General features: G+C 35.5%; 1 protein-coding gene across 5 annotated transcripts; it reads left to right on the top strand.

Annotated features, from left to right (window-relative positions):
* The first annotated feature begins 33,779 nt into the window (after positions 1-33,779).
* On the top strand, positions 33,780-48,517 carry LOC131048303 (phosphatidylinositol 4-phosphate 5-kinase 9). 5 transcript variants are annotated; one of them, XM_057982204.2, is made up of 9 exons: positions 33,780-34,061; positions 37,200-39,326; positions 40,297-40,464; positions 41,971-42,136; positions 43,481-43,591; positions 43,876-44,063; positions 44,778-44,950; positions 47,240-47,291; positions 47,408-48,517. In XM_057982204.2, exons 2-9 carry the CDS (start codon positions 37,891-37,893, stop codon positions 47,691-47,693), a joined length of 2,580 nt encoding a protein of 859 aa, XP_057838187.2. In that variant the 5' UTR covers positions 33,780-34,061; positions 37,200-37,890; the 3' UTR covers positions 47,694-48,517. The 5 variants fall into 5 exon arrangements, with proteins under 5 accessions (XP_057838187.2, XP_057838186.2, XP_057838189.2 ...); XM_057982206.2 differs by lacking the exon at positions 33,780-34,061 and having other exon boundaries at positions 36,172-39,326; positions 47,408-47,502; positions 47,623-48,517; XM_057982205.2 differs by lacking the exon at positions 33,780-34,061 and adding an exon at positions 36,177-36,657.
* The last annotated feature ends 23,572 nt before the right edge of the window (positions 48,518-72,089 follow it).

Here is a 72,089-nt window from a genome sequence, read left to right as displayed (position 1 = left end):
AATTATACCGATATAAAATTTTAAGTGCTTTAATTCATATAATCTGTTAACAACTGATTTAGCCCCCCCCCCCCCCCCCTCTCAGTTGTTCACTGGTTATCCTAACAATTGGTATCAGAGCTTGGTCCTCTTTTTGCAAAAGCTTAACTGCTTGAGGAAGATCCTATGGCAACTAATAGTTCAACTCATATTTTTTGGAAGGACAACCCCAGGCTTGATGGAACAAACTATGGAGTATGGAAGATTCAGACGGAGACTCATTTAAGATGCATTGGAAAGGAAATATGGGAAATAAATCAGAATGGTTACACTCCTCATAATCTAGTATCTGGCATTCGTGCAACAACACACTTAGATAAGAACATTGAGAATGATTTTAGAGCTAGAGAAGCCCTCTTAAGCACCTTATCAGATCAGCAAATCATGGGACTATTAGACAAATCATCGGCAAAAGCTATATGGGACAAGTTGGAGACTCTGAATGAAGGTGATCTTATTGTTAAAATTGTAAAACTTGAATGTTACCAGGTAAGATATGAAAGCTTGAAGATGGAAGAAGATGAAATAATTTCTACATTCATGGAAAGGGTTAATGAAATTGTATTGAGAATTTAGTGTTGTGGTGGATCTCTAAGCGAGGAAGAGATTGTTTCAAAAGTGTTAAGGGTTTTGCCACTAGCATATAAGATGAAGGTAACTGCAATTAATGAGCTACGAACCATGCCTAATTCATCTGTCAATAAAGATACTCTTGTTGGGAAGATATCTACTTTTGAGTTTGAAGAATTTGGTCCTCCTGGAGCTACAAAGGTTGATACTGCATTTAAGGCATCTACATCATCAACCGGCAAGAAAGATTGGAAAGTTTTGTATGCAAAGGAATGGGAAGAGATCAGGTTAGAAGATGAAAAGCTTGAGAAACTTGAACACCTATTTGCTAGAAGGATACCTAGAGGTCCATCAGGAAAAGGAATTCAAAATTGGAAGAAAGAGCAAGAAGATCTTTTAAGCCTAACCCTAAATATCAGATCAAGCATAAGTACAAGAAATACAAAAACAAATCATGCTACTATGCTGATGAGGAAGGAGTAACTGATGACTCAGAAGAAGAACCGGCAGGAGATTTAGCTAGTGGATCCGACAATGGAACAGACTAGGTATTTTATGCTATGAAGGAAGATGATTCAGAACCAGTTATCAAGAATGAGGAAAAGGCCCTTGCAGAAAAAGATGAATGGGTAATAGATAGTAGACGTTCTCATCATATGACAGGTGATAAAGGAAAGTTTCTAATCCTACAAGAATTTGATGGTGGTCAAGTCGGATTTGGTAATAACAAGGCATGCATGATTAAAGGAAGAGGAACCATTTTATTGGATGGTAAGCATAACGCTACTAATGTCTATTATGTTGAATGTCTAAAGCATACTCTTTTTAGTGTAGGATAGTTGGTAGACAAAGGATTTCAATTACAATTCAAGGATGGAAAGTGCAAATTCATTAGCAAATCAGGTTTGGAGATTGCCACCGGTACACAGACAAAAGGTAACATCTTTCATTTGAACTCCAGTGAAAAGACATGTTTGATTGCACATATTGATGAAAGTTGGCTATTGCATAAAAGGTTGTGTCATGTAAATTTTGATTGCATTGTAAAGATCAGTTCAACTAAGGCAGTTAGAGATTTACCTAAGATTGTGAAGCCTCATAATCCGGTATGTAAATAATGTCAAATGGGTGAGAAAAATAGAACTTCTTTTAAGAGCATACCTGATAAATCTAATGATGTTCTTGATTTGAATCATACTAACCTATATGGTCTTGCTAATACAAGAAGCTTTCAAGGTGATAGATATTTCATGTTAATCATTGATGACTATTCTAGAATGATGTGGGTTGCTTTTCTAAGGGAGAAATCCGAAGCCTTTGATAAATTCAAGATCTTTAAAGCTATGGTTGAGACAGAGACAGGAATGAAAATCAAGTGTCTAAGATCAAATCAAGGTGGTGAATTCACATCTGGTGAATTTAACAGTTATTGTGAGAAAAATGGCATTAGGAGATAGTTATCTGCCCCTTGGACACCTCAGTAGAATGACATTATGGAAATAAAGAACATAACCATTTTGGATGCAATCAGAAGCATGATGATGGAAGCTAATTTGCCTCATATCTACTGGAGAGAAGCAATAAGTACATTGGTTTATAAATTCAATAGAGTTCATATCAAGGGAGATACCAGTAAGATATCTTATGAATTATGGTTTGGTCATTCTCCTACTCTTAAATATTTCAGAATCTTTGGAAGTAAGTGTTATATCAAAAGAGATGATTTCATTGGAAAGTTTGACCCTAGATGTGATGAAGGAATATTTCTTAGTTATTCAACTAAAAGAAAAGCATATAGATTTTATAGCAAAAGATTGCAGAGAATTGTGGAGAGCGCTAATGTGAAAGCGGATGAGCAGTACAAAGACCAAGTTAAATCTTATTATAGTGAACCGATAGTGGAAATGATCATAACTAAACCGGTAGTTCCTATACCAGAACAAAATACCAAACCAGTTACCCCTGCATCATCCAAAAACTCAACTGTAACTGAAGAGCAGCACATAGAACCTGAAAATTAGAAAACACCAAGGTACGTAAGTCTAAATCATTCTAAAAATCAGATCATTGGAGACAAAAACATGGGAGTTATGACAAGGAGAAGATTGGCAAATCAAGAGGTATATTTCATTTCTCGGATTGAACCAACATCAGTAGTTAAAGATTGTAAAGATGAATGTTGGATGAAAGCTATGAAAGATGAATTAGATCAGATAGAAAAGAACAATACTTGGACTTTTGATGCAGGAGCATCGGTCTAGTTCTTACCGGTTGAGAAGTTTTCAGTAGAATTGCTTGAGAGCTTGGCATTTCATCATATTTGAGTGTTTAACATTGTGGTTTTGGGTTTATTCCCTTGTATTCATGGTCATTATCATGTTTGAGTTTCATAGCTTTTGGCTTTGTTACCAGTAGTATGCAACTTTCGATATTGTCTCGATTGGTGTGTTCTTACCGGTTAGCTTATAGTGTGTTGAGTGAAGATCTTGAGTTGCGATTGATCTTCGTGACTTGCAAATCCTTGGAGATGTTGCTTTAGGGCCTTGGTTGGTATTCCTAGAGGTCTGTGCATCATTTTGTGTTTTGGATATTGTTCTTAGTGATTGAGTCGACATGTTACCGTTGCATGTTTCATGAACCGATTGGTCCATGCAGCCGACTTGATTAAGTTGTAATTATTTGTGGGCGATATATATGGAGGTTTGTGAATCATTTGAAACATAATCAAGGAAGTAACATAAGAGGAGTCTGATCATAGAGGGCACATCATAGAAGTCGGATCAGCAAAGCTAGAAGATTGAAGACAAAGCATTGATATTGGGTGAAGATGTAGAACCTGTTGGATTCTAATCTGGTAGGACCGAGGTCGGAAGGCTGAGGTTCGGATTGGGCTTGAACTGACAGATTGATTACCAGAAGCCAATTTGGTATGAGGATGATCTGCGGACCCTGTAATTGCATTGTAAGCATTGTTTGTATCCTGGACTTCGATCCAACATATGGCATGTATCATTCTTCAGATTGTAATAAGATCCGTTCACATTGTTTACCGGTTATGTGTTCAGTGTTGTTACCAGTTGTTCTATTTGTTGTTTCTAGCATCTTTTTTACCAGTTACTGGTATGATTTGTGTGGTTTATGTGTTAAGCTGCAAGGTTGGATTGTCCTTCATTGGACCTCCCTGCCTTGACTGCATCAACTTTAGTTCCCCGACCTAAAAATAAGAATGTTATTGGAACTAAATGGGTTTTTAGAAACAAACTGAATGAGGATGGACAAGTTGTAAGAAATAAGGCTAGATTGGTCTACAAAGGATATTCTCAGAAGGAAGGAATTGATTATGGTGCAACTTTTGCACCGATAGCTAGAATTGAAGCAGTTAGACTATTTCTTGCTTATGCGGCCTATAAGAACTACACGGTCTATCATATGGATGTTACGCATGCATTTTTGAATGGAGAACTTGAAGAAGAAGTATTTATTGAGAAACCAGATGGATTTTTAATGACAGATGACAAAAATATGGTTTGCAGATTAAGGAAAGCCCTATATGGACTAAAACAGGCTCCTAGAGCTTGGTATGCAAGGTTGGATAAGTATCTTTTGAAGCTTGATTTTATAAAAGGTAACGCTGACACTAACCGATACTATAAGATCACTAATGATGGTATTCTAATTATTGAATTATTTGTTGATGATATCATTTTTGGAGGTGAAGAAAAATTGTGCATGGAATTTTCTGATAATATGCAGAGTGAATTTGAAATGTCTATGATTGGAGAAATAAGATTTTTTCTAGGTTTGCAGATTACTCAGACCGAAAAAGGTATCTTTATCTGTCAAACTAAGTATCTAAGGGAATTGTTGAAGAAATTTGATATAGAAAATTCTAAATTGGTTAGTACTCCTATGGTTACAAGTGAAAAATTGTCAATTAAGGATGTATCCCCTTCAGTAAATTCTACAAGATATAAATCCATGATTGGTGGTTTGCTATATCTAACTCAGACTAAACCGGATATAATGAATGCAGTTGGTATTGTATCAAGATTTCAAAGTAATCCAAGAGAAAATCATGAAAGTGCAATAAAAAGGATATTCCAGTATTTGCAAGGAACAACTGAATATGGTTTATGGTACCCTAAAGATGATAACTTTACTTTATGTGCTTGTAAAGATGCAAATTGGGTAGGTGATGTTGATGACTAGAAGAGCACATACGGTGGAGCATTCTTCCTTGAGAAGAAGTTGCTTTCATGGATCAGTAAGAAACAATCATGCATTTCTTTATCTACTGTTGAAGCTGAATATGTTGCAGCCACAACCAATTGTACTCAAGTTTTGTGGATGAAGCAGATGTTGAAAGATATACAAGTGAGTTGTAACAATCTGGTAGTTATCCATTGTGATAACTCTGCAGCTATTGACATATCAAAGAATCCAATATTTCACTCCAAGACTAAGCACATATCAATCAAGTATAACTTTTTGAAGGAAAAGGTGGAAGCAAAAGAAGTCAGATTGGTTTGTGTGAACACTAAATAGTAGATAGCAGACATCTTCACTAAACCTTTGTCTCATGAATCATTTGAGTATTTGAGAGACAGATTAGGGATTTCTACCCCTCTGATAGAGACTTAATTGATGCAGTTGTGCATCAGTTTGGTATGCATTATCAAAGCTACCTTTTTCTCTGGATTGATGAATCAGTGATACTACTCAGGGGGAGTAGTCATCCTTGAGTTTTAGAGTTATTTATTCTGTTTGATTCTTTGGCATTGTTGTCAAAGGGGGAGGAATATATGTGAAAAACCATTGATTGCACTCCTTAGGGGGAGTTTGGCGGTATTTAGTCCTTTTGTTTCAATTTTGGTTCAGAGCCTCATTGCTATATCATTTCATGGGAGATTGTTGGAGGTCTTCCATTGGGGGAGACTTGTTTGGCATTTTCTTGGCACTTGGATGTTTTTCACATCTAGTGTTGCCATCAATGCCAAAGGGGGAGATTGTTGGCCATATGATGGAATTGATTATGTGTTGCATTGATGTTTTGTTATTGATGTCAACACTTGTTGTTATGGTTGTTTACCGACTTCCGATAGGAGGATTGGATTGGGAAGACTTTCAGTTGATTGCCACCAGTATGATCTGGTTGATGGAATATGTTTGTATGGATGGTTCATATGCTTCTGAAGTATGTTTCAGTCAATTGGTATTGACTTGATGATTGAATGTTATCTTATGTTCTAGTAAGCTTACTTTATTGGTCCGGTAAGGGTTTCACTGGCAGAGCTTTGTTGAAGATATTTAGGATGCTGATGGTGATTGTGTATGTGCCTCGACTGATTGGTGTCATTGCTTTAGCATGTGTGGATCTAATTTAGGTCTGGTGCTATCTAGGTTATGGACCGGTTTGCATGAAACGTGTTGGTGGATCCTCTGATGCACTTCCAAGATGTTTCATTGATTGGATGTTGTTTGTTTGGCCTTAGGCTGACAAGTGTTATGATTTTATTTCAGGATTATGTAATGGATCTATTGTATTATCATTTGTATGGTCGACCTAATTGGTTAGGTCCCAGGTTGGTATAAATGTATGTAAGATCTCATTTTAGATCATGTGTGGATATATGGATATGGGCAAGGAGAGAATAATGTAATAATCATTTGTGTAGAGGATTTGGTCAATCATAGGTGATCGAGTTGGGTTTATGTAAGAGGTTTTAGACCTCCGGTATTGAGCTTAACCAGAATTGTAATCTGGTATGTTTGATGCTATCACCGACAATTCTTCTCTTTGGATTGTAGTCCAAACATCTTGAGGTGGTTGACATCTTTGTAGTCAGTGAGACTCCATTGTGATGAGCAATGCACTCTAGGCAATGTGCCTTCCTACATGTGTAGGCCCCTATTGTAATCATATACTTGCTGCAAAAGTATCATATGACTATGGGTAGGGTTTCCCACCATGGTTTTTTTCTCATTGAGGTTTTCCACGTACAAATCATGGTGTTATGTGTTATAGTTGCATGGTATTGATTCTTTGGTTTTCATTTATGATTTAATTCTTAATCAGTTATATCTGAATAAGATTTTAAGTGCTTTAATTCACATAATCTATTAACAACTGATTTACAAACCCCCCCCTCTCAGTTGTTCACCGGTTATCCTAACATAACCAACAAAACTTATATGGATTTGGATAATTAAATATATTTACTTTATCAAATAAACCTTTTTATTAGGTACTAAATTATCAATACTACCACTTGTCAAGAAAATTAACCATGATGTTCACTCCATTTATTACACAATGTGTGAGAGAAAATCATGCTTACAAGTATACATAATAACCATATGCAAATATCAAAGGCATATCATAATATAACACAAGATATACCCTAGCAAAACCCTCATTGAGGAAAAAATGTAGCCTCCAAAAACATCAATGCTCAATGTATTATTTGGTTATGAAATATTACAATACACCTATAGAGCCTCCATAATGAAAATCTCAAAAACATCAAGCCTCTCTAATCCATTCTCCATGTGTCCAAGAATCTTTCCACACATCACATGCCATGATTCACATATGTACTCCTCAAAATAAGACTCAATACAATGACAACCGAGTCAAAACTCTAACAAGCCAACTTAAATCACTAAACATGTACTTACTTTTAAAGACATAAGATCACACAAATACAACCAAATGGTAAAGTAAAACCATGTGAATCAAAACCACGAGTTCACAAAACTATTAACCCCACATTTATTTTTTAATACTAAGTTTTCCAAATATTAAATAATTTTCCCATGTGTGCCCCACATTAAGTATCTAACCCAATGATACATATAACTTTACTAGTGGTCCCAAATAAATATGTAATGTATGACTAACACATCACCTAGGATGCACCACCAAAACATAATTATTTATTTAGATAATTAAATTAAGACAATGTTATGAAAGGTGTACAACACCTAATCCTTAAACCATTATCAATAACAACTTTGCAACACTTACATTCCAAATTAATAGTCTTGAATAATTTCCTCCCAAGCTATATTGGCTCTCAACCATTTCACCTCAACAAAGCTCTTCTCATCATAAGTAATTCTTTATTTTCTAGTTTATCTTTTGAGTTAGATGGTATAGATTCTTCATCTACATATATGTAATTTTTTCAGTACCTTTTGGTCTCTTTTGTGTGTTTTCTTGAATTTGATAACTTTAAATTCTTTGTGACCTTCTTGTTCATATTTGAAATAGGTACCTTTAAAACATAATTTCCATTTCTTCTATAAAATCTTTCTCTACCTTCTTGATATTCATCAATTCAATCATTGTGGTATGGATTACTACTTTCTCTATTGTTGCATTAAGAATTACCATCATCCCCTTCTCTATAATAGGTTTTACTACTTCCTTCACCATTGTGGTATGAACTACTAGCATTCTGGTACATACTATCAATCCTCATTGATTCTATATATGGTTTTTCTATGAACATATTTTAATTTTTCTCTAGAATCTTGTTCCTCTACCTCTTTGTCAAAATTTCATACTCGCATATCTCTTGTTCAACTTATATTCCACCTTCATTATAAATTGCATTCTTCTTATATTGTCACAAATCTCACCAAGCTTAATTCTTCTTGAATATTGTCTCTCAATCTATTGATATATCTTGCAACCTTGTCATTACTTGCTTCATTTTGTCATCTCCTAATGGTCATTTTGTAAAAACTTCAAGTATTTTCCTTCACAATCATATATTTTTGTCTTAGATTTTGTATCTATATTAATAATTCTAATTAAATATCAATAGGTATAAATTAACTTTTCAATTTCACAACAATCTCATCTCATTTGTTATCTTATCTTTTCCTTTCTTATTTCTTTGTAAGTATACTTCCTTCTAATAAACAATAGAATGTCCTTTCAATTTAATTTTTACAAATCCATCTCATTGAACCTTTTTGAAATGTTGCAAATAACTCACTAAGTCTCCATTGTACTTCATATTCACCTAGTAAGGAGAAATTTTTATTATTCCACAACATAAGTCAATCTTTTATCTTAAGATATTTTGAATATTTATAGAGCCATATTTGAAGGGAAGTTCACTTGTCTATCTCCATACAAAACAAAGTGAGAAATTAGGAGTGAGAGAATACTCTTTGGCTTAAAAATTAAAAGGGAAAGTTTCTCATCTTGTCTGACGATACTAATTATTATTAAATATATTAAATATTTATATTTGAGTTGATTTTGTTATAGTAATACCTATTGGGTATAATTCAAATCAATAAGTTGATCCTATTACATATAAGCCTCTTAATAAATCAAAAGCTCCAATTCTACTCTTTTACTTATCTTCCTTTTCTTATATCAATGACAATTATCCATAATTTTTTATTGCTAAAACTAAACCAACAACAAATCTCTTATCATCATAAGTAATTCTTTATTTTATATTTTATATTTTGCGTTAGATAGTCTAGGTTCTTCATCTACATATATGTGATTTTTGCAGTACCTTTTTGATGCAGAGGGTTTGGTGTTAATGAGCAATTTCTTTGGTTTCTTTTAAGGGTTAACACTTGGCACCATCAAATGGTCCAATATATCCAACCTTCCAAAGGTTCTTAAGCTTTTCCTTGATCCTTCCCAAGGATCAATCTACTCATGACAAATTTATTTATCAAGGAGACTCCTACACCTATATACTCAACCCTTAAACCAAGACACCTCGTAATCCCTAGCCCTTTGCCAACATGACCTTTTGCTCAAATGGTGGAATTTATCATGTGTGGGTGTTTGAACATTTTTGACATGGTATTTTCATTGACTAGACCTCTTTGGTTAGTGTTTACAATTCCTTTGTGCCTTTAGGCCTTTGTTTTAACTTTTCCCACTTTATCTACCAAATTCTCTTAAAAAAACCCATGAAAAAAAATGATATTCAAATACCCTTTTGGGCCCTCTAAAGGATTTCAAACTTTTTCATCTGGGTTTTGAGTGTAGGTGTTCAAACCCTATTGTGCCTAATTTGGTCTAATTAGCCAGTATAGGGTTTTAGGTCTCAAAACCTTCACCAGTCAAGTGGAAATCAAGTTAGTTCTCTTGGAGAGGGTATGGACATGTCTAAGGGTCCCCTCCATGCAATTTTTGACCACCTTTGTGTCCACTTCCCCAAGGATTCAATCAATCCTTCACTGCACAGACTTGCCACATGGATAATGTCAAGTCTAGGGCATCACTCCAACAATACAAGGTGAGATCTTATACTCCCCAAACTAATAAAATCATCAATTATACATGGTAATTCAACATTCCCTAGGGTTTAAAACCTTTCCCATTGAGGAATGTTGAATGGTGGCTCCTTTTGCATCCAAACCCTAATTTTTGGGGTTTTTACTAAGCAACGAGAAAGAAAATTCAATTACTCCTCAACCACAGAACTTCAAGACCTCAAACCTACATCAAATAAAAGGTGATTCACTTATACAACCAATTAAAGACATTATCCCTTCCAAAATTTTGTACAAATCCATACCAAAGCCAAGAACACAAGAAAAAGCAGTAAAAATAACAGTTTCAGATTGGTAGGAAGTATAAATTTCATTCAAAGTCTCAACATAACCTTTGGGAATCATTCCTCAAGATTAAATAAGGCCAAGGAATCCTTCCAACCACTTCGCAATGTACAAATTCAACCAACTAGCCGTTGGGCAACCAGAACTCAAATATTTGTAAAATTGCCTATGACAACATAGCAACTTCTGGCAAATTATGACATCACACACTTGCCTTCATACCAAAGGTTAAAAAGTGGACACATAACATCTCTAGGACCCCTAGACACCAAAAACATAAATAAAATGTCCATACAAGGCTTGTGACTAAGTACACAACTTTGGAGCCTTAGGGCTTATTACTTAGCATTGGTAGCATTGGACCTACCACATCCATTTAGGACCCTTGAAGACTGCATCAGGTAAAGGGCCCTTGAAGGATGTCAAATCACATACATTAAAAATGGGAGAGATCCCCAAAGCTGGTGGAAGTTCAACCTCATAAGCATCGTTACCGAATTTAAGAACCACCCGGAGAGGCCCTATCTTCTTCATGAGCAGCTTAGAGGGTTGGCCCTTGGGTAACCTTTCCTTCCTTAAGCAGGCCATTACTAAATCTTCTACTTGAAACTAAACATCCCTTCTCTTAACATCTACCCTGAGTTTGTATTTGTCTGCACTTTTGTGAAGTGAAGTCTTGACTTGATCATGGATCTCCTTCATAGTGATGGAAAAGTCCTCTCCCTAAGCACTCCTTTCCATACCTCCAAGGTCTCTAAGTTCAAGTATCCCTCTAGGATGTAAGCCATACACAACTTCAAATGGGCTTCTTCCTATACTTCTATTAACTGAATCATTATATGCATATTCAGCTTGTCCAATCACCAAATCCCAACTTTGTCCATGCTGCTTGGTAAGACATCTAAGAAGATTGCCAAGAGATTTATTAACCACCTCAGTTTGGCCATCAGTCTGAGGATGGTATGCTGAAGAAAATGACAGATTGGTTCCCAATTTCTTCCAGAGAGTCCTCCAAAAATGACCCACAAACTTGGAGTCTCTATCAGTGACAATATTGAGAGGTAGACCATGTATCCTTATAACTTCTTTGAAGAAGAGACATGCAATATGAGATACATCATTTGTGCATTTACATGGTACAAAATGAGCCATCTTGCTAAACCTATCAACAATGACAAAGACACTATCAAACCCCCTATAAGTTTTGGGCAAACCAAGTACAAAATCCATACTAAGGCTTTCCCAAGGCCTAGTAGGAACCGGTAAAGGTTGATACAATCCAACATTAGTAGAAACTCCTTTTTCCCTTTGACAAATGGGGCAATGCTCCACAAATTTCTTTACCTCTGCTTTCATCTTAGGCCAAAAGTAAAACCTTGATACCTGCTCCAAAGTTTTATCTAAACCAAAATGACCACCAAGGCTGCCATTGTGCTTTTCCCTAATGATATTCTCCCTCATAGAGAATTAAGGAATACATAGTTGATACCCCTTAAAGAGAAATCCATCATGCAACATGAAATTAGGGAACTCAACATGAAAGGAATCAGAAAATTAGTACATACATCATAGGCATCCTTAAAATCTTTATCCTCCTTATACATGAGCTTAAGAGAATCAACACCAACACTTTGACACTAGATTTCTTGGATAGTGAGTACTCTCCTACTCAAGGCATCTACAACCTTATTAGACACACCCTTCTTATGCTTGATAGTAAAATTGTAAGGTTGGATTTGTTCAACCCACTTGATATGCCTTTGATTCAACTTCTCCTGCCCATTAAGAAAATTTAATGCATGGTTATCAGTGTAAACAATGAACTCTTTTGGAAGAAGGTAATGGCGCCACTTTTTAAGTCCTTGTACCATAGAATAGAGCTCCAAATAATAGGTGGAGTACCTTTGCTTAGCCTCATTCAACTTCTATGAAAAGAATGCCACCGGATGCCCTTCTTGACTAAGAATTGCACCTATTGTCTGCTTGCTTGCATCACATTCAACTATAAGAAGTTGATCAAAATTAGGAAGCCTCAAGGTAGGAAGTTTTGCAACCTTCCTCTTCAAAATCTCAAATCTTTGGGATGCCCTCTCTATCCATTCAAACTCACATTTATTTCCTCCTTTTATAGTGTTAAGAATTGGGGCACAAATATGACTAAAACCCCTGATGAATTTTCTATAAAAAGAAGCCAATCCATGAAATCTCCTAACACCCCCTACTATTCTAGCTATAGGCCAATTGAAAATATCCTCAACTTTTGAGGGATCCATTTTTAAACATCCCTTAGAAACAACAAAACCTAGATACACCAACTCAGTTTTCATGAAGTCACGCTTCTTAAGGTTGATTACTAGTTTCTCCTCATGAAGCTTCCTCAAAACCTGATCCAAATTCTTCAAATGCTCCTCCTTGGACTTGGTAAACACCAAGATGTCATCAAGATAAACAATAACAAATTTGCCAATAAAGTCAACCAATACCTCATTCATGAGGCGCATAAAGGTACCAGGTGCATTTGTGAGCCCAAAGGGCATCACCAACCATTAATATAAACCCTCATTTATCTTAAAGGTAGACTTCCACTCATCACCAAGTCTGATTCTGATTTGATGGTAACCTGATTTCAAATCAATCTTTGAAAAGTAGCAAGATCCCCCAAGATAGTCCATTAGGTCTTCAATCCTAGGCATAGGAAACCGGTACCTAATTGTGATCTTGTTAATGGCTCTAGAATCAGTGCACATTCTTCATGTTCCATCTTTTTTTGGTGCCAACATAGTAGGTACAACACATGGGCTCAAACCCTTCCTAATCAACCCCTTGACCAATAGTTCTTGCACTTGTCTTGATATCTCCTCATTTTTTTTGGGAATCATCTTGTAGGCAGCTTTGTTGGGTAAGGTTACACCAGGGATCAAATCAATTTGATGACTGATTTCTCTGATTGGAGGCAAGTTATCAGGCATGTCTTTGGCTTCAACTCCTTCATATCTATCCAACATGGCTTGTACTTCACTAGGAACCTCTCTCTTTGCATCATTCTCTTGTTGAGGTTTATCCTTTGGGTATAAGACTAAAGCATAGCCTTGGGTCTCCTCTTTCTTAAGGACATCTGAAAACTCCTTCCCACTAATCATCATGACACTTGGACTAACAATCTTCTCTTCCCCTTGATCAGGTAAGGGTTCCATCCTAAACTGCTTACCATTCTTAGAAATGACATACACATTCTTTTACCCATCATGTTGGGCTTTAACATCATACTGCCAAGGGCGGCCTAACAACCAGTGACAAGCATCCATAGGGAGGATATCACACAAGATCCTATCCTTATAGTCTCCTAGTTCAAAATCCACCCAAGTTTGTTAATCTACCACTACATGTTGCCCCTTGTTAAGCCAAGACACCCTATAAGGACTCACATGTGGTAACCTTTTTGATTTTAACTTCTCTACCATTTCCAAAGCAACAATATTCTCAGTGGATCCAGAATCTGCAATCACCTTACAAACCTTACCATGAGACTTACAAGTAGTCTTGAAGAGTCTTTCTTTGTGGTGGCTCCTTGCATTGGGTTACCTTCAATAACATCCTCCTTAGCATGAGGCTTTCTCCATCCAAGGTGGGACCTACATTTCCCATGGGTAAATTGATACTTTGTCCATCATCCTCTTGAATAAGTTGATTCCTTCTTTCTGGTCCTTGTGAACTAGAAGCTTTCTCTGGGCATCTACTCATGGTGTGACCCACTTGGTTGCAATTGTAACACTTACCAGTGAAAACACCAGGACTTCTGCCTTGACTTTCTTGCCTACCCCTACCAAAAGGTCTTCTTCCTCCTCTAAAGCCTCCATTCTTATTGTTGAACTCTCTATTGGACTCTTGCTGGTTAGTGTCACCATTCTTAAAAGAGATATTTCTTCCTCCATAGCCACCTCTACCTCTGAAATTCCTACCTCCCCTTCCTCTATTGTTTTTCTCTCCTCTTCTCCTTATCTTATCTTCCACTCTCAATGCCAATTGGAAACATTTGTGCATAGTGTCCGAAGCCATGATGCTAATCTCATCTCGACTATTTTGCCTTAACCCATTCAGGTATCTAGCCACCTTCTCTTCCTCTTCTTCATGCTTCTTTGACCTAAGACTTATTTTGTGAAATTATTCAGTATATGCATTCACATCCAACTCCCTCTGTTTGAGATTTTGCAGCTTCTTGTACATCTGAACCTCATAGTCTATTGGTAGGAATTGATCTTTCATTTTTGCTCTTCATCCTCTCCCAAGAGGATATCTTCTTCTTCCCTATATTCATCCTTTCTTATTGCAACATTGTCCACCACAACAAGGAAGATCCCTTGAGTCTAGAATTTTCCAAACTCATTCTTTTCTCCTGAGGAACTTCTTTGTACTCAAAGTGGTTATTGAGTGCTTCTATCCATTCAAGCACCTCTTCTCCATTCAAGCTACCGCCATAAACAGGTAAACTTTCCACATTGTCCTTGTTTAATGATTTCAAAGCATCCAAGAACATCTTTTTATCAGGTGCCATATTTTAAGGGGTGGCCTCCTGCTCTTCATTCTCCTCCTTTGATTCATCATCACAAGTTTTTTCCTTTCCCTTGGTCTGTCCAGTCTCTTTGAGTTTCTCTTCAAGCAACTCATCTACCATCTTCTTGATGGCCTCTAGGTTCATTGCCTTGGGAGGCATTATATTAGCCTCTCCTCCAAATTCTGAGTTTGACATACACTATTCCACCCTTGGTATAGCTCTGATACCAGTATGATGCAAAGGGTTTGGTGTTAAGGAGCAATTTCTTTGGTTTCTTTTAAGGGTTAACACTTGGCACCATCAAATTGTCCAATATCTCCAACCTTCCAAAGGTTCTTAAGCTTGTCCTTGGTCCTTCCCAAGTATCAATCTACTCAGGACAACTTGATTTCTCAAGGATACTTCTACTCCTATATACTCAACCCCTAAACTAAGACACCTCACAACCCCAAGCTCTTTGCTAACAAGACCTTTTGCTCAAATGGTGGAATTTATCATGTGTGGGTGTTTGAACATGTTTGACATGATATTTTCATTGACTACACCTCTTTGGTTAGTGTTTACAAGTCCTTTGTGCCTTTTGTCCTTAGGGACCTAGGAAATAGGGCTACAAGCAATTAGGCCTCCATTTGGACTTTTCCCACTTTATCTACCAAATTATATGAACAACCCCCTGAACAAATTTGATATTCAAATACCCTTTTCATACCTCTAAATGATTTCAAACTTCTGCATCTGGGTTTTGAGTGCAGGTGTTCAAACCATATTGTGCCTAATTTGGTCTAATTAGTCAGTATAGGGTTTTCGGTCTCAAAACCTTCACCAATCAAGTGGAAATCAAGTTAGGGCTCTTGGAGAGGGTCTGCACATATCTAAGAGTCCCCTCCATGCAATTTTTGACCACCGTTGTGTCCACTGCCCCAAGGATTCAATCAATCCTTCACTGCACAGACTTGCCACATGGATAATGTCAAGTCTAGGGCATCACTCCAACAATACAAGGTGAGATATTCTACTCCCCAAACCAAGAAAATGATCTATTGTACATGGTAATCTAACATTCCCCAGGGTTTCAGACCTTTCCCATTGAGGAATGTTGAATGGTGGCTCCTTTTGCATCCAAACCCTGATTTTGGGGTTTGTACTAGGAAGCAAGAAAGAAAATTCAATTAATCCTCAACCACAGAACTTCAAGAACTCAAATCTACATCAAATGAAATGTGATTCACTACTACAACTGATTCAAGGCATTATCCCTTCTAGAAGTCCATACAAATCCGTACTAAAGCCAAGAACACAAGAAAAAGTAGTAAAAATAACAGTTTCAGATTGGTAGGAAGCATAAATTTCATTTAAAGTCTCAATCCAACCTTTGGGAATCTTTACTCAAGCTTAAATAAGGCCAAGGAATCCTTCCAACCACTTCCCAATGTACAAATGCAACCAACTAGCCATTGGGCAACCACAACTCAAATATTTGCAAAATTGCCTATGACAACATAACAACTTTTGGCAAATTATGACATCACACACTTGCCTTCATACCAAAGGTTACACAGTAGACACGTAACATCTCTAGGACCCCTAGACACCAAAAACATAAATAAAATGCTCATACAAGGCTTGTGACCAATTACACAACTTTGGAGCCTTAGGGCTTATTACATAGCATTGGTAGCATTGGACCTATCACATCCATTTAGGACCTACACAAGAAACCGTCAAGGAAAGACATTATGTTGCATTCAAACACATATTGAAAAGATGCTAGCACACCTTTGAGTGCCCCTGCACCACTTTTGGTCTCTTTTGTGTGTTTTCTTGAATTTGATAACTTTAAATTCTTTGTGACCTTCTTGTTCATATTTGAAATAGGTATCTTTAGAACATAATTTCTATTTCTTCTATAATATCTTTCTGTACCTTCTTGGTATTCATCAATTCTACCATTGTGGTATGGATTACTACTTTCTCTATTGTTGCATTAAGAATTGCCATCATCCCCTTCTCTCTAATAGGTTTTACTACTTCCTTCACCATTATGGTGTGAACTGCTGGCATATGTGCAGAGCTTGTTGACATGATGATATTGTATGTTGTCATTGATGTCAATATGCTGAAGTATGAACCGGTATATTGATATGAGCAAACTGGAAAGATAACCGGTATGATGATGTGAACCGGTACATATATGAAAAAGTGAAGCGGTATGTTTGTTCAAGGTGAACCGGTTTGTTGGAATGAGAACCGGTATCTAGAAGTTTTGTATCGGGGTTTTATTTGGCATGACTACCGGTTGGTAGTCTTAGCTTCAGGGTTTTCGGTTGATGCATTGCCTGTGTGATTCAACAGATGATATCTTGTGATGAGTTAGAATTGTAATGAAGACCAGATAGTGTTGCCACGTCAGCCTTGTGCATGTGAAGGATTTCCTTGAGGATCTTGCATGGAGACTGATCCTATCTACCTCAGGAATGTGCAAAGTCTCTGTCAACGGTGGAAAGCACGTGATGGGTTATCTACTTCCTGAAACAGCAAAGAATGAATGTTGGAGAATGTCTTGAGATTTGTTCAAGACTGTTGCATTCAATGTAGTATGATTAACAATTAGGATTGAACCGATTGAATTGTTAAACCTAAATGTTTAAGGTTTAGGGTTTATGCTTTCAACCTATCTATTTCCTATAAGGTTGATGATGTTTTTCATTTTGAAGTTGTTGGCAAATATTATGTGTGTATTCCAGTGAGTGATACTTGATTCTTGCTAGACTGGAGAAGTGTGGTGATACCTGTAGAGTGTGATTGCAGAAGAAAAGGAGCTAAAGTGGATCTGCCTTGGCATTGTGTGCTATTATCATATCAATGTATTACCTGTTGACTTCTAACCATTTCAGCAGTTAGAAAATCCCTTAACCGAGTAGCTTTAACAAGATTTTGTGTAAATCCTTTAATAGGGTGACTCAAATCAATGAGTTCTTCAAATCCTCTTGCGAGGTAACCTTTAACAGGGTTCTAACCTTTAATCGAGTATTTAGCCATCCCTTAACCGGGTGATCCCTAGCAGGATCAGTTCCTAGTAGAACCTATTGTAAAAGTCCTTAACCGGACTAGGCTCCTAATAGAGTGGACTTCAAAAGAGTTCAAAGAACAGCTTGTGGGTATTCATCCCCACTGTGGTTTTTCCCAGTTGGGTTTCCACGTGAAAAATTAGTATGTCATGTGTGATGCCTTTCATGTGATGGTTTATTGTTTTATGTCAAAGTGGTAAAACATGTTGAACTAGCAGTCATTATATTTCTGATGATAGATTACTTGTTTATGCATAAGGGTGAAGTGGAAATGAGGGATTAGATTGTGTGGGAAGCTAAGAGTTACCGGTTTATGTCTTTCACATTCTCACTGTATTTTTCTGGTAGTAATCTAATTTAGACTGGTGTTATTGCTTGCCAGTCAAGTACAGTGTTTGCAATCAAACCGGTTCAGGGAAAGTGTTTTTACCTGTACTGATTCACCCTCCCTCCTCAGTACCGGTTTGGTACTGACTATTCATCATTTATTCATCAATTGGTATTAGAGTAATCCTCCAAGTCCTCTGTGTTGTAAGCTTAATTGCTTGAAAAGATCCTATTCTAATGATGAAGAGGGAAGGTCCAAAGTTCAACAAAGATAACTTTAAAATATGGAAGGACAGAATGAAGATATACATTAGAAGCATAGGTGCTCAACATTGGATCTATGTTGAGAATGCTTATGTTATCCCTACCGGTACTCTCACCGATGATCAAAGAAGAGAGATTCAAGAGAATGGGAAAGTCATGGAAGCCCTAATCAACAGTCTATCTGACATTGAGTTTATTGATGTTTGGGATAAAGACAATCCCAAAGAAGTATGGGATGCTCTTGAGAATATCTATGGTGGTGATGAGCATGTGAAACAAGCTAAGGAAGAGAGCCTTAGGGGAAAGTTTGAAGACATGCAGATGGTTGAAGGAGAGACCATTCAACAATATGGAATAAGAATCAAAACTGTTGTTGGTGACATCAAGAGTGCAGCAGGTAAAATTGATGATTCCACTATTGTTAGCAAAGTCTTGAGATCCTTATTACTGGTCTATGCAATAAGGGTTGTTGCTATTCAGGAGTTGAGGTCTATAAACAAGACAAAGGTATCCCTAGACTCCATCATTGCTAAGTTGACTGCATATGAGCTGAATAATTATGATGGCAGTATTCAGAAGACTGAATAAGCTTTTAGAGCATCTGTTGCACCATCTAGAAAGGGAAAAGAAGCTAGCACCAATTGTGAACCAATACAAGGCAGAGAAATGGATGATGAGGAGATCCTGATGGAATTAGAAGATCTTCTTGCCAAGAGACTTCCTAAGGGGACCGGTAAATATAGAGGTAATCTCCCTTTGAAATGCTTCTCTTGCAATAAGATATGACACATTTCTGTAAACTGTCATAATGGTGATAATAAGGACAAACCAGAGAATTTCAAGAAGTTCAAAGGAGGAAATAGGAGAAACTATTTTGTAGCAGTTGATGAAGGTGTCACTGACGAGGAATCAGAAGATGAAAAGGTGAAGATATTGTGTTTGTAGCAGTCAAGGAAGATGTGTCAGACAAGAAAGCTCTTGTCTCCCGCTTTGATAATTCCAATGAGTGGATTATTGACAATGGTTGTTCTCACCACATGACTGGTGACCGGAGAAAGTTTCTGTCTCTGGAAGAGTATGATGGTGGTGTGGTCCGATTTGGTAATGATGCACCATGTATGGTAAAAGGCAGAGGGTCCATCTCTTTGAATGGAAAAAGTAGTGTCGATAATGTGTATTGGGTAGAAGGTCTCAGACACAACCTCTTGAGTGTTGCCCAGCTGAATGATAATGGACTCGCTCTGGAATTCAAAGATGGAGTGTGCAAAATCAAAGGAAAGAGTGGTTAACTGATGGCCACTGGTATGCAGACCAGAGGTAACTTATTTCAGCTGAATGCAAATATCAGTACATGCCTAATGGCTAATTTTGATGATAGCTGGATATGGCATAGGAGACTCTGCCATGTAAACTTTGATAACATTGTGAAGGCCAGTAAGATCAAGGCAGTTAGATGATTTCCTGTGCTGAGCAAACCGGAGAATCCTTTGTGCAGAGAGTGTCAACTGGGGAAAATGTCTTCCTCAACCTTCAAAGGTAAATCTTTCATTGTAGACAATTTGCTTGATCTTGTGCATACTGATTTGTGTGGTCCTATGAAAACTAGGAGTGTGCAGGGAGATAGATACTTTATGATTCTCACTGATGACTGCTCAAGAATGATGTGGGTCACATTCTTGAAAGATAAGTTTGAAGCTTTTGGAAAGTTCAATGCTTTCAGAGCACTAGTCGAAAATGAAAGTGGTAAGAGGATTAAATGCCTAAGAATTGATCAAGGAGGAGAATTCACTTCCGGTGAATTCAACAAGTACTGTGAAGAAATGGCATCAAGAGGCAATTGTCTACCCCCCGGACTCCATAGTAGAAGGGCCTAGCAGAGAGGAACACCCGGACTGTAATTGAAGTAGCCAGAACAATGTTGATCCAAGGAAAAGTTGCTCACACTTTTTGGAGAGAAGCGGTGAGCACTATAGTCTACACTATGAACCAGGTACTCATCAAGAAAGGTAAGGATAAAACTCTATATGATTATTGGACTGGTAAGACATCAGTAGTAAGCTACTTTAGAGTGTTTGGCAGCAAATGTTATATCAAGAGGAGTGAACACCAGAGCAAGTTTGATGCAAAATGTGATGAGGGAATATTCCTAGGGTATTCCACAAAGAGAAAAGCTCTCAAATGTTTCAACAATAGGACTCAGAGAATTGTTGAAAGTATCAATGTTAGAGTTGATGAAACCTCTGAGAAACCTGAGGAAACCGACAGCGAGCAAGTAGGAGATGAACCGGTTATAACCTTATGGGAGTCGGTTGCAAAATATCCTAGCACCAGTAACTGTGCTCCTACACCGGTAGATGCTGATATTGATGAAGATGAGGATGAAGAAGAAAAACAAGAGGAATCTGCTAAGATCATTCCTAGCTATGTAAAGCTAAATCATGATCCAAAGCAGATCATAGGAGACAAGGATGCAGGAATTCTTACAAGAAGAAAGGTCAGAGAAAATTCTTGCATGATCTTTGAATTTGAGCCTAAAACATTTAAAGAGGCACATAATGATGAAGACTAGATCAAGGCAATGGAAGAGGAACTTGACCAGATAGAAAATAATGGTACATGGCCTTTGGTACCCAGACCTGAGCATAAAAATGTCATAGGCACCAAATTGGTTTTCATAAAGAAGCTGAATGAAGATGGCACAGTGGTAAGAAACAAAGCCAGATTGGTGTGTAAAGGATATGCCTGAGAAGAAGGAGAAGACTATGGAGAAACCTTTGCTCTAGTAGCTAGATTGGAAGGAGTTCGTATGCTTCTTGCATATGCAGCCTTCAAGGGATTCAAAGCATATCAAATGGATGTAAAATCTACATTTTTGAATGGAATACTTGAAGAGGAGGTGTATATAGAGCAACCAGATGGGTTTGCCCTATCAGAAGACAATGACATGGTGTGTAGGCTACATAAAGCCTTGTATGGATTAAAGCAGGCACCTAGAGCATGGTATGAACGCTTACACTCCCATCTTGTAAATATTGGATTTGAAAGAACAAGTGAAGATAGCAATATCTATTTGAAGTCAGAAGGAGATCAGATTTTGATCTGTGAAGTATTTGTTGATGACATAATTTTTGGTGGAGATGACAAGATGAGTCATGAGTTTGCAGATGAGATGAAGAAGGAATTTGAGATGTCACTTATAGGAGAGATTAAGTTCTTTATTGGACTACAGATTCACCAAATGAAAGATGGAATCTTTATCACTCAATCCAAGTATGTCAAAGAGGTGTTGAAGACCTTTGGCATGGAAGACAACAAACCGATTAGTACACTGATGGTGATCGGTTGTAAATTATCAAAAGAGGATGACTCAACGTTGGTGGATGAGAAGGAATACTGATCAATGATTGGCAAGTTGCACTATGTAGTACATAGCAGACCGGACATTGCACATGCAATGGGCATTACTACATGGTTCCAGAAAAGCCCAAGACAATCCCACTTGGTAGTAGTCAAGTGGATTCTTAGATATCTGAAGGGAACTATTGACTATGGATTATGGTATCCATACAGTAATGATTTCAACCTGAAAGTGTTTACGGATGCTGATTGGGCTGGTAATATGGACAACCGGAAGAGCACAACCAGTGGTGCATTCTTTCTTGGTGGTAGACTAGTCTCATGGATGAGTAAGAAGCAGAGTTGTATCTCTCAGTCTATAGCAGAAGCGGAATATGTTGCAACATTTATGAACTGCACCCAGACAATCTAGATGAAGCATGTATTAAGTGGCTTCAAAGTTCCTGTATCTGAACCGGTGAGTATATTCTATGACAACACAAGTGCAATTAATATTTCCAAGAATCCAGTTCTGCTTGCTAGAACCAAGCACTTTGAGCTCAAGTATCATTTCTTGAGGGAGAAGGTTCATAACAAAGAGGTTGTATTGGAACATGTTTCCAGTAAGGAGCAGTTAGCAAACATATTCACCAAGCCTCTACCGAAGGCTACATTTACCTATTTAAGAGGTGCATTAGGGGTGCTACCCCTTCAAGAGGTGAACTAAAGGTGTGTACTCCACATCAGTTAGGTTTTGCATTGACAAATCTTTTTCAGGATTGGTGTGTTGAAGGATGCTACTCCTTAGGGTGAGCAGCATAGTGGAACATAGATGTGTGTGTGCCTCCACTTTGGCATTGTTGTCAAAGGGGGAGAAGATGTGAAGCAGAGAAGATATCTGCAATATTGGGGAGAAGATGTGAAGCAGAGAGATATCTTTGTATATTGCCATCAATGCCAAAGGGGGAGATTGTTGGCATATGTGCAGAGCTTGATGACATGATGATATTGTATGTTGTCATTGATGTCAATATGCTGAAGTATGAACTAGTATATTGATATGAGCAAACTGGCAAGATAACCGATATGATGATGTGAACCGGTACATATATGAAAAAGTGAAGCGATATGTTTGTTAAAGGTGAACCGGTATGTTGGAATGAGAACCAGTATCTGGAAGTTTTGTATCGGGGTTTTATTTGGCATGACTACCGGTTGGTAGTCTCAGCTTCAAGGTTTCCGGTTGATGCATTGCCTGTGTGATTCAATCGATGACATCTTGTGATGAGTTAGCATTGTAATGAAGACCAGATAGTGTTGCCATGTCAGCCTTGTGTGTGTGAAGGATTTCCTTGAGGATCTTGCATGGAGACTGATCCTATCTACCTCGGGAATGTGCGAAGTCTCTGTAAATGGTTGAAAGTGTGTGATGGGTTATCTACTTCCTGAAGCAACAAAGAATGAGCATTGGAGAATATCTTGAGATCTGTTCAAGACTGTTGCATTCAATGCAGTGTGATTAACGGTCAAAATTGAACCGATTGAATTGTTAAACCTAAATGTTTAGGGTTTAGGGTTTATGCTTCTGACCTATCTGTTTCCTATAAGGTCGATGATGTTTTTCATTTTGAAGTTGTTGGCAAATATTATGTGTGTATCCCAGTGAGTGATACTTGATTCTTGCAAGACCGGAGAAGTGTGGTGATACCCACAGAGTGTGATTGCAGAAGAAAAGGAGCTAAAGTGGATCTGCCTTGGCATTGTGTACTGTTATCATATTAGTGTATTACCTGTTGACTTCTAACCATTTCAGCAGTTGGAAAATACCTTAACCGGGTAGCTTTAACAGGATTTTGTGTAAATCCTTTAACAGGGTGACTCAATTCAATGAGTTCTTCAAATCCTCTTGTGAGGTAACCTTTAACAGGGTTCTAACCTTTAACCGGGTATTTAGCCATCCCTTAACCGGGCGATCCCTAGCAAGATCGGTTCCTAGCATAACCTATTGTAAAAGTCTTAACCAGATTAGGCTCCTAATAGAGCGGACTTCAAAAGAGTTCAAAGAACAGCTTGTGGGTATTCATCCCCACCATGGTTTTTCCCAATTGGGTTTCCACGTGAAAATTTAGTGTGTCATGTGTGATGCCTTTCATGTGATGGTTTAGTGTTTTATGTCAAAGTGGTAAAACATGTTGAACTAGCAGTCATTATATTTCTGATGATAGATTACTTGTTTATGCATAAGGGTGAAGTGGAAATGAGGGATTAGATTGTGTGGGAAGCTAAGAGTTACCGATTTATGTCTTTCATATTCTCACAGTATTTTTCTGGTAGTAATCTGATTTAGACCGATGTTATTTCTTGCCAGTCAAGTACAATGTTTGCAGTCAAACTGGTTCAGGGAATGTGTTTTTATCTGTACTGATTCACCCCCCCCTCTCAGTACATGTTTGGTACTAACTGTTCATCATGTATTCATCATGAACTACTAGCATTCTGGTACATTCTAATAAATTTGATAGTGGGTTCATAAATTCCTAGTTTTGTCATTCCTTTGATAAAATCAAAGTTCATAAGTTGTCTCTTCTAAAAAATTTTATTGCTAAATACACAAGCATTTTTGTTTTTCATAAGGACATTGCATATGAGAGATCCGAGTCAATAATAACATTTTTCACATAGACAAGTGAACTTCCCTTCAAATATGGCTCTATAAATGCTCAAAATATCTTAAGATAGAAGATTGACTTATGTTGTGGAATGATAAAAATTTCTCCTTACTAGGTGAATATGAAGTACAATGGAGACAGTGAGTTATTTGCAACATTTCAAAAAGGTCCAATGAGCTCTTTTGGAGGGTATCAGACTGTCTCTATCCATGCGTATAAGAAAGATACACATTGAAGGGGATTCCCAAGTTGTCACATTTGCATTATCTTCTTGCTCCATAGTATCATGGGATCTTCAGTATGTTCTTCGGGAAGTTTGGAGGCTCCTGCAATGATTTCATTCATACAAGATCTCTCACTGCTACAAAGAGGCGAACCAAGTTGTTGATCACATTGCTAATCTGGGTGTTAATTTGGATCAGGGGTCCGTAGTGGTTGAGGGTTCCAATGTGGCATAATTGTTTACTAATTCCAACTTGTCAACTGTCATGTTGGGTGAAGTGCCTACCTTGAGATGACATGTGTGATCTATAGATTATAGAGGATGTAGGGATATTTTAGTTTCAGAGGCTTTCTAAGATGCTATCATGGGTCATAGAACTTTTTTTATTTGACTTATCATTTTGGATCCTTGTTATTATGCTGGGGTTGGGGTATGCAATCTCTTTCCAATTTCTGTCTTTTTGTATAATGCTTATTTCGCAATGCCCCACTTGGTTGGGTGTGATTTCTCGGATGTATTTGAGCAAGTATAGGAGGTTTTCTTGCCGGTTTCTTTCCTCATTGAGCTCTTGAACCAGTTTCTCAATCAATAAAGTATGGTGGCTTGCCACTTTTTTTTTTTTTTTTTAAACTTTATTTTTATGCACTTTAGATATGTTAGCAAAATCAAATGTCAATGTCAAATATTTATTTTTAATAATGATTTAACACAAAATAATACATTTATTATAAAAATAATCTTGTTAAATTCTTCAATATTAGATAAAATTATTATTTTTATTACTCTTCCCTAATCAATAATTAGAATACTTTCTCATGTTTAATACCACTTTCCATTTTTCATAAATGCTCTTCCACTAATAGGTCCTTAATTTTCCTCTACCTCTATAAAATAAAATAAGATAATAAAGTATTTTTATGTGGAAAATGTTATTATTGACTCGGATCTCTCATATGCAATGTCCTTATGAAAAACAAAAATGCTTGTGTATTTAGCAAGATTTTTTGTTTAGAAGAGACAACTTATGAACTTTGATTTTATCAAAGGAATGACAAAACTAGGAATTTATGAACCCACTATCAAATTTATTAGAAATAGTGACTAACACATATTATATTGGAGCACATATAAAATTCTAGTGCTATTATTAATTAAGAATCATAATAAAATAATGAGAAAGAACAAAAACATTGAGATTATAGTCTAGAATGGAAATATTTATTAATGAATAAGAAATCAATGCACTATGGTTGATTTCTACTCCCTTTATATTATATGTTCCCTCTAGACGAAAAGAAACAATATAGAGCATTACACTTCTAGGCACAAACAAAAAAAGGGCAATATGTTTTGACTCTCCATATAGTTAACATTACCTATACTCTTTAATTGACTGTATACTCTTTAATCTAGTCAATTGTGTTAATACTAAGTTGAATAATTGACTGCAACTCCAAAATAGTCAAGGAATTCACATAGCACTAAGTCAATCTTATAGAATTGTCTTATTCATAACCCCTCATTGGCCCTTTCCTTTGGTTTGTATGGTCTTTTATATATATTAATTTAATATTATCCTCATTACTCAAGATTCTCTTATTAGCTACAAGAATGTTGATGAGAGGTACCATTATTCAATGGAATTGAACCATTACCTTACTTATTATGGTCCATACATGTTTCAAAAGATCTCTAGAGATTAGTTCCTTTTGTTCATGATTGAGACCATTGAGAATTGGAGGATATGATGGTTGGTTCACATGATTTGATCAGGCATTGCATATATCTTCAGTTAAGAACAACATAGTCAATATGAAACTATTACTTCAACCTAATTTATTTGTTGTTGATGTTGATCCAATAGAATTTGATGTACAAAATGATAATTATAAATTTTTTGATATTAGTGAATGAATTAACAATTTTATTCGTAATCATTTTATTAATATACACAAACCTTCTTTTAATAGAGACTTTGAAGTTAACTCTTTTTTGTGATATTTCATGATCAAATTGAATTTTCTCCTTAGTAACTGGTTTTATATGATATATATTGTTCAATCATTATGATGACTAGATATTTGATGTATATGATGCCAAGTTTTATTATTTGTGTGATTAACTATTTGATTATTGCTGACTATAAAAATGTATTTGTTGTCCTAAACTATAATTTTTCTACTTTGTATAGTTTTTACCTAGTCTAGCATGTAAATTGCTACCTTCCAATCTTATTTGTAATCTTGATTATAATCTTGTTTTGAGGTTTGATACAACATTCAATGATCTACTCATGCAATTTCTCTTCTTTCGATATATAAAAAGAAACCTTTGACATAAAATAGAGAAAAAGTAGACTAACGAGTAAAAGAAAAAAAAGTGAAGAGAAAAAAAATTGTATAGTGATTGATACTAGTCATTATAAAAGTTTGTCTTGATTGAATAATTATAAAGAGTTGTTGAAGATGCATTTAGATAATGCATAAGGATTTATGAAGGTTTCAAAAAGGGTCATTGGTATTTGCATATTATGGTAAATGGAAGCATTAATATTGTGTTGATGGTAGGAAAACAAGGTAGATCAAATATAAGTTTTCTTTTGGATATGTGTGAGAAAATGGGGGGTCAAAAGTGACCATTTTTTTTCTTAAAATTAGACAAAATCCAAAGTTGATGAGTAATTTGAGATGCCTCCACTCAAAATTTGGATGTGTTAAGAGCAAGAGTTGTAGTGCTTTGAATCTAGTCTCTAATCTATTAATAAAAAATATTGAGACTAAGAGGGTCAAACACTACATTACACATATAATTGATCTTGTTTTTATCATTAAAATATTACATGTTATTTAATGTGTAACCCATTTTTTACCTCAATATGTATTTTCAACAACAAATTAGTTGAAAGATATACAATTTATATCTTTATTGAATTTTTTTTATAATTTTATGAAATGAATGCATCTTCAAAAAATAATCACTAAGTATGCATGTTATATATTTTTCACAAAAATAATAGAAAATGTAATTTTTTAATGTGTACAGAAAAAAAAAATAAAAAAAATAGAACAATCCTATATTTTTTAAAATTTAGATGGAAATGCTAAAGAATACTAGAACAATAATACACATGTATTTGTGAAACATGATAACATCACTAAAAATAAATAAAAACTATTAATTTATGTAAATTATAAAAAAAATGTATATTTAGAAAGCTAAGTAGTAGACTAATAGTTTGGTGGTGGTTTCTCATGAAATTTCATTCTAAAACATATAAACATGATGATGCGAAAGTATTATAATGCTATTAGACATGTGAAACATGTATTAGGTAGTCTAATACACATTGCCAATTCTTATGTTTGAAAATCCACACTTAATAGACAAGATTTACAAATTTTGAATTATAATTTACATAACATATACACTCTTTATAACACAAGCATGTTTTATAATGTATGTGTCTTACTTACAACACAAAATATCCAACATATAAACACAAAATAAGGTTTTCATTCTTGAAATAACATGTACATGTTGTAATGTGTGGATATTATGACTTGATATTTACTAAGCCACAATGCACATATTATGACTTGAGTGCAACCATATTATGCCTTAAAATTTACTTTTTGGCCCCTACCTTTATACATGCAGTTTACTTGTAGACCACATCTTCTTTATTTGACACTCAACAATAGAGGATTATTTTTAAAGATAATAACTAACATAAAAGAGTAATGAAATCAAGAATTATAGCTTAAAGAAATGGGGGATATATTTAAATAATTCAAAAATGTGGTAAAATAACTAAAAATAATCAAATAAAATAACTTTGTTATTTATAGAAGGAAAATGTTTTTGAGTTGATAATATAACTCACATAACATAAAAATATGCCTAAGCTTATTTTCTTGATGAGAAAAATCAGTGAGCCCATAGAATGGGAAATAACTAATTATATGAAGAATCAATATCTATTGTACATTGAAAAAATGAGAATAACCTAAATTATTTGTGTATTTTTTAATATTTGGCCTTGAGATGGTCTACGTGTTGATGAAGTTAGGATTAAATATACTAGATAAAAGTCAAGCAAAGCTATAAATGAATTTTTCTTATGAGTAGAATTGCTTTAAATAAATTATCTCTCATTCATTTTTAGAATTAATTTGTTAGAGAGTGGATATATTCACCATCTTTGAAGCTTGATTAGCCATCGCATGGATCTTAGGATCTGGTATCCTCATAGAATTTCACTCAAACTTTTCTCCAATATAGTTAGAGATTTCTTTAGAAATTCCTTCTCTAGGTTTTCCATTCAAATTTGAATTGACATCCTTAAGGGATATCATTCTTTATGAATGTATTTAAGGGTTGTGAAAGGAGGGACAATTTTTTTGCATCGATGTCCTACTAATTTATGGATAAATTATAATAATTTTGAAGATAAAATAAATAATATAATCATAATAGATCAAGAAAATATATTCTCATAAATGATCAAGTTCAAGGATCATTTGAATCTCAATGAAAAAATCTAGCTCATAGGTTGCACTATAAGTAAACCTATCTCCACTAAAAATAACTTCCATCAAGGCTAAAGGAAACCTATGTTAGGGAAGATATCTAGTGGAAATAAAAATCTCAAGAATCTTGTCTTATTAATGGGGATAAGGATTCCAAGTTATTTAATAGGCCCACTAGATATCTAATTAAAAAATTAACAAATTCTACTTGAAGAATACATTAATAATAATTACCTCGTGAAATATATGCTTCACTTATTTATCATAATTAGATTCTATTTTCTATAATGTCTTTCTTTAGCTCGTGCACCTAACCAAGAACCACTAGATGATTTATTCTTGATCATTCCCATAATGATATCTCCAAAATAAAAAATCTCACTATTTTCCCCTTTTGCCATTGAGTAAATTTAAAATGTAGTATTTTCTATTCAAAGTGACAACTTGAACATAATATTTTCCCTACCACCTTATAGAACCAAATCAAATGAAAAGTCACTATAGTGATCAATGAAGCAAGGATAAGAACTTTTCTTAATCTTTGCTTTGACCTTTCTCACTCTTATTCAAAAAAGAAAAGAAGAATTACCTCCTCTTCCAAACTTATACATATTCCCCTTTGTGACTTCCCATTAAAAAACTCTTAACAAAACACTAACATATCTCTAAAACCCTTACTTTAATCCCATATTTCCCTTGTGGATGGTAGGATTGAAATATGCTGAAGCTTTATAGAAGGATAAAAAATTCCTACTGGAACTGTAATCCTAATCCATCTCCAATACTAAAGGTATGTTTTTTAAACTAGATATTTGCAGAGCCTTTGGTCATGTCATCCAAAAATTCCTAAAATCTATTATTAAACATCATGGTTTCTTAATATATTATTTCTAATTGACCCACTTTTCCTAGCATTAGCCAATGGTTTTCCCATGTGTAGTTTTCTCCTTGATTTGTGAGGCCTTTTTATAGAAGATTCTCCATATCCATACCTCTTAAATCTAATGACCTAGAACCTTAATCATTCCCTTTAAAATAAGACTAAATAAAGTGACCTCTTATGAATCAAGATGACTATTAATGCTCCATTGGACACTTATTTCTATTTATAGATGATACTATTCTTGTGGTAACAAGATTGCATCTTTGATCTTCTTTTTCATTGCTACCTCTACCTTCTTTTTGATAACATGTACAAATGAAATATATTATAAATATATAAATTGTGTAAGATTGAATAAACTTCATAATCTAATCTAATAGTTTAAAACTTCAAACATTATTCTTATACACTTAATAAAACATCCATAGCATACTAAAAAATATTAATTGTCACTTGCATGAAAATTATTAGTAACATAAAATGTAAAGTAACAATAGTGAAAATAGTTGAGGATGAACCCCACAATGCAATGGTTAGCTACAAGTCTCTTACATGGGAGATCTTGGGTTCTAGTCTACTAGATTGGTTCTTCGCTCTAGAGAAAAGCTAAAAAAATACTACTTAAAAAAACAAAAGTGAAAATAGAGTTGTTAATACACTCTTTTCTGAGAATGAATTTTGGTAGCCAATGAAAAGTCTTTGAAATATATTTGATCATCTATAACTATAACACAACATGAATAGTTAGCACTGAATAAATAATGTCAAATAATTTATTAAATGACTTCTTCTAATTGTAATATACACATTAGAGTGGTATGAAATGCAACTAAAAATTGTAATTGATAATGTGAAAGAAGGCTTTCCATGTAACCATTTTTTCACTAAGTTCCATTTGAAAAGAAATAACGATTTAAGATTTTTAAAAACTAAAATATCAATGCCACCTTATGTAAAATTGAAAACTACATACATGAACAAAAATAAGTGATTATATACAAGGAAAAACACTTTATCAAGATTAATAGTATATTTATTTTTTTAAAAGAAAATTTGATATAATTTACACTAGCATACATTGGAAAGATCTCGATATCATATCCTTCCTTGTAACCTAGATAACGATGACCTAAGAAATTCACCCAAATGAAAATAATGGACCATGTGTAAGGCTGCCACTACTCAAAATTTTAAAGTTTTAAAATATTCAAATAATAAATCCTTCTATTATGCATTTCAAAATAATCAATAGGAAAAATAATTTTGAATCTTACCTTACTAAGAAAAATGTAGGTCTTAAATTTAAAAGCCTAGGCTTTGGAAAAAATAGTCAATACTTAAAACTATTTCTTTGTTTTTTGAAACATTAAGGCTAAAGGAAAACGTATTAGGGTTTCAAACTAGAGAAATTTTAAGTCGATCTTCTCAAGCTTCAGATTTTTCAATAAATTATAAGCCAACCTCTCAAATCATATACCAACTCATATGTCATTGTATAGAAAATAAATCCAATTTTTAGATCAAAAGAAAGTCAAGATAAATCCCAACAAAGTATAGGCTTAATCATCCAAAGAGCTAAAGTATAAATAAACATATAATATTTGAAATCGTTCTCTTTTTTTTATAGTACAATAGTTTCCAACCCTATATTTAATCGTCTAAATACACTGTAAAAAACTAACAAAATCTTTCCTTTCAAGAATGAAAGTCTTAAATAAATATATGAAAATTTTAATAGTTATCAACTTTATTTAAAATACTAAAAGATGCCTAATAAATCACATTATTTTAAAGGAGGAGGTCTTGAGCCAGTGCATAATCATCAAATCCCAAAATAATTAGAAAAAAAGATGAAAAAACGAATAAGACAAATATGACAATATAGAAGGGAAAAAAATATTAAAATGAAGTTGTGAAAAAAAGAGTTTCATCCTAATTTCTTTTTGTATATTTATCACTTAAAGAAAGAAGACACCTAATACAAATCTTAATGTAACAAATAAACTAATGAAAAAGAAACATTATAATACACCCTTCCACTTTGATAATATGTATGTAAGTTGTCATATATCCAAAAAAACATACAATTTGACTTCTTGTAAGAAAATGGTCAAAATAATTTAAATTTTATATTCCATACGTAAACATTATAATACACCATTCGACTTTGATAATATAAATGTAAATTGACATCTATCCAAAATACTTACAATTTCACACCTTGCAAGCAAATACCATAATAACTTAAATTTTTTATTCCATTATTTAAAAAAAAAAAAACTCACTCAATACTAATTGAAGAAATCAAATTTAGTAATGAAAATCCAAGAAAAGTTAATAATAACAGCTAAAAGTGCCTTATTTTTAAATAAAAAACACAAATCATAAAAAAGTAGAGAACAATTGCCAATTAGCACAAATTAGGAAAGAGAGAAATGCTTAATGTGAAAGCAATTGTCAATATTTTGGTATTTTACTCATTGGTCTATTCTCCTGCCTTTTATTACTTGACTATACTATTATAATTTTTTTCCAAATATGGTGCATTCTCTCTAAGCCAAGAAAAGAGAAAAGTTTTTAACGCACATGGTGAGACAATAGTTAGTGGTGTGTGACTAACTTTAGCTTGTCAAATTAGGTAATCAAAATGTTGCCTATGACAACCATGCAATAAACAATGAATACTTTAACACCTTGATTTGTATTAGAGAAACAAAAGGACATTTTAGGAAGCATATAATAATCTAAAAGTGCCACTAAATTTCACTAAAAACCCATACCATTCCATATCACAAGTGTGAATAGGAGTTACTTTCTAGATGAGATAAAGGGTTCCACCTAAGAACACAAGTTGGTAGATGTCATCCCACACCATTAACATTAGAGGGGGTTTGGCAGGCAATTATAAAAAAGTGCAATTTAAGTTCATAGTTGAAAATGTCATCCCAACATTAACATCATATATATTTTTGCAACTCAGTCAAAGGGGTCCACCTAGACTCAAAAGTGGACAATGGCATTCCAATGTGCCACCTAAGCTCATCAGTGGATAATACTATTCCACATCACCAAACACACAGTACAAGCCTACTTTTCTTTGGTTCAATGTAAGCATTGTTCTTGTGTTATATTTTATATACCCAAAACACCAAGGAGTCCAAGCATTGTTTGCTTCTACAAAACTTTAGGACACTAGGAAAAAGAACAACTATGTAATTTGCCACTTGGAGACTTGGTGTAAAACATGGTGGCTTCTCCAAATATATAATCCAAATTGCATTGGGAACAATAATTTTTTTTGTCCAAATGCATTAGAACCCAATTTTGTTTCTTCTATTTTAGGCACAATATAATAATACAAAGGTATATTACCCACATGCACACGGTGAAATATACTCGAAATGATTTTTCTTCAATATAAAAAAAAATAGAAATATACTAGAATGATTTTTTCTATTAGTATTAATTAAATTCGACAGCGTGGGACCCACTTTATACGACAAGCACTTAACTGCCTGGTTTTAAATAAAAGCGCCGGCAATTTATTATTTTAATCAGTAATGAAATCCGCAAGATCTGCTAAATAAAAAATAAAATTAATGCTAGCTCCAAATCCAAAGAAAAGAATTTGGTGGCTTTGCGGACAGACATTCCAAAGCGCTCATCGATTAAGGGCATAATTTTTTTTTTTAACGGTTTAGAAAACGATATTTATTGAATGAAGCGTTCTTTTTCTTGGCTTCTTAATAATTGAATTAAATTGACTTAGCTCATTGTGCTCTTTGTTCAAGCTTACAAAATAATCATCACCTGTGTTCTTCGTTGCTTCTTCTTCTTTGTTTCCGTGGCTTGCTCGGGATTCGATCCTTAGAACAGAGGTATGTGAAGAGAAGAGGAAAAGGGCGGATGATTCAATGTTAAATTGAGTCCAGTTCAGGGTTATTTTCATGAAGGAGACTTTACAGCGAATCCATCGACAGGAAATATAGTGTTTTGCGGTGAGTTGCGTTTGCGAAATTTTGTACGGATGTTTGCCATTTTTTGGCCATTTTATCGATATTTGGGGGATTGCCTTTGGGATAATTAATGCTATGAGTGGAAATTTGTATGTTTTCGGACGCACATCAGCGAAAATTTGTGCGTTTGATTCGTTTTTGATGCGTTTTTAAATATAGTTCGTAGAAGTCCTGCGGCTCTTTGTGCAAATTTTTATGTTTTGTTTTGTTTTTCTGCATTTTGAGAATTTAGTTGATTATTTTTGGAATTTTTTTTGTTTTGAAGTTGAGTTTTGCAAGTTTCCTGAGGCAAATCTAGGTCCTCTAAATTTTATTTTGTATTCTTTTCATTAATTATTGGATATATGGCAGTTTTTTTTTTTGGCTCTCTGTGCAAATTATGTTTTGTTATGTTTTTCTCCATTTTTAGAATTTGGCTGATAATTTTGGGAAAATTTATGTTTAGAAGTTGATTTTTGCAAGTTTCCTTAGGCAAATTGAGGGGTTCTAGCTTTTTTTTTTTTCATTTTTGGATGTATGGCAGTTTTTTTAATTTTTCTATTGGTTTCAAAAAATTGTGTTGCTATTGGATTTTAGCAGGTCTCGTACGAATACTAGGTAGTTCTACACTGCTTTTATCTTCATTCGATCGATCGTCATATGATTGATGAATCGCTTGAGAAAAAAGTTATGTTTTAGGCGGAAATTTGCAAGATTCGTAAGGGACTCTGAAAGCATTTTTTTTTTTGTATTTTACTTATCTTCATATATTTGGTCAATTGATTGAGGAAAGTGAATGGAAATTACAAAGATTTTGTACGGCTCTTTGTGATGAATTTGGCGGATTGTGTGTGTGAGGCGAAAATTTGAGAAATGTACAGGTTTGCATCGGTTGATATTTAAGTACTTGTTGATTGTAGTTTGGAAATTGAGTTTTATCGTAAAGTTAGGTAGAATGTCTGCAAATTTTCTCTGATTTCGTGTGTCTAGTCGCCGCGTTTTTGTTTTTTTAAAATTTCCTGTTAATTTGGTGATCTTGGAGCATAGAGTGGAATGTCTTGAGAATTTGAGGTTTATCTTAGTATTCAACGGTACTTTGCCAATGTTCATCATTAATATGACTCGGTAGAAATTTACATCACATGCTGTAATTTTGTCAAATCTTTAAACTAATGGCGGATTAAGTTTTTATGTTTTAACGAGCGAAATGTGCAAAATGTTAAGGTATGAGTAGCTTATTCCTGGAAACTTTCAAATTTTTGTCGGATCGAGTTTCGAGAGTTTTGATTTTCTATTGCAGGAGAATTTTGCTATCTTTTTAGTTTTTAGACCTATTCGAGGAATTCTGTTTCCTGTGATTAAGTTGAAATTTGAACATGTGGCGGCTTCAGCTTGGTAACATTCGACAGAAGGTGAAATTTTGAGGTCTTTTTTGGAATTTTGTATGCAACGTGTTTCTGGTTTTAACTATCATATAGATTACTTGTGTGGAACTTTTGTGGGTTATAAAAAAATAGACTTTTAGTCGGAATTTTTCTTTATGGAAGGATATGAGTCCAATATTTTCGTTTTTGGAGGATTCTTAGACATGGCAAATGACACTTGAAATAGAAAAACATAGTTGTGGTTGTGGTTATCCTTCTCTTGATATCGAATTTAGAGTATTATTGTTCTCCCATTTGGATTATGCAGGATGCTCACAATTCGAATATGCGTAGGACATTGTTTCGTGGAAGAATTTGATTGAAGTCGGGTTTAACTCCTTTCTTGTTCCACGTCAATGTTGCCAATTTTGACGTTTGAATGCCAAAAAAAAAACTCCATATTCTTTCGTTTCAAATTTGTACAGTAGAAATTTTGACGTTTGAATTATTTGCAGTGTAGATTTTCGGTGTAGATAAAGCAGAGTACTAAATAAAAAGAAAAATGTTCTTTTCTGATCTTTTCTTGCCTCTTAACCTCTGTTAGAATGACTGAGTTACTTTCTAATGTAAGCTTTCTGCCTTGATCTTTGCTTTTGACTTTTACGATCTGTATGGATGGTTATATAATTTCTAATCTTTAAACCTTAGAATATTGCTTATTTAAGGTGCATTTCAGAGCCACAATTAGTTACTTCTTAATTTTAAACGCAAGCTTCTCATTCCTCTTCATGATTTCATAGATGTCCCGTTTTTTGACTTGGACTTAGGTATGCCGTTGAAGTTTTGTTTCAATCCGTGAGGGAGCAAATGGAAATCTCACGGATTTGAAATCTATTTTTGATCTGTATAATATTTTAGCATTAATTTTTAATGGTCCCCTATATGTGCACACATAGGTTTAGTCCTCATTTGGCTGCATACTGCAAAAGTTTAGGCTACGTCTCTGACACCGAAGTCAGTGATACAAACTGGACGATTAGATAGGATCTGTGAGATTTTTTATGTAAACCTTTTCGGAACAGTCATATTTTTTACATTGTTTATGCTATATGGACCATTGGATTAGGAAATACCTGAGAAAGTATTATTTTTAACAGTTTCTGCCATGGTCCATCGAAATATGGATGCCCGATATAAATTGGCTTTGCGTGGATCAATCTTGAATACCCACATAGGTATACTTAATATTTAGGCGCTTTCTTTTCCAATGTTCTTTAGTAGATCTGAGCAGAGCAAAGATCTTGGTTGTAGATTAAAAACAATATAGGTGAAATTTCCCATGGCTCGTCATCCTAGGCTGTATATTTTGCGGTAAATTGATTTCACTTGACACTTTTTTTGAGAAAAAAGCCTCGAGATTGAAGCTCAGCCTTACATGGTATCTCTATAATTTAGTTGGATTAATCTTTGTGGTTGTCATTTCTTGCTTCTCGTACCGGCTAGTCTTTTGTTTCCAAGGGAAGATTGTGGTTCAAAACTTTTTGACTTTATATGAATAAATGAATGACCGCCGGATCTCCTATTCATTATTGCTGCTGCCGATGTCGTGAGTAGTTAGTGTGTATTGAGTAACGAACTGTCTACTCATTTGTTTCCTCGTAGCTTTATCTGATTCCTTCACAATGGGGATGGGAAGGGATGGGAAGGGATGGGATTGAATTGCCCGTTTTATCTTCTTCTGATCTGCAATGGCTGCTGCTGTTATTTTTTTGTTCAGGTTGAAGTGCTGTAGACATGACAGTAAACATGTGCATTCAATGCTGTATATCACGCCAGACATATGAATGAATTAATATATGTTTTCTGAAAATGGTCATGAAATGTACGAGGGGTCTTGATGGGCTTTTGATATGGATCTAGGGCACTTCCTTGCCCTCCTCTGCCTACTGCCAAGAAGCGTGCCAGATAGTAAAATATACGTCACTAAACGTACCGCGACTGCGTATATTTTTCTTGCCCTGTGTGGAATTGCACCCAACAGGCTAAAACCTCCTGTATTTGAATAGGGCGTTTTTTAACAGTAGCATACGGGCTCTATATAGCTGTTGGGAACAGTAAAGGTTATATGCAATGCCCGTAAATGGAGAGCATTTAGCAAATTTTTCTGAGTGGGAGGTGAATTTTGCAACGGAAGGCACCGAGAAGATGCTCAGTGTGTACGTGGGTATGACCATCCAGCTTGAGAGAATAACAGTCTGGTATGTCAGACCGTTTTCGGTCTGAGAATGTAGCCTGTGAACATTAGTTTTCTATGTGGGTGTTGTTTTGGGTCTCACAATCCACTCTGAGAATATCGGTTTTCTATGCCAGATTGTTTGAGGCTCATAATCCAGTCTGAGAATACGAGACGTACATTTGTCTTGAGTGAGTTCAGTAAATTATTAGTTAAGACAGATTGATTGGTTTTGATGAATCTGACAGGAGGCGCCTGGTGTGCTTATAACAATAATAAGGCAATCAGAAGCAGTACAGAAGTTCGCTACAGGTCAATAGAAAAGCAATCAGAAATAGTAACAGATTTCACAGTGGCGAATACAAAAGATCTGGATCCGCTTGCTAGAGGCAAAGACCTCGTAGACCCAGAAGAAGCAACTGCCCTTGATAGCTTGTTTCGTTGTCTACAACTGAGGAAGAGGGCAAGAAGGGCGGCACCCGGTGCTGTCTTCTGTATGTCTGGTCCCGTAGCCCATGTGGATGAAGAAGAGGAAGATGATTCAGAGTTCTTGTACATTTTCCCAGAATCGATCAATGGAAGCCATCATAATCCGTCAGAGAGGGCTATTAAGGGGGAAAAGGCAATGCCCAATGGAGATATGTACGTGGGAGCTTGGAATCGTAGTTTACCTGAAGGGAGGGGAAAGTACTTGTGGGCTGATGGTTGCATGTATGAAGGTCAGTGGTGCAGAGGTCAAAAAACAGGTAAAGGTAAGCTTTCATGGCCCTCAGGTGCAACTTATGAGGGAGATTTTATGGGTGGTTACTTACATGGGTATGGAACGTTTACTGGAGTAGATGGGTCTACGTACAGAGGGCAGTGGCTGCTGAATGACAAACACGGGTATGGTCATAAATGCTACAAGAACGGTGATTTTTATGAAGGCTCTTGGAAGCATGGTGTTCAGGAAGGCCAGGGACGGTACATTCGGGAAAATGGTAACGAGTATATGGGAGAATGGAGAGGGGGTTTAATGTGTGGAACGGGGATTATGAGTTGGAGCAATGGGGATAAATATGATGGGCAATGGCTTGACGGGTTGGAGCATGGCCATGGAGTCTACAAATGGGCAGATGGGAGTTGTTATATGGGGACCTGGAGTAAGGGGTTCAAAGATGGTAAAGGTACATTTTATCCCGCCTGTGGCAATCAGACCAGGCTATGTCACCTTTTGGAATCCTTGCCTTCAAGTCTGGATCAGCATGATGATCTCTCTGATGATGGTCACTCTTGCTGGAAGGAGAGAAGCTCTTCTTTGTCTGATTTTGAGGTTGACTTGAATGCTCCTTATGCCCCTAGCTCTGAAACAACATCCTCAAAAACCCTTGAATCCAGAATAGGAAGAAACTTTTCCTTTGATGGGGTAAGAAGCTCAAGTAGCGAGGAATTTGATGATAATGATGAGGGCAGCAGCACTTGTGATCCCGATAATTTTCCTGTGCAATCTGCTGTCGAGAGAGAATATGTTCAAGGAGTATTGATTAATGAGGTCTCCAGAATAAATGTGCCTTCCAAGGATGCGAAAAGAGGACATAAACGGCAGCCAAACGAAAGGAAGAGACCTGGCGAAATAATCTATAAAGGGCACAGAAATTATGACTTAATGCTCAACCTGCAATTGGGAATCAGGTTCGCTTACTTTATTTGCATATTCACGTATATGCCTTGCTCAATGTTTTACATTTATCTATAAATGCGTTAGAAAGAAAATTTGATTTTGGCTGACAAGAAATCCATGCTAGGAATAACAAGAGAATTAAAAAAGTAGCGATGTAATACTTGTATGATGAAAAGGATATGCTATTAAAATAAAGTGTTTTTGTTTAAGTCATTTTCTTGTTATTCAAGAAGATTGCACTTCAAATATACTGTTCAGATTTCTAATTCAGAAATGATAATCGCTTTGCCACTCTTTCAAGCTAAAGGAAATAATAGGTGTAACCATTGTGGATTACAGAGTTTGCTGAATACCTGCAAAGTTGTAAGAACTCCACACAAGTAACTTGATTCCTTGGCTTTGAGGCATTCTTTTAATTTATTTATGAATTTGTGGTATCACTTTGTTGCTCTGTTAAGCTAAAAGGAAATAATAGTGTAACTATTGTCGATTACAGAATTTGTCAAATCCCTGCAAAGTTGTAAGAATTCCATACGGATAACTTGATTTGTTGGTTTTGAGGCATTCTTATAATTGCTTTATGATTATTGGTATAACTTTGAATGTTCAACGGGAAGATTGTGTACCAGCATTCTCTGTGACAACCTAACCTGCCATCATTTTGAATTTAATCCTTGTAATCTGAGATGAGAATGTCTCAATGCTTCAGCTTAAAATTCTCTTCTTCAAACAGCAACTCACTTAATCCTAATGCTTTCGTTTCTGAGATCTAGGCTTTTTGTATTTGTCCCTCTTGGGTTGTTTTATGAAGGCTAGATTCAGTTTACTTCATCAATAATTTCTAAATGCCATAAAGAATGGTTGCTCTGCATCTTGCTGTTGTCACTGTGCTTCCTCTGGTACACATGAATTTGAGAGAAAACAATTTCTTGTAAGGAAACTATATACATTTCATCTTATCATTATGTATTATGATTGCAGGTATGCTGTAGGAAAGATCACTCCTATACCCAGACGAGAGATCGTCTCTGCTGATTTTGATCCCAAAGGAAGCATATGGATGCGATTTCCTCCTGAGGGTTCAGCATGTACCCCTCCTCATCATTCCGTTGACTTCAAATGGAAGGACTATTGCCCAATGGTTTTTAGGTTTTTCTCTCATCTCGCTCATTGCATTGAATTCTTTGTTCTGTTCATAGGAATTAGCTATTATGTTTGTGTAAATAATCAACACGTAATAGATGTATCTCAACAACCTGCTCTCTAGATAGCTGGAAATTGTTTGTTTCTTTCAGGAATTTCTTACACGTTAATTTTCCACTTATAAGATGCATTGATAATATTTGCAATAAATATACTAAAGTTAAAGCTCATTGTTGATATGATTGTTATGGGAAAATCTCTTAGTAGCATGCACATTTAATTACATTCAAAATTTAGGAGGCATCAAACATGAAATAGGTTTGGAACCTTTGCAACCAAAAATATTTATCTGACGACTTACAGGCCTAGGTACAAAGTTGTATGTACTAGTAATATCAGCTGTCTTCCTTCACTGTCCTTTGTGGAAAGTTTTCATGCAAGTGAAGTTATTTCAGATCCAAAGCTTTCTGCAATGCAGATCATTTTGATTGATAGAGATGTCCTGCAACTGGAAATAGATTATATCTGTAATAATGATACTACCAGTGTTATTTTCTTGACAAGTGCATGGTGTTTTACTTCTACACTTTAACAATATACCGATGCTACTTTCAAGCCTAGTGCATTTGGAACAGAGAACTCATTAGAATTTTCTGTGGTAGTCCACAATGACTTCAAGCTGTATGTTTTTGTGCAAACTTTATTTGCATGTTGGTAGATTTGCTTGTGGATCTCAGAAAAGTTCTTTTTCTAGGTCGGGAACTGATTTCAATTTTCATAAGATTTGATTAAAAATGTGTAATCTCCACAGCACTAAAATGTGTCTTTGAGGCTACATGATCCCATAATGGTCCAAAAAGATGCTTTTATCTGGTTTGTTTTCATAGCACTGAGTATGCTTTTGGATGTTACACAGCACCTTCCAAGTGATTCAGCACCTTCCAAGTGATTTTATGCTGCATTTTTCGTCTTTATAAATATATGCACTTGTAATGGGTACATTTGTTTAACTTAAAATCTAGGAGTAGATTTACTAATGAATCTTATAATAGTTTCAAACATTCTAACAACCTTGGAACAAAGTTTAATTTTTGTGAGCTGTACATTGATTTTGGTTTGAACAAAGAATATGCATGGATGTTCTTTATGGCTTCAGAATGGCTAAATGCTTTTGTTATTTGGTATTCAGTTTGCTAATATCTGTGTAGATTTTTGCAGCAGAATTCCTGATAATCTCAGAGCAATTTCAATAGCCAAAGAGCAACTCTCTTTCCAAAACTGTACTTGATTTGATTTCCTGAACCTAGAAAACTTACTTTACCGTTTTTTACTTAAAGATATCCTAAATTCCTAATCCAAAATGATTCAGTTCTTCAAGCATATTTTGAGAAACTTGATCAAAACAATTTTTAGTGGGAATATTTTAAACTCTGGAATTCTTATATTTTGTTTGCTATCACAAGATATGATATTACCAACATTTTGTGACTTAGCATTTTTGCCAATGTTCAGGCATCTTCGAGAGCTTTTTAAAATTGATGCAGCTGATTATATGCTTTCTATTTGTGGAAATGATGCTCTGCGGGAACTCTCTTCTCCAGGAAAGAGTGGCAGTGTGTTTTATCTTTCTCATGATGACCGGTTCATGATAAAGACAATGCGGAAATCTGAAGTAAAGGTACAATTCAAGAACATGATCTTGTTTTCTGTTTCTAGTCAATTGATTGTTTTGCGGTGTCTATCTGTTCCATTGTATTTTCCTGTTTTGCACAGATCAAGACTAACTAAAAGCTCATTGTGAGTCTGATGGAATATGATAATATAGGAAGCTATAGGAGTTCTGCAAGTGCAAGTGATGATTAGATAAAATGTTTGAGCATTTGGGTTCATTTTGCCAAGGAATTTGATGAGGCATTATCTTTCAAATTCAAGTCAGTTTGCTGGTTTATCCCTTTAATTTAAAAGGTTTTCCAAAGGAACTCTGCTTGAGACTTAAATTTAAGTAATGAAAGTTACTTACTTGCATTACTTATTTTCTCTTCATTTTTCTACGTTAATTCTAGTGTTTGTGCTTTAGATCTAGATGCTTTCTTACCCTTTTTCCCACAATGAATTGATTTATGCCTATGTTGATTTGTAAAAAGTGGTCTTTTATCTTCTCAGTAGATTGCCCTTTTATCCACAAAAATCTGATATACTTGGATAAGTAGGCATATTGATATATCTTCATGATATTCGGGCATTAAGTATTATGTGTTTGTAGAATATTTTGTTGATGTAATTGAACAGTAAGTGTAGAAGATATTGGTTAGAGAAACTTGGATGAAAAGTTAAACTGCAGTACAAGTTGCCTGAGCCTGTTTAGTTATCCTGTTCTGAATATGAGAAATTTTGATTGCATTCTGATCCAAAGCTGTCTAAAAGTAACATGTTCTACCTATAAATAGTTCAACAGAGCATTTGATCTCATCTTCATCTCTAGGTATGGGTTATCTTGAGCTGAGACTGTTCATGGGTGTGGTGGGGTCATGTACAAAATACATTTCAGCATATTTGATTTTGCGTGTTTGTCCCCTAGACATATGGAATTCTCAAAATGCTAAATTTGCCACACTTGGCTTTCGATGTACCAGAGATTTACATTTTAAACACAATCCACACTAATTTATTCTCATAGCTTTAGTGCATCTTTGCAAGTTATGCAATTATTGGAGGAAAGTGGCAGTTATTGTTCTTTATTTGGCAATATTTATCAGCACCCTCCCAAATTGTATGTAACTTTGAATCTTAAGAAGCTAGCTGTAACTGAACGAGTCCTTTAAGCTATACATTCAGGCATGTTAGCCAACTGATGTTAGTTGCAAGGTCCACAAATTTTTTATTGTGGGTTTCCCTCAGTTGCCTTCATGTTCCACACACTTTCAGCATCTTATCTAAATATTTTTTAAATATATAAAAGCAAATTTGAATTTTTTTTGTAATCCTGGATATTTTGATTGTAAACCAGTCGATCATTTTACAGGTACTTCTTCGTATGCTACCAAATTACTATAATCATGTTCGTACTTACGAAAGCACATTGATCACTAAATTTTTTGGCCTACATAGTATCAGAGCAGCAGGGGGACAGAAGGTATTTTCTTCACTTTCTTACCTTATCCATTTTCCATTAAATTGTTGCCATGATATGTCAATTTTTCCTGTACTACCCGTCATTTTCAAAATTAAATATGAGGAGCTATTCTTGTACATTATTAATGAATAAAAAGAGGTAATATGATTTATCATTTTGAGATGTTTCTTTTTCTAGTCTCTAGATGTTATTTATGAGAGCGCTTTGCCATTATGAATGCAAAGTCGTTGTAAAGCAAAATGTCATATAGATTCTGATAAATTGGATTCTGAAATTTGTAACAGGTCCAACTTATAGTCATGGGAAATATGTTCTGCTCGGAGCTTCACATACATAGGCGGTTTGATCTAAAAGGTTCATCTCAAGGTCGATCGACAGACAAAGTCGAAATTGATGAGACTACAACTCTCAAGGATCTAGATCTGGAGTTCGTGTTTCAGCTTGAGCCATTATGGCGCCAGGCACTTCTAAAGCAAGTTTTAAGTCCATGCTGAAATTCTTTTGGGATGAAATGCTTTTATATTTCTTTGGCTATACATTGCAATTATGAATAACTGATAAAATAGGGCATTCTCAGTTCCATTATAAATTTCCACAACCTTTCCTCATGCCAATCTATTACAAGCTTGGAGAAATCATCACAATATCATATATAAGTAGAGCTAAACTTCTTTTCCTATTTACTTATGCTGAGTTTTCTTGGCATGCTTGCCAAACATAATTGTCTTTTAACTTAACAGTTGTTTGCCACGGATCAAAAACATGTTGTCAAATGAAGAGAAGATACAAGTCTTTCAAGACTACAGATGTAAAATAAGAGCTGGCTTGCATTCTTAGTTTAATGTAAAATTTTCAACAACCTTCCTTCACAAAAAATCTATTAATGAAGAAGAATTCATTACACCATCACATTTTGTATAAATAAACTTATTTTCAGTATTTACTTGTGTTAATTTTTGGGGCGTGCTGGCCAAAGATAAATCATATTTCAAGTCTAGATGATACTATTGGCTGGTAACATATTTGAAAGGCTTTAAAAAATTTTCATTGTCAGGAACTTTCTGACATTGTGAGCCTATTTCTCAAAAGATTATTTTTTCCTTATTCATGTACATCCGTTCTAATGATTCAGCTAGTTTTAATTTGCTACAGTTTATCTGTACTAATAGAATGTATTCATCTGCAGACAGATCAAGTGTGATTGCAACTTCTTGGAAGCTGAGAGAATAATGGACTACAGTCTTTTATTAGGTCTTCATCTTCGAGCGCCACAATATTCTACTCCTTTTTCACCAAAGAATTCTTCTACAGATACACATCTTTCAAGTGGTGAAACCTTTAAAGCACCCATATCTGATGGTAAGCTTTTCTTCAAGGAAAGTGCATGCTAGAAGCCATCGCTATCTAATTTAAAGCGATTTCTCTTTTCATTGCATTTATGCTTAATTTCTTAATCACTGAAAATATCTAAAATTTTTCATTGCATGCAAAAGTTGTCCTCTCCATGCACTTAACATGACATGCATTAAGCCCTGTAGTTCATGTTTATCACAAGCATTTATTTCCCAATTTGCAAAAGCTCTGAGTTGTTGCAGAGCAATTTTATGTAATAAACTTTCCAAAGAACATGAAAATTGTGCGATTTCAAGTACTATCAAGATACATATTTTAGATTAAGAATCTGTTAGTATGCATCTATATTCATTTTGTTCTTGTATGTCATGGAAGTATCAGTGACAAGATATAGTAGGATTTGTGTTCTTATTGTTCATGGTAGCTATGAGTGCAATCCATAAATTGAGATTCTGTACAAATCTTGGGATCCAATGGTCTTTTGTGCGACATGTATCTCTCGCCTTGTAATTATTACTAAAACACAGAATGTTTTTATGAATATAACGTCTACAAATGGAGGTTGTGTGGAGATGATTAAAAATGTACAGGTCAAATTCCACAACAATTAAAATTATACATCCTGGTTTTCAATCTCTAAAAGTTTTGACTATAGTGGACTCTGCCAAGAGGTGCATGTTTTTTACTAATCATAGCACTAGCCTCTGATACTTTTTGTTTGAGAGAAGCTCTTCGCTGTTTTTCTTATTTCTATCAGGCACTTAGAAGAATGGTTGTCTGATTTAAGCAATGGATGCCAAACTACAAATAATTAATTATGCAACAGAATGGGGAAAAACAATATGTTTTATTAACGTAGCTAGGAACTGGCACTATATCATGGGACACACCTGACAATTTATTTGTACCAAGTAAACTGCACTGTGATGGGATTGCTCATCAATGTTGATATTTACTCAAGAGGACTATTTTTCTTTAGTTTCATTGGCAAAGTTTCCTTCTTAGTTTGATTTTGAGCTGGTGATGCTTGAGACTCAAATGCCTGCAAATGCTCATGCGTTGTCCAGTCTCAAGCTTTGATCACTAGGAGAGCTCCCTGGCTCTTATTACAGTTTGCATGTGATCCTGCTGACCTGGAGGATCCTTCAACTGCAAACACTAACAGTGTCCACTGCCCAAAACAATACAACTTAGTTTGGATTTCAATTTTTTTTTTTGCAGCAGCTTTATTAGTGAGGATATGTGTCTGATCAGAAACTACTTACCTAAGACCCTTCCTGAGGGTTGTGAGCTTCTCTTTCCCCTTTGCCTGAATGCTAGTTTGTTGCTAAGAGCCTGCCCAAGGTTACAAATGGGAAGAAAACAGGTTTTTGATTGCCTCTTTTACTAGAGTAGATTTATCTGTGGGGCGTAGAGCACATGGAGAACTTGTTCATCTAAGAGCGTGACCACTTGTTTGGAATTTTTTTGACAGCCATTTCCTGAATATCATATCACAGCAAAGAGCCAAGAGCCTGCACACGTTTTTATGATTCTCTTTCTAATACTGGCAGATAGAAACTATTATGGATTGAGACCATCTTCAACATAATTCAGAACCTGTGCAAGAGTAGGAGCCTCAGTTTCATAGATTTCTTCCCAAGAGCTTAAATTGAAAGATGGATTCGGTCATCCATAGTTATATGGCATTGGTTGCAAGAACAAGAATGTCTGTACATCATCTGGATCTTTCCTCTTTACCCATTCTATCGTTGCTGGCTAGTTGGGCTGTGTGTGAGTTGAGCAGGAAGTAGTGCTACATGTAATTGCAGATTGCTTAATGAATCCTTAAATTTGATTGATTGTCTGTTATTTCGATCTCCTGGAATCTTCTGTTGGAAACAAAATTTTATTGATTGTGTGGTAATACTTCTGTCCAATGGCCATATGAATGAGTTGGTTTTTGTTATTGAGTACTCGGTACTGAAGGTATCTTCTAGGTGCATCCCTAGTAAGGGGCTTCTCTCTTGGGCTGTCTCCTTCAGAATTTCTTTTACTGGAAGTGGAGCTTATGCCAATTCTTCTAGTTTAGTGTGTTTTCTATTAACTTTTGCTACAATTATACCTGTTACTGTTATTATGTTTGTGTTGTAGAATTCATTTTGTATTCCCTTTCATGTTTGCATAGTTTCATTGACCCTACTTAATATTTGAATAAATGAGCTTGTCTTTTACTTCATATAAAAATAAGAATACGACTGTCATCTTGCAAGAAGCATTGTTGCTTACAATCTTTAATGTTTTGGTAACTACCAGAGTTTGGTGTTAAAGTGGAAAATACTGATCTTGTCCTTCCGGGAACAGCCAGGTAACCCATAGTTGGATTTGGCTTTCTTTATATTGTTGGCAGAAATAAACATTCAATGTGTTAAACATTTCCTGTTCTTATGTAAATGATGGTTAAATATTTCAATGTTACTGCAGGCTGGGAATAAGGCTAGGTGTGAACATGCCTGCCAGGGCTACTCGCAGAACCCCAAAAATTGCTCAAGATTCTCATCCAGAAGGGGAGTTGTTTGGTGAGGATTTTGATGCAGTATTATACTTTGGAATTATAGACATTCTCCAAGATTATGATATTTCCAAGAGACTTGAACATGCTTACAAGTCCCTGCAATTTGATTCTCATTCAATTTCAGCAGTGGATCCAAAACTGTATTCCAGGCGGTTTCAGGATTTTATATGCAGAACCTTTCCCGAGAATTCATAGCAGTTGCATATGTTTCATTGTATGATATCAGTGTTGATGGAGAATACTTCAATCAAGTTCGTCCACAGAAAGGCACACATCATTGGGCAGCTGGATTTGAAGAACAAGTGTACCATTGCTTAAAGCTTTCTTGGTTTACCCAATGCAAGGGAAACTACAGGCTCCAGATCTGTGTAATGGAAAAGAAATGTTTGATTGGCAATTTTTCTGGACTTGCAAAGCACATTTGCAGGACACAACATAGAGCGAATTGTGAAAGGCAGCTTTCTCTCGGGAGCTATACGAACGAACCCACATTGCCAATTGTCCATGACCAAGTATCTATATTTATTATAGACTGTATGGCGATGACCAACTATTCATTTGATGGTACCCTTTCTAGTGGCCTTTTGCCACCCAAGCTTTAGTAAATGTGTAAAGACTTTCCCTGAAGAGGGAAATGTTCGGCATTGTTTGTTTTCCCCATTTCTCATGTCTTGGAGCAGGTGGTGATGTACATCTCACTTTTTGGAGGGATCTTCAGAATAAAATGTACAGTGTATACAACAGGAAAAGATATCATATTGTCTAGCCTTCCAATGTAGTTGAAGAATGATGGCTTTGGTTGTTTCCAACGGCTATGCTTAAGTTTTAAATGAATTGCAAGATTTTCTCTAGAGGAAAACAAAGCCTGGCAGCTGAAATGCATCGGGCATTGCTAATATGAAATGAGAGCAGTGGGCACTGTTGAGTTTCTACAAGGTGAAGTTTTGTATTTTGTAAGGTTTATATTGTGTATATTTCAGCGGTTCCATTCGGTTAAAGCAATTGATATAGTTATTTCAGATTGCCAAGCAGGCATATGTCTTTTTTGACAGTTTGACAGACAACATTCATGTTACACTTACTGTATTCGTTGAGTAAAATCTTATGATGACAACCCACAGGTTAATTTAATTTGCTTTATTGAAGCTTTCATATATAGCTAGGCTTTTCTTGATCAGGGACAAGTTTGTAGTCTTGAGCACGAGGAAGAGAGTTGTCAAATTAGGTGCGAGAATGGATTCTGAGTATTAGATCAGATTTCTCTGTATCATTGAATTGAAGGAATTTTAATGATATTCAGGAGACCAGCAGTCTAAGGGACCGAGAATTGCATCCTAAGCCATCTTCAAGTTCTTCTTGATGTCAGCACTTCGATTATGAATCTTTATCAAGAAACCAGTAGTGTGAAGCCTTGGTTCTTGAAAAAGTTGGTTTAGACAACCAACCTTCAAGTTGTTCTCATATTGACCACGAATATCCTGGTAAGCAGCACACTCAAAGATGAAGTGCCATTCAGTTTCAACTATCCCTTTGCTGCAGAAAGTACCCATTCTTTTTTCCCAAAGACATCTACCTGTCACAGACCTTAGATGATGAGTCCCAGTTCTTAGCTGTGCCACTAACAATCCAGCCTTACCCTTAATTGCCACCTGCAAGTAGTCTTTTTCATCATGTTCCCATGTGGGATTGAACTCTTTAACATAATATGCTTTTTTCCAACCAATTTGCTTTGGTCCACATGGTAACCCTGAATTTTTGCAACATGAATCTTTTTGTCTCTTCATTAGTGTTGGGGCATCTTTGCAAGTTAATGTCCCATTTGCTCATCCATGTCTTCTTTCTATGGTCTAGCTTCTCCTCAACAACCATTTTGAGCCAGCGGTGTTTATCAATGTTTTCAATTTTTATGGATAGCTTAATTAACAAATTGATTATCGCTGAACTCTCCACTGGAAACATTCCTGCTTCAGCTATAAGAGAATTTGAAGGAGCTATTTACTCTAGAAATGGAAAATAATATTGCTTCACAATGCATCTGGGCAGTAAGCACCAAGATCTTCCTTTGGGCTTCTGGCAAGACCTGATATGTTTTGCATAGATCTAGTTTGCTCTAGCACTTTTCAACATAATAGTATTGCAAAACTTTGATTTACAATGTACAGAAGTGCGGAAACAAAAAGCAGCAGAGCCCTAAAAGACATCATCAATGGTAACTATGTTATCCCATCAGTGGAACATGATTGCGATAGGGTTAATGACAGCAAGATTTAATTTGCCCTTAGCAATGGTCTTCATTTTAGCGAGACTTTCTCCTAATTACGAGAACAATCAGAGATAAAATTAATTTCAGACCAAAATTTTTGAATGTGGCAATAATTTTGCTTTTTTATTTAGGAAAGGACAGCAAGGCTACAATGTCTACATATTTTGCCTTATATTAGATGACAAGAGCAAAGATGGACAAAGTGAATAGAATACTCTGTAAAGAATTTATGCCTGCATCTTGCTTAGTATATGTTAACAACGTTTACCCATTAAAATCTAAGAAATTAGGGAGATTACATTCAACTAGTTCTAAAAGACAGTAGGGCATATTTTAATTGTTTCATTAGATTAAAATGGAGAAAAGTACAGGTGAGTAAGACACATTTATAAGCAACATTCGCTTGTAATTTGATGACCACGCTTACTCAGGCAATCTTCGTCCATGTGAAATTTTTGTTTCGTAGTAAGACCAGGAAGACTACAATGTCCATGACGTTGAAACTTAAAATATTTTTTGAAAAGGGTGGATTTGATTATATTAAAACTGAGAAAAGAGACACATGTGAGTACAGTGCTTTTTGTAAAAGAACATTTGCTTCTGACTTGACATACGCTTTTCATGAGGGATACATAAATATAGTATATGATATATACTTTAAACTCTTCTGTAATATAGAGTTGAGTAGTGTATCCCAAACTTCAAAACTTAAATAAACTATGTCATCTGATTCAGGGGATATAAACATACTTAAAGGACAAGCCTTTATTTATTACTTTAGACTAAGATGGACTGGTCCCGCATTTTTTGTCTATCTTGTTTACCCTTTTTATGAAAAATAAAGTGCTTAAAAAAGTCTTGAAGGTCTTCCAAACCATGACTTGCTGACGTCAGCCATGTTATTCAACTGCGTCATCTTTAACGTAATATGAAACGCTCTATGTTGTCTAATAGAATACAAAATGCCTAAGGCTTGTGACCCCACGGTCTGTCCATTTTAGAAAGCAAGAACAAGAAGTTATGCTTTGAATGAAACATCTATATCACATATGCATATCATTTTTTGTTTTACAATGTAAAGACAAGCAAGAAGATGCACCATTTTTCAAAGAATCTCAAAAAGAGCTGTTGAGATCACTGAACATGAGAATGCATGTGCTATTTGAACGTTTCGGTATTTGATGTGGACCAGAGAGGTTTATGGGATACTCTAAAGTTTATAGTTTTTATTCTTGTGCATGTCGTTTGTGCTATATGCTCTCACTGCATGTTAATCCAAATATGTCTGCAAGGTGGGCATAGAAAACGCTACATCACATAAGGTTAGCTTAGACAATTAAAATTGAATTTAAGTAGAAGAAAACACTACATCACTAAAAGAAGGAAAGCAAAGTTCAATTTGTTTTCTAACACTGTTTTGAATCTAGACAAGTAGCTCAATTCCTAAAATAAAAAAGTATAATAGATTAACCGAAAGTTTAGGAAACGATTAAGATGTGTAAAAGATGCTCCAAAAGAGAAAAGGGTAACCGAAAGATTAGGAAAAAGATTTAGATGCGAGTGACAGAGGTCAAAAGGCTACTAAAATTATTAAGATGATATCCATATAAATGTGAGAGCGTAGTAAAAATAAGTATGACAAATAGGTTGGATAACTTAGATTACGTATTTTAAAAGGTCTGAATAATTTTAAATATAATCATCTAAAAAGTGTTTATGAAATTAAAAATATAGGTCTACTTTTTGTTTTGTTTTTATATTAAAATAAAAAATGGTATATGTATATTGATTATTAAGTTATGGGTTTTTATAAATTTATTTTTGAGATTGAAAAATATAGAAAAAGATATAAAGTTTAGAAGTCTATTAGTGCTTTGGCAAAATGCCAATAATGATAATGATTCACACCACAAAGAGCATGCATGATGTCAACCACATCAAAATGGAAAAATCTGATGATGTCAACCACATCAAAATGGAAAAATCTTTGCTACCTCTCTTGTTAGACAGAGTTGAGCTTGACTAACACTTCTAACCAAGTTTACACTTCTCAATTTTGCAACATGGTGATAGCCAAACCCACTACATTTTGCACATTCTATTCGTTGCCTCATTTTGTTTCACATCTTGCCATCAATTTCTTCTAAATTGTTTAAGTTCCTATTAGCTAGCTACATTGCCATTGTGGTTAACATTCCATAGAGTTAATGTTCCTATTAAGGTACTAATGTGCCATGAACTTGTAGAATAATTTAATCAAATCTCTTGCCCTCAAATTGCTTCGCTCTTAAAAGATATAAACTAATCACCATATATGTCGATGTACCATGAATTTGCAAGTTTATTTCCTAAATCTAATGCTACCACTATACTTACTACCAACAAGATACAAATATGTGCCACAAATTGAAAAGTTGATGGTGCAAGGTGTGAAGTGAGATACTAACATGCTTCATAACTTGTTCAAGTCCCATGTAAGTTCAAAGCACTCCAAAGCAAGTCCCAAAAAGACATTATTTGAATTGGTGCCTTTTAATGCAACTTAATTAAACACACTTATTCCATTGAAGATGAGAGTATTTGCTTTCAGTCGTCATTGTTATCTTGCATACCCTTTCAATTTTGTTAGCTCTACAATTGCCCTTTAAGTCTAGTACAAGTAAGTTAGTTGGCCCCTTCCTCTTTGTATTTTAGTGGAAAATAAGCAATAATAATAAGCTTAGCTTTTAGAACTCCATTAAATTATTTTTTAGCTTCTTGTTTCTCTAGTCCATTCTACTCAAGTTCAAATTCCTTCAATGGTGAATTTTCTCTAAACCTTAATGAGAATTGTCATTGCCCTCATCATACATATCCTTATTAGATCCATTATTGCTATCATGAGATCTACTTTTATAAGACTTGGCTTCAACTTATCTTCCCTATAGTATAGACATTGCAATCACCCCTCTCAAATTTTGAAAGAGTGATGATTACACAATAGTGTCTAATAGTGAAATGATATTTTTCTAATACAATGACCTTATTTAATTTTGATCTAATACATTGATAAAATTTTGTACATGTTACGAACTTCAATTTTTGGCACTATACACTAGTGATTTTCTTTTTAAACTTAGAAAATGTGCTGTATTACACAACATATTTAACTCACACATACATTTAGTTAGGGTAGTTCCAAAAACTGCATACTCAAAATTCAAAAAGCATATAATAGATACACTTAATGATACTTGTTGTGCAATAGTCTTTACTTATGTTCAAGTAAAAACATACAATATAAGGTGCAAGAAGTCCATACGAGCCATCATAAAGTGCTACTATTAGTTTGAACCACATGTTTTAAGTTCCTCGCTATCATAACTCTTAACATGACAACTAAGTGTGCACCAAGCCTTTAGTTGTTGCACAACTAGGCTTCAACTGTTACACAATTGAAGGCACACATTTTTCAACGCTTCTAGGACTCTACATTAAAATATGAATTATTCACTAAAGTCTTGTCGCATCAATTGTGTAACAACTAAGGATTCAATGCAAAGAAGTCCTTAATTGTCACACAAGTGTTAATTTAGAACCATTTAATTAAACTAAAGACTTGTGCCAATTGTGCAATAACTGAAGATTTATTATACAAGTTTTCAATTATTGTGCAATGTTAATTTAAAACCATATAATTAAACCAAAGTACTATTGCACTAATTATGTAGTAACCAAATATTCATTACACAAATCTTCAATTTTTGTACAAATATTAATGTTGAATAATACTATTACATTGAAGACTTATTGAGTTAGCACAAAGACTCATTGGACAAAAAATCTTTATTTGTTCACAAGTATTAATTTATAACCATGTTATTATACTAAATGAAAGGAAGCAAGGTATATGGAAATGCTTCCTACATTAATCTAATGAGAGGAGATAGTATAATTTAAAAAAAATTCTTAACAGTTATAGTAAGGATATGCACATAGTATCAATAAAATAGCATGCAACAAAGCAATATTACCATAACAGAATATGTACACGGGGAAAACCCTTTTGGGAGAAAAACCCCACACTCCAAAAGCATATTCAATGTATTATAATAAAAATGGTTTTGCAATCACTTGTAGAGCAAGTCTTCTTCATAGGAGTTTATAGTGTCATAATTTGGAGTTATTTTGACAACATAACATTACCTGCAAAATAAAACTTATATACTGCAATCCAAGGCATCCAATTTATATAGAATAAAAGAATGAATGAAGCTTCTAGACCAAGACAAAAGAGGTTGGCATCCAAATCCACGTGACACATTTTCCTAACACCTCCAAGCATGTAAAATGATACTTTCACAATATTCTTTAACCCCTCTTACATGCCTCCAAACTTGGGCACCTATTCCTTGCCAAAAATAGGTATGATAGATGCTCTTACACACCTTACAACTATTATAGAATCTATTGCAACTAATGGGGCTTACAACTTGTTGCCCCCATATTTGGCATACCTTTAAGCTAAACTTCAAATCAGTCTCAGTGTCGAGTAAAGGTCCAATGGGTGTTTATGCGTAAGCAATGAGCACGTTGTCCAAGCTCATTACTAGTCAAAATATGAAAAATGGAAGAATTTTGAAAATTACCACAAATTGAGGGAAATCAATTGATAGTCAGGATTTAAGCGTCATTTTGTATCACGTGGCCAAATTTCACTCGAACCCAGTTCATACTTGTCATATTTTAAACCTTCAATTTTTGGTGTTTGTTGCTTAGAAATGATTAAAATATCTCATCCTAGGATTCGTCATGAGGTGTAAATAATTGTGCGGACCTATTTCCCTACCATTGACGCGTGTTTCAAATTTCAGGACCTAACTCCCTACCGTTTGAAAGTTATGTCATTTTTCTCCAGCCAAAGCAATAAATGTAAAATATTTAAATTATTTCTCAAATAATAATTTAATATTTTAAATTATTTTAATATGTCTGGTCATTTGCAATAAAAAGTTGTCTAAAAACATCAGTTGCATTCCTCCTTGATTCCCCTCCGTGATCAATGGTTTTCGAGGTCAAAATCATAGTCTTTGAAGCAGAAGGTTAGAAATGCTCACTTTTTGAGCATTCTTAACCCATATTTCTAACCTTTCACAAAAAGGTTAGGAATGCTAAAAAATTGAGCATTTCTAACCTCATTTCTTAACCTTGTGGGCCCCACTTTGTCAAGAAGGTTAGAAATGCTCAGTTTTTGAGCATTCTTAACCTCTTACATAAATTTTAGCAAAGAGAAAGAATAAAAAAAGAGAAAGGAAAGAGCTTCAAATTCCAGGTTTTGAATGTGTGTTGAATGTAGTTGCAGATGTTTGTAATTGGTCAGGTTCTTGACTCCATCATCCCAGCCTGTGCAAAATGGGAGCTTCGAACCAGATTGAAGAAACAATATACCACGTGATGTTTCAAGAGGTTTGTGTGCAGAATTAGGAACATATGAATGGCATGCGAATTGTCTGACTAAATTGCCTTGATGAGAAGTCACTTCATTACAGTGAGCAAAGACTGCAAAATTAACGCCCAAGTAACTTCACAAGCAATCTTCATTCTCCTTCACCAGCCACTAGTACATTTGTGCCTAATTTCCGACGGCTAATTGTCGGATTTGCGACGATCCAACGTCGGACTTCCGACCAAATTTACCATCGAAAACTCATCGTCGGGCTTCCCGACGATGCCATTTGTGTCGGTCGTCCGACAATGTTATGAACTCCTTCGACGATGGTTATATTTGCACCCCTGGCCAAAAATTTCAGCGGATTTCCGTCGGATGCTATGATTGCTCCTCGATGACCGTCCGACATAGAAGTGACGTCGGATATACAACATCCTTGTCGGATGTTTCATTAGTTGTCGTCGGAATTCTGATGACGAGAGATGATGTGGGTCAAACAACTTTGTCGTCGGTGCATGAAAGCATTGAACGAGTTCTACTTTTAAAAATTGCATAAAACATTTATTATTTATTTGATTCAGTGTTATTTGCAAAAAATGATTATCAATGATGTTTCCTTTCTCTAAGAATTGTCTAGGATCTTTCCGTTAGATAATATGTAACATCGAATGACTAAATATTTTTTTTACAAATGCTTATTTTATTTAATTATTATCTGAGCGTGAATTAAAATTTATATCTGTACGGAAGTAGAACATACAAGCTGAAGAGTCATGTGCAAGCAAATTTCGTAAAAGAAAGCAAGCAAACATTATCTTGAATGACATGGAAACAAGCTCACCAGCTGCCTAGAAGAGAACAATTGGAGAAAAGCAGAGGAAAGTGTTAAAGGGTGATAAATAGATAGAGAGTATGCAATACAAACAAACAATGTCTAGAGTGTATGATGTGACGTCTCTAATTTATGTCCAGAGGGACTAACTGGTTTTGGAGTTCCTGTGAAACCTATTGGGCCACGCTTTGGAGAAATCAATGTGTTCATGCAAGGAGCACCTTTTTTCTATTATGAGAATGATGCTTTTGCACTGAAGGATATTTGGAAGTCAATATCCAAAAATTTCTGTAGTGTGGAACTAGAGTTGGCAGACTCGAAGTAATTTTCAGCTTTCAGAAGACCAAGAGGTTATGTACACAATCTCCCAATAGAAGGGCGATTTCAAGCATTACCTCTCCCCCCCATGACTATTCAGGAAGCACTTCCTCAGACAAAGGACTATTGGCCTCCATGGGATCAAAGAAAAAAATTGAAGCATAGACTCTAGACGAGGTGGTGGTGTCCTTCGTGAAGAACTCTGCACTATAATTGAAAATTCACGGGGGAAACTGCGAGATAGTGAAGAGAAATACAATCTTGAAAAGTGGGAAGAATGGATCTTGGTTTGGGTGGGGCCAAGTCAGGTGGCTCCTCTAGAGGTTGACGAGATAGAAATCATATTAAGATTTGAAAAAGATCACACTTGTGGAACTTCATGTGCAACTGATCGATTGCGGTGTTTGGGTAATGCATTCCAAATAGATACAGTTGCATACCATTTATCTATCTTGATTAAAGACTTTTATCCTGATGGCATTGAATTAAAGTTCTTTCTCTTCTATCTGGTATTGGTGGAGAAGAGGTTGCTTTGCATCGACCTGACCTGCCACCTATCGACCTGACCTGCAAAGCAATCTCTTCTCCACCAATACCAGAAAGAAGAGAAAGTACTTTAATTTAATGCCATCATGATAAAAGGCTTTAATCAAGACAGATAAATGGTATGCAAATGTATCTATTTGGAATGCATTACCCAAACACCGCAATCGATCACTCGCACACGAAGTTCCACCAGTGTGATTTTTTTCAAATCCTAATATGATTTCTATCTCGTCAACCTCTAGAGGAGCCACTTGACTTGGCCCCACCCAAACCAAGATCCATTCTTCCCAGATTGTATTTCTCTTCACTATCTTGCAGTTTCCCTCGTGAATTTTCAATTATAGTGCAGAGTTCTTCACGAAGGACACCACCACATCGTCTAGAGTCTATGCTTCAATTTTTTTCTTTGATCCCATGGAGGCCAATAGTCCTTTGTCTGAGGAAGTGCTTTCTGAATAGTCATGGGGGGGAGAGGTAATGCTTGAAATCGCCCTTCTATTGGGAGATTGTGTACATAACCTCTTGGTCTTCTGAAAGTTGAAAATTACTTCGAGTCCGCCAACTCTGGTTCCACACTATAGAAATTTTTGAATATTGACTTCCAAATATCCTTCAGTGCAAAAGCATCATTCTCATAATAGAAATAAGGTGCTCCTTGCATGAACACATTGATTTCCTCCAAGCGTGGCCCAATAGGTTTTGTAGGAACTCCAAAACCAATTAGTCCCTTCGGACATAAATTAGAGACGTCACATCACACACTCCATACATTGTTTGTTTGTATTGCATACTCTCTATCTATTTATCACCTTTAAATACTTTCCTCTTCTTTTCTCCAATTGCTCTCTTCTAGGCAGCTGATGAGCTTGTTTCCATGTCATTCAAGATAATGTCTGCTTGCTTTCTTTTACGAAATTTGCTTGCACATGAATCTTCAGCTTTTATGTTTTGCTTCCGTACAGATATAAATTTTAATTCACGCTCAAATAATAATTAAATAAAATAAGCATTTGTAATGAAAATATTTAGTCATTCGATGTTACATATTATCTGACGGAAAGATCCTAGACAATTCTTGGAGAAAGGAAACATCATTGATAATCATTTTTTGCAAATAACACTGAATCAAATAAATAAAAAATGTTTCATGTAATTTTTAAAAGTAGAACCCGTTCAATGCTTTCATGCATCGACGACAAAGCCGTTTGACCCACACCATTATCCATAATAGAACAAATCAATATAATATGCTATTATAAAGAATATATACAAAAATATGAAAGAACATTAAATTACCATTACAAACCCATCATTTCAAATGAAAGGTGAATCCATCATCTTTTGGATGGTATAGTGTTTGGAAGAAGGGTATATGAGAAACCCCACTTTTAAGGGTTTGTGAGAGGCTAAATAAGGGATTTTGCATCTAAGAAGGTTAAAACTTGTAAATAATTGCATTTCCTTAGTTTTGAATCATATACTTTCCAAAGCAACCTTTTGATAGTAGATTCTGTGTACCATCCTAATCCAATAAGCATTCATTTTGTCTACATCCGATAGTCATTGCTAAAATCAGTTTAAAGTGTATTCATTTAGGGACCTTTCATAAAATATTCTCAACTTACACATCATAAAAGGATCTTAAAATATTAATTGTTTATAATGATAAGAATTTGGTTGTTCCATACACCTTCCTTTACTATTTTAAAAATATCATTGACCAAAATATTGCACAACAGTAGTATGGAGTGCATTTCATTATTTTATGCCCAAATATTTCATCATACCACTTTCTTTTCAAAGGCGATTGATCGATTGCCATGTTTGGGTAATGCATTCCAAATAGATACAGTTGCATACCATTTATCTGTCTTGATTAAAGACTTTTATCCTGATGGCATTAAATTAAAGTTCTTTCTCTATTTTTTGGTGATCTCTGGAGCAGAGGTTGCTTTGCATCGACCTGGGATACATTTAACTTGTGTTGTATCTGCGGAAATATGTATCCTAGGATGATGCAATGCAACCTCTGCTCCACCAATACCAGATAGAAGAGAAAGTACTTTAATTTAAAGCCATCATGATAAAATGCTTTCAAGACATATATTAGGTATAAAAGGAAGCCTACCCTGTCATTTGAAGGGGTCTACCTACAATTCAAGTTATCTTTTAATTATAAAATCAATTCAATTCCAAGTGAACAAGCAATCAAGCATTGAAGGAGAATTCAAGTTGGTGTAGGTGCATTTGGAAGACCAAAGGACTCAATGAAGCCATTAAAGAATTTTGAAGGTCTTAGGAGTGAAGAGCCAATCAATTATGATGTCTTAAGGTCCATTATGGCGAATGTAAGAGTGGAGAAATTGCTTCCTAAGGAGCAGCAGTAGCAAATCCGCTTTAAAGAGGGACACATTTTATGATTGACAATGTTTAGACATTTCAAATGAAAGGTGAATCCATCATCATTTGGATGGTATAGTGTTTGGAAGAAGGGTATATGAGAAACCCTACTTTTAAGGGTTTATGAGAGGCTAAATAAGGGATTTTGCATCTAAGAAGGTTAAAACTTGTAAATAATTACATTTCCTTAGTTTTGAATCATATACTTTCCAAAGAAACCTTTTGATAGTAGATTCTGTGTACCATCCTAATCCAAAAAGCATTCATTTTGTCTACATCCGATAGTCATTGCTAAAATCAGTATAAAGTGTATTCATTTAGGGACCTTTCATAAAATATTCTCAACTTACACATCATAAAAGGATCTTAAAATATTATGATAAGAATTTGGTTGTTCCATACACCTTCCTTTACTATTTTAAAAATATCATCGACCAAAATATTGTGCAACAGTAGTATAGATTGCATTTCATCTATTTTATGCCTAAATATTTAATCATACCACTTTCTTTTCAAAGGCGACTGATCGATTTCCATGTTTGGGTAAAGCATTCCAAATAGATACAGTTGCATACCATTTATCTGTCTTGATTAAAGACTTTTATCCTGATGGCATTAAATCAAAGTTCTTTCTCTATTTTCTGGTGATCTCTGGAGCAGAGGTTACTTTGCATCGACCTAGGATAAATTTAACTTGTGTTGTATCTTCGGAAAATGTATCCTAGGACGATGCAATGCAACCTCTGCTCCACCAATACCAGATAGAAGAGAAAGTACTTCAATTTAAAGCCATCAGGATAAAATGCTTTCAAGACATATATTAGGTATAAAAGGAAGCCTACCCTGTCATTTGAAGGGGTCTACTTACAATTCAAGTGATCTCTTAATTATAAAATCAATTCAATTCCAAGTGAACAGGCAATCAAGCATTCATCAAGAATTGAAGGAGAAATCACTATTGAACTTACCCCTGTCTCATATAACCCTATGTTGGCTAGGCCCCACAATAATTAGAAGATCCTAATTACTACCGTCGTAAACCTTGCATTGACCGTCATAATTTCACAACGAGTTGAGTTAATTAGTCCATTAGCGAGATTGGGAAAGAGTTTGGTATTGAGTTAGGTGTTGGTGGAAGGTTTAAGGAGGTACACTATCATCATAATTAATGTTAGAGAGTGTAGTGTGAAGAAGAATGGCCACGAATGGAGTGACTGTCCTAAGTACTTGAGACTGTCACAAAAAGTGAGTGTTGCAGCAGTGAATCTTCCTTTGACCTTTGTGTGTTTGGGAGGGTAAAAATGCATGGTGGTATATGTTAAGTGGTTGGGAGGGTAAAAACGCATGGTGGTATATGTTAAGTGGTTGGGAGGGTAAAGATCCACATATCAACTATCTACTTTGACATCCTAGGATGATGTCCACCTACTCTAAAACCTTGTGGGCACTCTTTGTCTGATACTAACATATACATAACATGTTCCTCTCATATAACCCTATGTTGGCTAGGCCCCACCATAATTAGAAGATCCTTATTACTAAAACACTAGATTCTCCCCTAAAAGGTTGTTGAGTCATATAAGGCCTAGCTTGATAGCCCTATAGTCTCTCATACCTAAAATATCCTTGTGTTGATGATGGTCAAATGTGACTACCCTATGGCCCCTACTATGCTCTAGACCTTTGTCCCTAATATTGATACTATTGGGTTTTTCTTTGTAAATCATATAGTAAGTCTAAATTATCCTTTGAAGGATGGGGAGGCCTATGGACACTTTAGTCCCTTCATCAAGGTTACAAACTTCTCTCATGCCTCTTGTGTCCTCCCATGTACCTCCTTTTCCATAAGAGACTTTGCCATAGCAACCCTAAAGTCATTTGGATTGGCCATGTGTAGGAAAACTGAAATTTTGGGCTTTCCACCCCTAATGAAATAATTGACAAGTAACTTGTCTTGAATGTAATCTACAAACTACAAGAACTCCAAAAACTAACTCTCACATTGAGCCACTATGAAACCTTATTATGTAAATTGTGAAACTCATCTATGCATCTCTGTCAAAAATATTTTGAAATAGAACACACTTTGAAGCACTCCAAAATGGTATCTGGAGAGGGTTTCCAATGTGAATTGGTGCATTTTATCCTCCTAGTACCACAAGGTGGAATAAAGTCCTCTCAAAAATTGCATTGAAAATTATGCCTTTAGGTTGCTCACATATAGATGCAACCCAAAGCATAAGTCCAAGCTAAGTAACCAAGACTTATCCTCAATCCCATTTGTGGATCTTAAAAATGTAGAGGATTGGAGATGAAGCAACTCTCGAATATGATCCTTTGGCTCATGATATGTTCTTGCTATAGTCTATACCTCTTGTATTTATGCATGATGAGGCTAGATAATGTGTATTGATCAATATTCTATCTCCTCTATGTGTATTTCCCAAATTCAAGGCGAACTCCTAATAAGCTCCCAAGATGCAAGTATATGCTCCTTTACTACAAGTGGATCCTCATGGCTTGTAAGATTTGAGGTCCATACTCAGGTTACTCATCTTGGTAAAAACTCTCAAAGTGACACGACCCTTCCTTCCATTTCCTACACCCTATTTTCTAACCCACACCTCATAACCTTTACCTCACTTCCTATCATTATTACCTTCCATCTACCTTTCATATCCCCTATCTTAACCTCCTCCACTTTCCTACATCCTATCCTAAACCTTAACCTCATACACACTTACTTTTACTTCACCTACCTAACCCCATTCCATCCTTCACATCCTTTTATCTCCCTCCATTCACTTTCCTACCTTCCAAAACCCTAACACATTCTAACTTACTCTTTCACCATTACATCCTTCATCACTTACCTCCCTATCTTATCCTAACCCACACCTCATAGCCTTATACCTCTCAACTTCCATTTTATACCACCTTCCTAACGGTACACTTATGCTCCCTTCCAAAACACCGACAAAAAATAGCACTCGATCACTACACAGTGCTCTCACGGTTCTGCAGCAGGGATTTTTTGTCACAACCATATATACCAGCATCCATAATTAGGATATATTTTACATAATGGCACTTGATCACGTAGGTTTAGGTCATCCCTCTCCTTAATTAGGATATATTTTAAATATGGAAAGTAGTTTTAATATGTTTCAGGCTTACTATATTATTCATTATTTAAAATGCAGTGTTTAATTAATACATGATTGTAGGATTGTTCAACAGTTTAGGTCTTGTAAGAAATTATTCTCTTAAATCGATCATATCATATTACATAAACCTCTCACCATCTTTGCTATTGGCAATTAATCTGATAAATCTATCATAAACTTTGAATCTAAATATTTGAATATGTATAACAGTAAATTTGCTAATTATACCTTACCTTTTTTCTTCAACCGGATCTTGTAATGCCCAATTTAGAGTGAAGTGATGATAATTGAAATGGCCACCCTGACAAGCACATTCCTGTAGCGATTAAACTGGCACAGGGAACCTATGTCCGCCTCCCTCCTTCGTGTTCATCGGGGGATGGCCCAACAATAACTTCTCGAATCGGCATGGGAGGAACCACTTCATTCCGCGGCTGGAGCATTTGTGGCATAAAGGTCCTACCGGAAACCAACCATTTGACTCGATTCGGTTTATTCTGTCGTAGTGTCGAAGCATCCGTCCAGAAGCGAGATGTGGGCAAGGAACACAATGCATTATGACAAGAAGCTATCTCCTTCATGTTAGGAAACTCACAGATACTGAGAGGGGGGGGGGGGTGAATCAGTATCTAACTGGTAATTAGAATTTCTCAACTTAAAACATGCAGAACATATTGTAACAATGTACCAGTATGCAAGAAATAATGCAATAAACAGAAATGAAAGAAACCACATGAAAATCACACCATAACACAATGATTTAACGAGGAAACCCGGTGTGGAAAAAACCTCGGTGGGATTTGTGACCCACAATATTCACTTACTGGCCAATAAGAGAATATTACTTACAATAGGGGCCTGCACATGCAGGAAGGCCAAGTGCCTAGAGCTCACTGCTCAAATGGGAAGTCTCACTAACTTACAATGTGGATTATACAAATCCAATATTGTACTGCTTTACAATAGCATCTTCAATGCCAGATTCAGTATCAATTTCTGCTTTGTTCTTTACATATACCCCTTAACCTATATTTCGCATAATAGGCCTGCCTAATCTTTTTCTCCTTACTTACAAAAATGTCCTACAATGACTTCTTATATATAAGTCATTTTACAATGATATCAAGTCGGCTTACAAATTTTTTCAAATAATAAACAAAATATAATATATCAAAAATCCCATCGGCCTCTATGTCGGTATGCTTCCTTTCTATGTGCCAGTGCAGGTGTTCTGAGTGCCGGTGTAGAGTGTGTTCTGCTGAAGTCGGTGTAATGCCTTGCCACTACCATAGGATTGTAAGGTTGCCATCAATGACAAAACCTTCAATCACATACAATGTCTCATTGGAGTGTGCATATGCCAAAAATCTCCCCCTTTGGCATTGATGGCAACACTCATGAGAAATTTCAAAAGTGTATCCAAAAATGTGAAGTCCAAAAATGTTACCAAAAATATGTGCTCCCCCTGAGCATATGATTCCTGTGATATTGAATTTTCTCATACCACTACTCCCCCTTTGGCATCAATGACAAAGGTTGTCAAGATGTCAGTAGAGTTTGTAGTTTCAACCTTGTAACTGGGTAGTTACAATTTGAAATAGATCTGCCAAAATAAAGTTTATACTCTCCATAAACTTTTTACTGTCTCTTATTGTTGTCTCTGTTCTTTTAGCTGTACCGGTGAGGTGCTGCAAATGCTCTGCTGGTGTTTTCTGTCCCTGTATAAGTGCCTCCGATATTTCCTTCCGCAATGATGCTAGATAGTCCAATCTTGGACTTAGTTTTAATCTCAGATGCTTTGCCTTATTCACTATTCTCTCCTTTTCTCTTTCTAATTTAAGTAATTCTTCCTCAAAATTTGTTCTTTTGCTCAAAAACTGATAATGTATCAGGTGAGTTAACAAAATTATCAGCAAGTTTATTGATTTCATCCTGTACCTTGCTTATTTTCTTATCTATGTCTACAGTCAAAAAGTTTGTCTTACAGGTGTCTTTGTACAAAGTTTTGTACTCTTTCAATAAGTTACACAGTTCTGGTAGAAGTGTGTCAAAATCCCTGGTACACTTCTTTATCTGCTCATCAAAGAATCTTTGTTTTTCAATTTCCAATTTATCCTTCAATGCCTCTTCCTTTACTTTCTCAATAGTCACTATATTTTCATTGATATACTTGGACAAAATTTCAATATGACTTAATGAATCCTTATTGTCTATGTTATAGTTAGGAGCTAGTCTCTTCAAAATTGGTATGGTGTCATCTATTGCCTTATAAGCTTGTGAGCTGCAATCTGTTATCCTTTTAATTGAATCTAAGAGTACTTCAGTCACATTAGTTGATTTGTAGCCTGATGATGAGGAACCTACATTTTGAGTACCACCAGTGGAAGTAACCAAGCTTGTATTGACCTCTGGTAGGTCTGTTTGTGTTTTCATTTCTTTAAGCAATGGTTTTTCTACTTCTCCAGTTGCGGGTTGCACTGTTTCCTCATGAACCTGTTCCTGTACCTGTTGTTGTTCCTGTTTCAAAGCCTTTTGCTCTGTTTGTTTCTCTGTTTGTTGCATTATCTCAGTCTAAGTCTGAGTTTCTACCTGTTGCTCTTTGACATCTGCCAGTTTGTTTTATGTGTTTTCAGTTTGCTCATCTACCGGAGGCTCACTAGCCATGTCAGTCTTATCAGCTGTATCTTTGTCTACCACAATGTTGATCTTTTGAGTATCAACATCCATTGTATATAAGACTTCAGGATTAGGATTGACATCCTCTACATCCATACTTTCAACTGTCGGTTGATCTTTTGTAGCTGTTGTTGTTACCGATGGAGTAATCAAAGGAGGTGGGGGTAAGTTGTCTTTAACCTTGATACTAGGTGGTCCACCAACTTTACCTTTACCCTTGTCTCTTTCTTTCTGATATACCTTTATAGGTTTGTGGCTCATGCATTCTTTTTGTTTTTCTTTTTCCACTAGGAAAATGTCCCATGCATTTTCTGTCTCCTCAGTCACCTCATTAACTCTTCCAACCATTAAAGCAATGTGCCAGTGTGCAATAGAAAATACTGACCGGTTGGCTTCAACAATTAAGTCATCAATTTCTTTGGGTGAATTCATTGGGTATACAACAAGTAGCTTTTCTATCTTTATTTTCTTGTCAAGTTCTACTACTGCTTGTCTTCTTGCTTCCAATCTCTTAAACAGTTCTTCAGGTAAATCATCTACTACTTCCATTAGAAATTTCTTATGCATATCCATATGTAATATAACACTGTTTTCTACTTGTTCTTTTTCATCAGCTGTCAGAGTGTCATATAATTTCTCTATATTCTTCAGTTTCCCTTCCTCTATAATTTCATTCAACAGTATGTCAAGAGGGACCATGTCCTTATTTGTCCTCTTCTTCTTCTTGGGTGTCAGTTTCTTCTTTGGTGTAGCCTTTCTTACCGGAGATCTCACTGCTTGTTGTTTTTATCTTGTCCTCCTAGGTGAGGGTGTGGTTGCCGGTGAGGGATCTCTTTTCCTTACAACTCTCTTGAAAGTTGCAGGCATGTCATTCTCTGAAGATGTGCCTACCGGTGATAGGTGAGTTTCAGGTTGTGGAGCTACTAACTCATCCTCTGTTATACCGGTTTGCTCCATTACTTTATCCTTGATTTCCTTTGCTTGCCTAGAACCTATTCTTACTACTGCTTCAACCCTTTTTACTCTTTTATGGGATTGTATTTGGCTTTGAACAGTTTCTGCACTACCAAATACTTCTTCCTTAGGTTCTTTAGGGGCTTCCAGAAGTGCTTTAGCATATGTTTCAATGATAAGGTCATCTGTTTCATAACCCATTTCTATTACCCAAACTGTCCTAGGGATGACTGGTTCCATCCAAATCTCATCCTTCTTAATTAAAAAGCATATGTTATCCTTATATTTGTCAACAATCTTTTGTGATAATCTGATTCTTTTCTTCATTTTGGCCTTAAGTGCTTGAAAATAGTCTTGGATATTCTGATCCTTATCTTCTCCCATATTGTTGAATAGTTCTATTAGCTGTTTACCTACCGGTATATCATATCCAAGTTCTTTGTAGCCTATACCGGGAACCTGTTTGGTTATATGTAGCATTAGACATACTAGCAGATTTCCAAACCTAAAAGTTCCTTTCTTGTCCTTCTTAATCTTGCCTAAGTTGTCAATTAATTCGTCCTTGAACCACTCACATACATCAATCTTTGCATTATCTGTGACCATGTCATAAGCACTCTTAATGCATAGACTTGACACTGAATTGAGTCTGTTTGCCTGAGTTTCCTTATATCCTAATATCATGCTGATAAATCTTACATTAGTATCTTTTACATCATTGACTCTTAAGGACCTTCCGTCGGATGTTGCACCAGTTAGGTTCATAACTAGGTCATTGGAGACCTTCTTAGTTTTGTCTGGCCTTTTATCGGTGGTCGGTAACCCTGTGACAGCTTTCACAACTTCCTTGGTGATTTTGTGAATTGCATCTAACCAGAAAAATTCACCATGTACCCTGCTTAAGACTATCCTAATCACATCCTTGGGGAATTCAGGAATGCTAAGGATCTCTGTAAATCCTAGGGTTTCAATGATCTTATGTTCATCTTTTACATTACCAGATTCATCAGATATGACAGATTTAAACATGGTTTTAATCTCTTCATCTCCTAGTTCCTCAATGTTGCAGTGAATGTAAATTCTGGGGTCTTCAGCATAAACAACTCCCTTAGGAATTTGAGAAAAAGCACTTAAAGTATCATCTTTCTTTGCTACCTCGGGAACTAATTGAAATACGGGCCTAGGTCTTTTTACAACTTCGACAACAGTAGGGTTTTCTATATATTCAAGTGCAGAGGTGGTTGCCATGATAAAATACATTTTTCTGCCTTTGGATGGATTGATTGCTTGAAGTGCTTTGCCTCTTTGCTCGAAATCCATTAGCTCTTCAAATTTCACGCTCCATGAATGTTTGAAATCACGGTGAAATGAAATGGACCCAAAACAACAAATTTATAGTGTTAATTTGCCATCTACCACATTAAATGCATGCCGGTTAAGTATTCACTTAAAATTGTCTACCAATAATGAAGTAATTTCCAACTTCTCATCTCTAACCGAGGGAATAATAGCACATGTGTCATTAGATCGCCAAACCCTCAAGGAAACTTTCTTCAATTTGATGAACTTCCTGCCGGTGCAGCATCACTCTGTCCTACCGGTGAAGCATTGACTAGTTCTACTGGTGGAGGAGTATTCCCAATATTTGGATCAGCTTTTCTAATCCATTGTTTTGAGAATTCTTGCTCAACCTCTTCAACTTTTTCTTTATCTTTCAAGCTAGAACTTTTGTTGTCTATCGGTGATCCTTTACTTCTACAGAATTTTGCAATATGCCCAATCTTGTTACATGCATAACAAGTTACATTATTCTTCTGAATAGCTTTCCCATAACCTATGCCGGTTTGTTTTCTGCATTGATTAGATAAATGTCCAAATCTTCCACAAACATAACATCTCACATTCATTCTACAATTCTTAGAATTGTGACCAACTTTGTTGCATTTAGAACATTGACCGGTGGGTGTGTTGATATTCTGATAATTTCTAGATCTACATTCATTTGCTCTATGACCATACTTATTACAGTTAAAGCATTTTCCATTGAATTTATAAGCATTAGGTTTCCTTACCGGTTTGCTATGACCCTATGTGTTTGTGTCACCTTTAGGTTTTTGATTCTTCAGCAAGGTGCCAAGTTCCTCTGAGCTTTTCTTGAATTTTTCTTTATGTTGATTTGCAGTTTCTAGTTCTCTTTCTAAGACTTCTTTCTGTCTCATCAGTTCATTGGAGTCATTTTGATTGTGCATCAGATCTGTCTTTAATAGATTATTTTCATAGCTAAGTCTTGTGTTCTCATTTGCTGCATCACTTAGTCTTCTGGTCAATTCTTCTTCATTCTTCTTCCTATCTTCAATCTCTTTACAAAATCTCATAGTCATATCCTGCATCTCATTCTTTGTAGTTATGTTCTCCAGTTTCAGCTTACTTAACATATCATTAAGTGATTCCTTTTCATCATTCTCATTTTGTATCTATTCACAAAGTTCTCTTCTCTTATTTTTTGCAATAGTACGATTCTCTTGAAGTGCCTTAATGATATCCTAAGCTGCTTTTAGATCATCTTCTAGTTTGATATTTTTCAATTTTTTTGCATCATAGTCCGAGAGAGCTACTTCAAGTTGCTTCATCAGATTTTCCATCTTTACCGGTGTCAAGATCTTCCTCAAGCTATTAGGCTTCTGAAAATAGAGGACCAAGCTTTGATACCAATTGTTAGGAAACTCATAGATACTGAGAGGGGCGGGGGGGGGTGTGAATCAGTATCTAACCGGTAATTAGAATTTCTCAACTTAAAACATGCAGAACATATTGTAACAGTGTACCGGTATGCAAGAAATAATGCAATAAACAGAAATGAAAGAAACCACATGAAAATCACACCATAACACAATGATTTAACGAGGAAACCCGGTGTGGGAAAAACCTCGGTGGGATTTATGACCCACAATATTCACTTAATGGCCAATAAGAGAATATTACTTACAATAGGCGCGTGCACATGCAAGAAGGCCACGTGCCTAGAGCTCACTGCTCAAATGGGAAGTCTCACTGACTTACAATATGGATTATACAAATCCAATAACTTGTACTACTTTACAATAGCATCTTCAATGCCAGATTCAATACCGATTTTTGCTCTGTTCTTTACATATACCCCTTAACCTATATTTTACATAATAGGTCTGCCTAATCTTTTTCTCCTTACAAAAATGTCCTACAATGACTTCTTATATATATAAGTCATTTTACAATGATATCAAGTCGGCTTACAAAGTTTTTCAAATAATAAACAAAATATAATATATCAAAAATCTTGTCGGCCTTTATGTCGGTATGCTTCCTTTCTCTGTGCCGGTGCCAGTGTTCTGAGTGCCGGTGTAGAGTGTGTTCTGTTGATGCCGGTGTAATGCCTTGTTGGTGCCATAGGATTGTAAGGTTGCCATCAATGACAAAACGTTCAATCACATACAATGTCTCATTGGAGTGTGCATATGCCAACACTTCAGACATCCGAGCAGTGGCTGCAATTAGGAGGTCGAGCCTTGACGTCATGTGAATTCGATTTATTCTTTCTCCCCGGTCGATCGAGCGCATAAACGACCTAATCCGATTGTAGACACCTAAAATTAATATTTAATTAATTTAAGCCTATCAACATAATTAAATAACTTAATTGTGTTATCCTTATTCCTCTCAGAATCAATTAAATCTAATTTAATTAATCCTATCACTATAGTCCAATAATTAATTTATCAAATAAATTAATTATTCCCCTATTTTTCTAAAGTCATCTCAATAATTATTTCCTCTAAAACCCACTCAGTTAATTAATTCTAATTAATTAACCTAGTCATGTGATTCCTACAAATCACTTTTCCTAATCCCACTCAACCTAATTAATCCTCCTTGAATCTCTCATAATCATGCTTATCATTATTCTCCAATTTTTAATTCCCACTCATATCACATCAAACTTTGAATCTCTCAAAGAAATTCAAATTTCTTTGAATCCCTCAATGCATCCTTATTTTGGAATTTTTAATTCCTCAAGTTTGAAATTCAAATTTCTCCCCCCTTTTCCAAAGGAATTTTATATTCCTGTTTATTTTCCCAAGGCACCCTTGATCCATGCCTTCTATCCAAAATCAATCTCAACCCTTCATAATCAAATCAATCTTGGCCCTCCATTGGCCTTCTCCAATCTATAAATTGGAGCGAATCCTCCTTACAAAAAAAAGATCCAACTTCTCATGCATCCTTATGCTACTCAATTCTCCTCTCTCTCTCTCTTCATAATCCTCTAATAAAATCCCTCCATCCTTAATCTTTCAATCCAATCCAATAATCCATTAGTCTTGTTGAGAAAAGGAGAGCATTCCACATCAAGCAATCAAAGGAGCACGTCAAGTGGATCATCATCAAGGGGCGCCTTCACTTCATCAAGCTCAATCCGAAGGAGAAGGTAAAATAGCAAGGTGAAATGGTTATTCTTTGATGCTTTTAGCATTTTCATGTTTATTTCATCATGTTTTGATCATTTTCCCATCTAATCCGTTTTCCCCTCTTCACTGATCTCTTTGTCCCGCAATCATCCAATCAGCGCATAAATGACATATCCCTTTTCATACGAGAAAGAGCGCCTGACCTGATCTCTTTGTTCAGTTGAGCGCATCGGCATATCGATTGAATGCATCCTGATTGGGCCATAGTAGTATAGCTAGGATAGCTAGTATTTTGTAATGGCAGAGGTGGGATGAAGAGGCGGAGGTGGGATTTTGTAATGGTAGAGGCGGGACAAAGAGGCAGGATTTATGAAATGACTTGGTCTTTTTTTTTCTTAAGTAATGCCCGCGGTCGTCGGAATTTTGACGAACGTGGGCACTTTTTCTAAAAAAACACAAATGTCATTGCCAATTCCTTCTCCGTCGAAACCAAATGTTGCATTATCGTCGGAATTCCGACGAAATTGGGCATTTAAAAAAAAAAAATAATCAAATTTGATCACAATATACCTTCTCCGTCGGAAATCTCCGTCAGAATTTTAGGCCAAATGTATTAGTGAGCTTATGTCATCCAACGCCCTGTTAACACTACAGTAAAAGTGTATATGCGATGAGTAAATCTTTAACACGACATGCAAATTGTTTGACATAATCCCTCAAAGAAACATGGTCTCACGGTACATTCATAGTGCAGGATTCATGGTTGAAATGATTTAGAAACTATCAAGCAAGTGCAATCTGCAAGTGTAAGGCTGATTTCCACAACCTTTGCCAGCATCCTCCCTGCCAACGATAAAATAGAATTTTCAAAACAGGTTTAAGACAAATCAATTTTGCCAAATAGTGGAGTTTTGAAATGCATGCAGATCGCTAAAGCAAGAATGTATCGTTGCAGCTGTTTGAAAGAATCACTGTGATCATAACTGTAGATCGTGGAAGCTTACCCAGTGCCGTAGTTGCTTGATACAATGCCATGTATGATGCAGAAAGTGAATGCATAGACAATGCACGTGATTTGTTTGACAAAATACTCGGCAAAAAGTGGAGTATTTGACAGTATACTACGTAACATGCAATAATGGAAAGGCTCAGACATGACATATGAATTGTTCGACTAAATACATTAAGGAAGATGGTCACATTTCATGCAATGATTGCAAGATATACATAAGATCAAACCGCAGAGATAGAGGATTTCTTGTAGATGCAATTGCTCTAGTAGCCGTGTATTGCAAATCATGGTAGAAGCATAGGAAACATTATAGGATACAGAGGTATAGGTGATTCTCGTGAAATGCTTGATAAAATGCCTTAAAAGAATGTAGACTTGTATCCTGCAAGAATCACAAGCTATTGTGGATAATCAGAGTAGGATATATGTCACAGGCTATAATTGGGAATGCCTAGATATTGGAAGAATTTCAATATAAAGATATATATAAATTGTTTTGGCAGAGTTGCGGATATTCATTAAAATAGAGCTATGAGGGCATTGTTTTTAT

The sequence above is a fragment of the Cryptomeria japonica genome, chromosome 9 (genome assembly GCF_030272615.1).
Source record: "Cryptomeria japonica chromosome 9, Sugi_1.0, whole genome shotgun sequence".
In the NCBI taxonomy this organism is placed as follows: domain Eukaryota; kingdom Viridiplantae; phylum Streptophyta; class Pinopsida; order Cupressales; family Cupressaceae; genus Cryptomeria; species Cryptomeria japonica.
This window is presented reverse-complemented; position numbering and strand designations above follow the sequence as displayed.

Excerpts from the sequence above, each read along its gene's own strand:
- LOC131048303 (XM_057982204.2), top strand. The coding sequence starts at position 37,891 with ATGAATCTGACAGGAGGCGCCTGGTGTGCTTATAACAATAATAAGGCA. Across the intron at positions 39,327-40,296 it reads AACCTGCAATTGGGAATCAG|GTATGCTGTAGGAAAGATCA; the intron begins GTTCGCTTACTT and ends TTATGATTGCAG. Across the intron at positions 40,465-41,970 it reads TATTGCCCAATGGTTTTTAG|GCATCTTCGAGAGCTTTTTA; the intron begins GTTTTTCTCTCA and ends GCCAATGTTCAG.